The 72,089-nt window shown below is 41.8% G+C and overlaps 2 protein-coding genes and 1 pseudogene across 3 annotated transcripts in view; 2 read left to right on the top strand and 1 right to left on the bottom strand.

Moving 5' to 3' along the window:
- The window catches only part of LOC309814121 (SLA class II histocompatibility antigen, DQ haplotype D alpha chain), a 5,945-nt gene extending 5,883 nt beyond the window's left edge, over positions 1 to 62 (top strand). The window contains exon 5 of the mRNA XM_082639548.1: positions 1 to 62. This exon is cut by the window's left edge and continues 234 nt beyond it. The gene's annotated coding sequence lies outside the window, so the exon portion shown is untranslated.
- Positions 63 to 11,771: 11,709 nt separating this feature from the next.
- On the bottom strand, positions 11,772 to 19,295 carry LOC309814120 (boLa class II histocompatibility antigen, DQB*0101 beta chain-like). The gene is made up of 5 exons (XM_082639547.1): positions 19,143 to 19,295; positions 17,438 to 17,707; positions 13,783 to 14,064; positions 13,164 to 13,274; positions 11,772 to 12,140 (listed from the first exon to the last, which is right to left on the bottom strand). The coding sequence occupies exons 1-5, from the start codon at positions 19,249 to 19,251 to the stop codon at positions 12,133 to 12,135; spliced, it is 780 nt and encodes a 259-aa protein (XP_082495673.1). The 5' UTR covers positions 19,252 to 19,295; the 3' UTR covers positions 11,772 to 12,132.
- A 32,952-nt stretch (positions 19,296 to 52,247) lies between these two features.
- LOC309813674 (oocyte-expressed protein homolog) lies at positions 52,248 to 52,669 on the top strand (annotated as a pseudogene). The gene has a single exon. The product of its transcript is annotated as an oocyte-expressed protein homolog (transcript).
- The last annotated feature ends 19,420 nt before the right edge of the window (positions 52,670 to 72,089 follow it).

Here is a 72,089-nt window from a genome sequence, read left to right as displayed (position 1 = left end):
TAATCCCTAGTGACCCTGATCCAGTATCATCATGGAAGCAATAAATCCTCCTTTTATTGAAACTTTTCCTGTCTTTCATCTCGAGGCTGACTAGGACCTTGTTCCCTTATGGTTTAGGCCCCTTAATTTCGTTTCTCAGATCATGTTTCATGCCCAGTAACACAGGAGCAACCTGTGTAGACTAATAATATGTTGTTATCTTAGCTGAGATTATTATTTCTCTCTTCCTTCTGTTCCCACTCTTGGCACTGTCACCCACCCCCCTAATTCAGGCATCATTGAAGATAATATATACTCTTCTCCCATGGTGTAGATTTGTTATAGCAGAAATGCAAAAACCAAGAAATAAGTCTGTACTCATCTGAATATAGCTTTTAAAAGTTATGACAGAGGCTTCCCTGGTGGCGCAGTGGTTGAGAGTCTGCCTGCCGATGCAGGGGACACGAGTTCATGTCCCGGTCCGGGAAGATCCCACATGCCGCAGAGCAGCTGGGCCCAGTGAGCCATGGCTGCTGAGCCTGCGCATCCAGAGCCTGTGCTCCGCAATGGGAGAGGGCACAACAGTGAGAGGCCCACGTACTGCAAAATAAATAAATAAAAATAAAAATTTTGACAGAGAAATAGGAGAAAGGAATTTTGAATCTTAAAAGTACCAAAAGCCAAATTTTTGGTACCAAAAGTCAAAATTTGTTCCCAGAACTTTAAATTTGTGAAGAATGAATGAGGATAGTAAAAGCATTCCTCTCTCCTCCCCACCCTTAAGGAGCTAAGGATTCCCTAGGCAGAAAAAGAAATGAAAGTCAGTTAGGAGAGGATCAGAATACAACATAATGCAGGTATCTGAGAAGGACCAAAAACTTTGTCCTTACTTAGGGTTAGTAACAATGGGAAAAGGGATGGGGTAGAAACCACAGGCATATTTAGGGTCCCTAGAGCACAGGTGTCGTTTGCCTCACCTCCTGCATGAACTCCTGCTAGATAATCACGCACTTTCCTGACATGGCATGTCAGGGACAGTAGAGTGAATATAGCTGCAGAATGTTTCTAGGCAGATAAATCTAAGTCATTTTACTGAATCCCTGTGCATCCTCGTTTGCCATGAAGCACAGCAGGACATTTCAGTACCCCCAGCCCCTGCCCCTCACCCTCCTAGCCAAGGAAACCATGAGCCTATGAGAGAGAAATCCCAGGAAGGACAACATCACTGAGATAATGTAGCAGCAGCTCTGAGTGCTATAGTCTCCTCCAGATTCACTGTCTCCAGTGGAAATCTTTGTGGAGGAAATGGATTAACAGATGGATTCTCTGGCTTTCCTGAGTGTGTCTAAAGCCTCACTCTTGAGAGTGCATGTGACTTGACTTGGAGTCATTTTGCCCTTTGAAAATGTTTTAGGCACATTGTCTCAGTCTTTCCATTCTTCAGTTACCAAGTCCATACATTGCATCTCGGGTGGTATTATGGAACAACTACGAAATTTTTGAGACTGTCCCTGTCCATGCCATCTGCATCAGTGAGCTTAAAATGTAATTGAGAAAAAAGACACAATATTAACACAGCATGATATAGCTTGGTTTGGTGCAAAGAAACCTAAATCCAAATCCAGAACTCAGCACTTTATAGCTAGTAGTTAAAATTTGTAACACTGGGGAAAATATCTAACATTTCTGAGCTGTATTTTTCTCATCCATTATGTGGGGTGATGATACTTTCCTTGCAGAGCTATTGACAGCATTTGAATAAGCTTGCTATATAGGAAGTGCCTTATGCATACTATACAAATACATAAGAAAACATTGCTAGTTACATTCACAATTAACTTATTTTTAAAAAGTAGATCATATCATAAGAAAGCACTTTTGTTTTCCTGAGACTTTTAATGAGTTAGGAGATTCAAACATGGAGCTATGGATAAATTATTTTCATATGTTAATTGGAGGATTTTGTTTTCCTGAACAAGAAAAGCTGAGATTGGGTTAGGCTGAGAGAATAAATAGGGTATAGTTGCCAGTGATGTATCATTGGTGAAAGGGTTGCTAAGAGAACTCTTAAGGAAAGAAGTTGCAATATTTGATTTTGGATTTTTTTACTCTCTAATAAAAAATATGTCCCCCCTACGGCTCATAATTTTTAGTCAAGGTATGTTATATGCAAATGGATATTTATGCACGTTTACTTTGAGGAAGAGGTAGGGAAGATTCAAGGAGAAAAAGCTAGCTGTGAGGTAGAAGTAAGAGAATAATTTAAAATGCAGAGTAGGAATTAGTCAATACAGGGAACCTGAACCAGAGGTGATCATAAAAATGTAGGTCACCAAGCACAGATGATTTTTAGGGTATTGACACTATTCTGATACTATAATGGTAGATACATGTCATTATACTTTTGTCCAAGTCCATAGAATATAAACCAGGAGTGAGCCCTAGTGTAAGCTATGAACTTTGGGTGATACTCATGTGTCAATGTAAATTCATCAGTTGTAACAAATGTAGAGGATGTTGATGGTAGCAGAGGATATGTTTGGTGGAGGCAAGGATATGTAGGAAATCTCTGTGCCTTCTGCTTAATTTTGCTGTGAACCTAAAACTGCTCTAAAACAAAGTGTATTTTTTTAAAAATTAAAGAAAATGTCAGCAATTATGATCCCAAATGTATAAAATAAAAATTTCAGTATAACAAAAATATAGGTCCCTCACTATGCACAAATGTGCTGAGAAGACCTTTTGGCAATAGGATTTTTTTTCCTTTGAATAGGAAATTTTAAGTAAATTTCAGTGATTCATAAAGTAAGAATTCAACAATTTGGAGGGTGTGTGTGTGCCTGTGTGTCTGTGTGTCTGTGTGTCTGTGTGTTTGCAATATAGGGTTATACTGAATGGCATTATGACCAGTGGCTCAGAAATATACAAATGCTGACCTACTCAGGCTCCTTCCTCATCAAGTATTCAGGAAAGCAAATTCAATGTTAGTTGCATTTTGTTAAAGCATTCATTCATAAAGTCTTCACATAATTTTTTTTTTTTTTTTTTTTTTTTTTTTTGTGGTACGCGGGCCTCTCACTGATGTGGCCTCTTCCGTTGCGGAGCACAGGCTCTGGACGCACAGGCTCAGCAGCCATGGCTCACGGGCCCAGCCGCTCCGCGGCATGTGGGATCCTCCCAGACCAGGGCATGAACCCGTGTCCCCCGCATCGGCAAGAGGACCCTCAACCACTGCACCACCAGGGAAGCCCCAAGTCTTCACATAATTTTAAATAGCAGGACTAAAATTAATTCTAGAGTATACCCCATTTAAAGTTGTTGTAAAATATTGGTCACATTCTCTGTGCTGTACATTACATCCTTGTATCTTATTTATTTTATACTTGGTAGTTTGTGACTCTTAATTCCCTTCCCTTATCTTGCCTCTCCCCACACGTCTCTCCCCACTGGTAACCACTAGTTTGTTCTCTGTATCTATGAGTCTGTTTCAGTTTTGTTGCATTCAGTTGTTTATTTTTTAAATTCAACATATAAGTGAAAACATACAGTATTTGTCTTTATCTGATTTATTTCACTATGCATAATACCCTCCAGGTCCATCCATGTTGTTGTAAGTGGCAAAATTTCATAATTTTTATGGTTGAGTACCGTATCTTCTTTAGCCATTCATCTGTTGATGAACACTTAGGTTGCTCCCATATCTTGGCTATTATAAATAATGTTGCTATGAACATTGGGTGCATATTTTTTGAATTAGTTTTCTTTTTTTCTTCAGATATATACCCTAGAGTGGAGTTACTGAATACTTTAAATGAAGTATAATATATAAAAATATCAAATCACTATGTTGTACACCTGAAACTAATATAGCATTGTAAATCAACTATACTTCCATTTTTAAAAATAAATAAAAATTTTAAAATAAAAAATAAATAAAATAAGTGTTATATAACAAATAGTTTAAGGGGCTGGAAATAATATACAATAGAAAACTAAAATTAACTAATTGGAATTTATTTTGCTCTGAATGACTGATGAATGTATAATAAAATTAACTGTAAACTAATAAGCTTACACTATTTAAAAACATGTTCCGGGCTTCCCTTGTGGCGCAGTGGTTGAGAGTCCGCCTGCCGATGCAGGGGACGCGGGTTCGTGCCCCGGTCCAGGAAGATCCCACATGCCACAGAGCGGCTGGGCCCGTGAGCCATGGCAGCTGAGCCTGCGCATCCGGACCCTGTGCTCCGCAACGGGAGAGGCCACAACAGTGAGAGGCCCTCATACCACAAAAACAAACAAACAAACAAACAAACAAAAACCATGTTCCTTATATTAAAAAATCAGAAATAGTAAAAAATTAATACAAACTTTAAAAATTTAACTCTAAAAAATAAGAGCAATCATTTCATCAACTAAAAGTAAGAAGTAGGATCACCACATGACATTACTGGAAACAAAGTTGGCTATCAGACAACATGATTTTTTAATTATGTGATTCTTTAAAAATTATTTGAGTTATTTGAATTAATTCAGATTGTATGCATAAAGTAAGACTTTATTAATATCTAATATAATACTATTTAAAAGTTACATAACTGAAAAATCACATTTCTTCAACAAATAATTTGCAAGGAAAAATAGAGAATAGAGAAACTATACATTTTTAAAAACCGAAGAAACATATCAGTCAAATGCTAGGCTTTATTTGGATTCATATTCAAACAAAATAACTGTTAAAAATTATTGTGAGACAATCAGAAATAATTTTAGGTGTGGTAATGGCATTGCTGTTATATTTCTAAAAAGTTGTTATATCTTAGATTTTCATAGTAAAATATTTATCAATGAAATTATATATTGTCTAAGATTATCTTTAAAATAATCCAGTATGCATATAATATTAAATGGGTGGATTTACAAAATTGTCCATGAACTGATCATTTTTAAAACTGGACTGTTGATACATGGCACTATTCTCCCTACTACTGTATATAGTTGAAATGTTCCATAATACAAAGTTTTTTTTAGATATTCCAGGAAAGCCAAAAGAAAAAATAAGCAATGAAGCATTCTGTTTGAAGTTATTTTGGTTTTTAAGGTTTTCCTTATATTTATTGCAGTTAAGAAACACTGAGTATCCATATCCTGTTCTACACCATAGAACCTCTCAGAAATGTAACCCTAAAGAATGTGTATATAACAAAGAATAATAGCAAAAGAAAGCAAAGTAATGCTCACTTTATTACTGGTTGGGCTAAACCCCAAACTTTATTAAATATAATTACTAGTTCAATCTATAATGTAAAAATGGTCACTTAGAAGTGATGCTGTGATACATACCATACTACATTCTGAGTGTATTAAAGTAATGTGAAAACAGATACATTTATTGTCTTGGAAGAATTTACATTCCAATAGGAGGAAGCATACATACATGAAATAATTTCACAAACATACAAGTACAAACTCTGAAGAATTTATAAAGGAAAAGAACAAGGTAATGTGAGAGAGTATTGCACAGGAACCAAGTATAATTTGGTGTTTAGAGAAGGCTTGTATAAATGTCTGAGATGAAACAAGATGGTTTACAGTAAATGAAGGACAAGGTTAAAGAGGGCAGAGCAAATGTTTGAGAAATCTAACAATATGAAAGAGAGTATGAGGAACTTCCCTGGTGATCCAGTGGTTAAGAATCTGCCTTCCAATGCAGGGGACGTGGGTTCGATCCCTGGTCGGGGAACTAAGATCCCACATGCCGCAGGGCACGCCACAACTACTGAGCCCATGTGCCACAACTAGAGAAACCTGCACGCTGCAATGAAGAGCCCACACACCACAATGAAAGATCCCTCATGCCACAACTAAGACCTGATGCAGCCTAATTAATTAATTAATTACTTTTTTAAAAGAGAGTATGACAATAAAATAAAACGAAAATTATTACAGTTTAGTAGAGAAAGTTTATGTAAGAGCAAGCAAGCTATTTAAATTCTTTCTAATTAGAATCCTTAGTGAAAAGATACTTCCTCTATAAAAGTAATAATGAGGGGCTAAAAAATTGGAAAATGTAATAGAAAGATTAAAAAAATAATAGAATAATATAAAAATTATAATAGAATTATTATTATGTAATAGAAAAATTAAATCAAGAAAACCTCCTTGAAAGTTTTTCCCTGAAAAAGAAGACAAAGAAATGTAATATATGGTAGAAAAGATAAGACACAGAGAATAGACCTGGCAACATCAAGTAACAGAGCTAGAGAGGGAAACAGAAAAATGAAGGGGGAAATTTATGAAAACAAGTAAAGGAAAATTTTCCAGATATAAAAGACCTAATTCTTTACATGGAATGGCGACTTTCAGATATTTAGCAAAATTAATGAAAAAAGACTCATTCTTAGATACATTAAAATTTTTTTAAATCATTTTTAAAATTTCAGAATCTCAAGTGTTAAAAGAAGATCATAAAATATCCCAACGAGGGAAACAAAAAAAACATACAACAGACACTGTTAAACCGTCAAATACTTATATCATAAAGATAATGAGAAAGGCCTGGAAGTTCTAAAGGAAAATTATTTTCTATTAATAAATGTATACCTTTTCAAAATCACAATTAGGCATGAAGAAAGGATAAAATACTGTTAGACATAAAAGAATATAAATGTACCTAGCACACATAGCTTAATTGGAAGTTGATTAAGAATATGACTTTGTTAAGTGAGGTTGTTAATCAGGAAACAGGAACGTACTTGGGGAGTGACATCAGCAATATGGTTGAACAAGATGTCTCTCGTTCCTATCCCCCTTTTAACAACAATTTGTTATCCATTCCTGGATAAAGATACCTTTGTGGGAGCTATGGGATCCAACACCATACGCTAAGGAATCCAGGAGGAGTCTTGCCCACCATGCATCAGATAACAAGCATACAGACCTCAGTCATGTCTAGGGACCCTGCAATGGCCCATGAACTGGCTCAGCCCCTCTTAACTATTATCTGGGAGCCCCCAGAGAACAGTCTTAGACAATTACTCATAGGTGAGAGAGCCTTTGTGGAAGTCCAGGTTTCCAGCTGAGAACTTCCAGCACACCACTGGAGCAAAGAAATACACGTTGGACACACTGGAGAGGGTAGGAGGAACAGCATCACTCCTCCCCAAGGCAGCACAGCTTGGTGCCAAGGGAGACCTTCTCAACTCACGAATTATCCTGTAAGGGAAAGTGAGAGCATGTGAGTGAGCACCTGTCTTCCTCAGCTGTGCGGGAAACTGCCAAAGAGGCCCATTTCTCTCTCACCCCATCCAGAGTAGTGAGTCATAACTTACATTACTGGGGGTGGGTAGAGGCCAGCAAAGTGGCAGATAGAACTCTTGGAAGATATGAAAGAGGCACGGATCCATCAAGAAATCCACCAACAAGCCACTGGGGATGCCTCACCATTGAATCCCATCAACTTGCCCACAAGCACTCCCAACACTCCATGCACCTCACCCACACACACCCCACACTGTGGCCAGCTCCCTGTGTGCACTCCTGACAGCAGCAAGAGTGAGCTTTGGCAGACAACTAATGAGTAGCCCAGAAAGCCAGCCCAAATCTGTAGGCCAGGGAGAGAACATGAACCTGAGCTTCAGCTCCATTCTTGGGAAAACAAAAGGGAAGCTGTCAGCAGCCAGCCTGGTACACTGCAGAATCAAGAGAAGGCATACAAGTTTAAGCATTCTGCCATGAGAGAGCAAGAAGTGTGGTACAGGCATATCCATAAAAGGTCTGAGAGAGTCTCAGAATCCCTAGCAAGACTGACAGAAAGTGTTTCTCTCCCAAAGTCAGTTAGTAAAGACTGGAGAAGGTGATTGCTACTTCAATTGCAAAGACAGAAATGAAAGACTTCAAGAAACATGAAAAATCAAGGAAACACGATACACCAAAGAATCAAAATAATCTTCCAGTAACTGACACCAGGATGTGGAGATCTATAATTTACCCAGAAATGCTCTTTTAAGGAAGCTCAGTGAGCTACAAGAAAACACGGAAAGACAACTCAATGAAATCAGGGAAACAGTACATGAACAAAATTAGAAGTTTAATAGAGAAATAGAAATCTTTAAAAAAAAAAACAAATAGGGCCTCCCTGGTGGCGCAGTGGTTGAGAGTCCGCCTGCCGATGCAGGGGATACGGGTTCGTGCCCCGGTCTGGGAGGATCCCATATGCCGCGGAGCGGCTGGGCCCGTGAGCCATGGCCGCTGGGCCTGCGCGTCCGGAGCCTGTGCTCCGCAACGGGGGAGGCCACAGCAGTGAGAGGCCCGCATACCACAAAAAAAAAAAAAAAACAAATAGAAATTCTGGATATGAAAAATACAACAAAAAATGCTCTTTCTGCTTGATGGAAAGAAGAGGAAGATTCTTTGCTCTTCTTTCCATCAAGTAGAGGAAAGAATCTGTGAACCAGAAGACAGGAACTTTGAAATTATCCACTCAGAACAAAACAAAGAAAAAAGAATGAAAAAGAGTGAATAAACCTAGAAGATCTGTGGAATACAGTCAAATGTAATCCTCTGTCAATTATTGGAGTCCCAGAAGGAAAAGAGAGGGAGAAGGGAACATAAAGCTTATTTAAAGAAACAGTGGCAGAATCTAAAAAAGAGTGGATATATGTATACGTACAACTGATTCACTTTGCTGTACAGCAGAAAGTAACACAACATTGTAAATCAACTATACTCCAATAAAAAATTTTAATGCAAAAAAATAAGTAAATAAATAATAAAATAGCCCTGCCAGTATCACTCTCTTTAAAAAAAGAAAAGAAAAGAAAAAGAAAGAAAGAAAAAGAAATAAAAAAGAAAGAAAAGTAACAATGGCTGCGAGTTTCCCATATCTGAGGTGAGATTTGGATATCTAAGTTCACGAAGCTCATAGTTAAGAAACAAATTCAACTTAAAGGGCTTCCCTGGTGGTGCACTAGTTGAGAATCTGCCTGCTAATGCAGGGGACACGGGTTTGAGCCCTGGTCTGGGAGGATCCCACATGCCGCGGAGCAACTAGGCCCGTGAGCCACAACTACTGAGCCTGCGCGTCTGGAGCCTGTGCTCCGCAACAAGAGAGGCCGTGACAGTGAGAGGCCCGTGCACCGCGATGAAGAGTGGCCCCCGCTTGCCACTAGAGAAAGCCCTCGCACAGAAACGAAGACCCAACACAGCAAAAATAAATAAAATAAATTAATAAACTCCTACCTCAATTAATGGTGTTGGGAAAAGTAGACAGCTACATGAGAAAGAAAGAATATGAACCACTATCTTACACCATACACAAAAATTAACTCAAAATAGATTAAAGATTTGAATGTAAGACCTGAAACCTTGAAACTCCTAGAAGAAACATAGATGGTAAGCTCCTTGACATTGGCCTTTGCGATGACTTTTTGACACCAAAAGTAAAGGCAACAAAAGCAAAAATAAACTAGTCAGACTACATCAAACTAAAAAGCTTCTGCACAGCGAAGGAAACTATCAACCAAACGAAAAGAAAATTTACTGAATGGGAAAAAAATTTGCAAATTATATATCTGCTAAGGAGTTAATATCCAAAATATCATACAATTCAAAAGCAAAAAAATGTCTGATTAAAAAATGGGCAGAGAATCTGAATAGACATTTTTCCAAAGAAGACATACAGATGGCCAACAGGTACATGAAAAGATGCTCAACATCACTAATCAACAGGCAAATGCAAATCAAAGCCACAATAAGGTATCACCACAAAAATAAATAAATAAATGAATAAATTAATTAATTAATTTTAAGGTTAAATAAATATCTTTTTTAAAAAAGATATCACCTCACACATGTTAGAATGGCTATCATCAGGAAGACAAGAAATAACAAATGCTGGCAAGGATGTAGAGAAAAATGAATCCTTGTATACTGTTGGTGGTAATGTAAATTGGTTCAGCACTATTGAAAGCAGCATGGAGTTTCCTCAAAACATTAAAAATAAAACTGTCATATGATCCAGCAATTTCTCTTCTGGGAATTTATCCACAGGAAACAAAAACACTAACTTGAAAAAGATCTATGCATCCCATGTTCCTTGAAGCATTAATTACAATAGACATGATATGAAAGCAACATAAGTGGCCATTGGTGAATGCATGGATAAAGAAACTGTGGTGTGTATATATACATAATGGAATATTATTCAGCCATAAAAAGAATGAAATCTTGCCATTTGCAACAGCATGGATGGACCTTGAGGGCATTATGCTAAGTGAAATAAGTTAGACAGAGAAAGACAAATACCATAAAATCTCACTTAACTCATGTGGAATCTTTAATAAAAAAGAACTCATAGATAAAGAGAATGAATTGGTGGTTGCCAGAGGTGGGCAAAAGTCATGAAGGTGGTGAAAAGGCACAAACTTCCCATTATACGTAAGTCCTGGGGATGTGATGTACAGCGTGGTGAATCTAGTTAATAATACTGTTTTGTATATTTGAAAGTTGCTAAAAGAGTAGTTTTTTTTTTTAATTTGACTATGCTTCAATTGTTTAGACCCAAGATAACCCACAAACCTCTCTGTGACACAAAAGATTATCATGGTTATTCCCCATTTCATTCAAAATATTGTAAAGATTCTACCATTTGCAATTCTGTTATTAAAAAATAAAATAAAATAAAATAATATAGTCTGTAAGTTTCTTTAAGAGGGCATAGTAAACTACAATACATGGAAACATGCTAATGTGAGTGAACAAATGAAGATACAGCTGCAACTTTCAGTGATGGAGTACTCCTGCTCTACCTACAGTATTCTATGTGACATCTCAGTTGTGACACGAGACTGTCTGATTCACTGGACCTCAAATATTAGTAAGCTTACTTCCTTTTTTTAACTTTTTTTTTTTTTTTTTTTTTGCGGTACACGGGCCTCTCACTGCTGTGGCCTCTCTCGTTGCGGAGCACAGGCTCCAGACGCACAGGCCCAGCGGCCATGGCTCACGGGCCCAGCCGCTCCGCGGCATGTGGGATCTTCCTGGACTGGGGCACGAACCCGCGTCCCCTGCATCGGCAGGTGGACTCTCAACCACTGCACCACCAGACAAGCCCCCTTTTTTTAACTTTTAGATAAAACGTAAATATGAAAGAGATGTCCTTTTCATTCTTCCCACCACTGTAGAATCCACTGATCTGCTCCAGTGGTTTCCCAGCAGAGTTTCTCTGGATTCTACCCAGAGCTGCTGAATCAGACTCCTGGGTACAGCCTGCTTCTCAACCAGCTCCCAGCCTGTGTGTTGGTCTGACAGCTGGATAACTATCTAACCTCCCCACAAGGGAGGCTTCCTTCCTGTAACCCTGACAGATGGTCATTGAAAGAGTAGATCTAAAAAGTTCTCATCACAAGAAAAAAATTGTAACAATCTATAGTGATGATGTTAACGAGACTTACTGTAATGATCATTTTGCAATATTTACAAATACTGAATCATCACGCTGTACAGCTAAAACTAATATAATGTTGTATATCAATTATACTCAATAAAAAATATATGATTAGCATAGGGACTTCCCTATGGTCCAGTGGCCCAGTGGTTAAGACTCCGCGCTCCCAATGCAGGGGGCTAGGGTTCAATCCCTGGTCAGGGAACTAGATCCCGCATGCCGCAACTAAAGACCCTGCATGCAGCAACAAAGATCCCATGTGCCACAACTAAAACCCGGCGCAAGTCTTAATAAATATTAAAAAAATATATGATTAGCATAAACTTAATAAGAAAGAAGGCTCAGGGTATAGATAACTCATATTCATGTTTAATTATGATATACCCTATAGCCAGGTAATGGTTTCAGTGTGCTTCTCTTGAGCAGTCTTCAGAGGGAGAATGCAAACAGAAAAATCCCTTGGGGTCTGAGTAGACGCTCAGTAGACGCTGTTGGCAGTACACGGGCAGAGGCTCCGGGGTCAGTGCAGGAAGCAGCATCACAGTCAAATCCTTGGAGCAGGGCAAGGGGTAACCTGGTGACTGTGTCAGAGTTAATGGAGGAACCTGATCTCAGAGGAACAGGCTGACAGGCAACTGGGAATTCTGGGCAAGAACAGGCAGCTATTACAGAAGAGCAAAAACCAATCCCTGTCAAAGCATCCTCAGGAGTCAGTGCCCTGGAGAAGAGAGAGAGTGATCAACACGTGGCACCCTGAGGGACGTGCCCCCTCACCTCTTCCCGGCCTGCAGCGTCTGACAGAGAAAGCTGAGGTCTGGGGCACATCACCATCACCTCCCCTAACACCTGCGTAGAGGTGAATCAGCTAAAGAGGACACAAGACTTCAGCCTGATGCAGATGTGTGAAAGGCTGGGGAGCAGCTGTTATCCTTCTGGGGGACACGAAGACATCAAACTTTTAATAAATTAGATAATAACTCACCTTCTTTCTACCACTCGTAGCCTCTTTCAGTCACTATAAGTGCCCACAGGCAGTAGCCACCACCATGTGGCCCAAAGTGGGTATCATCCTGGTGTCCACTAACACCACAGTTCTGGCTCCCAGTTTCACAGACAGATGCCACCAAAGTTATGGCCTGATTCTGGAGAACCACCTCAGGAGCTTCCTACAGAAACTGGGTGAACTTCTCCCCTAACTCTTGATCCCATAGCAGAAAATAGGCCACGGACGAGACCGTTGTGCCCAGGTATACTCACCTCACACCCTTCCCTCTTTTATCTGTCCCCATAACCCCCAGTGAAACAGAGCAAAAACAGTACCTGCTGGTGGAGGCCCAGGAGGTCCCACAAAAGGTCTCATGACACAAACAGCAAGTGTCTCACCCACCCCAAAGGGAAATGAGATAAGCAACTTAATTAGAAATATATTTCTTCCCTACCCATCCTCTCTACCCACAATGCCTTAACTGCCCTAAAATAAAATCTCCCCCAAATGAATGGAACTGTCACTAGAAGGAAGCCCTAGAATAAATCCCACCTGTCACCTCTGTGAAAGGGCTACTTTTCAACCAGTAAAATCAGACTCTAATGACTCCCTAGGTCGTTCCATTTTCGCCCACCACCAGCCTAGTCTCCTTCCTTTCAGGGTCAGGAGGAAAGAGCTACATCTAGAGGCACAGGCCTCCCTGAACAGAGGGTCTCAGTCACAGTCCATCTTCCCCTTTTCCCCAGAGTTCCTTACCCTTCTGGCTCCTGTGACGGATGATGAGGCCCAGCCCGAGGAAGATCAGCCCCAGCACAAAGCCCCCAACACCACTCAGCATCTTGCTCTGGGCAGATCCAGACTGTGCCCCTAGGGATCAGAGCCTGAGTGTCAGCGTTTGCCCCCACACCAAAGGGGGCGTGTCCCTTTGAGAAGCCTGAAGTCTAGTCTGAGATACAGGAGATGGAGGTGCCAGGGGAACCTAGTTCTCCATTCTGACTACCCCTAGGGGAGGGACCCGCCAACTGATCCTTGGACAGAGTGGACGGGTGGGAGAAGGGGAAAGTGGATCCCTGCTCCTCAGGGATACATCCATAACCTTACGCCCTAAGACTCTGGTCACCAGTCAATCCTTCAGAGCTACCACGGCTGGGCTCTGGGGCTCTGGTGTGTAGAGTGAGCTCCCTGTATCTGGAAAGACAATGAGATCAGGATTCTTCTGATGCCCTTACTATGAGGCAAGAGGCACTCTTGTGTCCTGTAATTTCCAGCTCAGTAGGGATTCTGGGGACAAGGGATGAGATGGGATGCACCAAGGAAGCTCTATCTGCCCCTGTCCTGTGGGGCCCACGGTGAAAGGAAACCAAGTGCCCCTTACACCACTCCACCGTGATGGGGCTCTGGAGGCTGGGGTGCTCCACATGGCAGGTGTAGACATCTCCTTGCTGGGGAGTCATTTCCAGCATCACAAGCATCTGGAAGGTCCAGTCCCCATTTCTAATAAGAGGGGTGGACACAACGCCAGCTGTCTCCTCCTGGTCATTCCGGAACCACCGAACTTTGATCTGGCCTGGATAGAAATCTGCCACCGAGCAGACCAGCAGGTTGTGGTGGTTTAGAGCCTCTGTCCTGGATGGGGAGATGGTCACTGTAGGCTCCACTGAGGGAGTAACAGACAGGAAAAGACACAGTGAGATGTGAGACCACACAGCAAGTCTTCCCACTGGGAAGAGTCCTTCCCTGGTACCAGGGTGGAAAGATCCTTGGATTCCAAATCTTGGATTTGGATCTAACCTGGACCACTTTATTAGCTTGAATAAAAACATTAGTCAGTTTACTTTTCAGAGTCTCAAGAGACAGTTTTAATCATTCTATGGGAGTTACTCCGTTGACACTAATTGATAAAAATGAAACACTTTAAATTATAAATTGCTATATTATACAGGCCACTATTTATAACATTTTTTAAATAAAATAATAAACACGGACTTGTCCCCCCTCGCTCTCCCACCTAGAAGTGACCATCAGGATCAGCTCTAGTGACTTGTGCTAGGTCAGTGACACTGTTTTCTGTTAGTCTCTGTGCTCCCCACAGTAGAGGAAATCCAGCAACTTTGACTCCCACCTGGTGACCATGAGATGATCAACAGTAGTCATGGCCCCATGGACTGAGAATTAAGAAAGTACAGACATTTCTATGTCCAGTAAAATGGGACAACAGTGACCATCACGTCCTTCCTACAAAGCAGTGCTTCTCAAACAGGCTACATCTATAATCCTCAGCCCTGTAATACAGAATTCGAGAGCGAGAGCACTTCTTACCGGTCAACAAAGCATCTCTCTCAGTTTTTAGCCTCATCTTAGCTCAAATGCCATTCTGTGGTGAACTCCCCACAAAAATTTATATAATTAAATACCTACACTTCCATCTCTAGTTAATTTATGCCACATATACTTTATTTCATTCATTCATTCATTCATTCAACAAATATAAATTTGACAAGCACTGGGGACCCAAAGATAAACAACAAACTGTGGCCCCTGTCTTTACAGAACTTGCAATCTAGTAACAAAGACAAAACAAAAATTAAAAACAAAAAAGAACCACAAGTGTTATGTCAAAAGTTTGTAATTTTTGAAGGAAAAGAAAGGAAACCTTGAAAACAAGTAACACTGATAAAACATCATGCTTGCCCATGCCTTGATTCCTTTATCTTCTCAGACTGCTACTCATGCTCAAATATGACACACCTCCCAACCTGTTTTACACGTATTATCCTTTATCTCTGCAGCCATTTTATTGCATCTCCCTCATTCTCTTAGTGCAAAACTATAATAAATGTTTTATGTAGTGTTTTATCTATTTGATAATACATTATGTACTCTCATTTACTTTTTTCTCCTAATTTTCTTTTAACATTCAAGTGAGCTGCCCACCCTATTCCATCCCTTTGCTATTAAGAATAACTGCCTTGTTCTGAAATCAGACAAAATTATCATGTGTGTTCTCTATAGAAAATATTCTGAGATTCTTGCAGAAGTTGGCCCGGGTTAGTGAGCATGTCACATGAACATACAATATAACTGGGACTTGCTGAGGTCGGCAGGCAGTCTCGTCACCCCAATAACATGGTACTCGTGAGCCATCATCTGGGAAGAATCATGTTTCCAGTTTGGACTTTAACTCTTTTTTTTTTTTTTTTTGCGGTACACAGGTCTCTCACTGTTGTGGCCTCTCCCGCAGCGGAGCACAGGCTCTGGACACGCAGGCTCAGCGGCCATGGCTCACGGGCCCAGCCACTCCGCGGCATGTGGGATCTTCCCGGAACGGGGCACGAACCCGTGTCCCCTGCATCGGCAGGCGGACTCTCAACCACTGCGCCACCAGGGAAGCCCCTGGACTTTAACTCTTGATCAGGTTCTTCCTGGGCTCTGACTAAAGTCATGGTCAGCTAGGTGGACTTATAAAATCTGTTCATCTTAAACAGATTGGGAGTAAAAAATGGAGGGCACAAGTTCAAGAGAGAAATGTTAGAATAATTTTTAGAAAAAGAACTGAAATAGCAAAAATATAAGTATGTACTTGGTGGCATCAGGATGAAGGAGAAGGCAAGATAGGGTAAAGTAAGCTAAAAGTTATGTGAACATACACAGATAACACCGGGGTCACACTAGGGATTAATCAGTGAGTTTTCAATTCCTTGAATGTATCATTTTGTCCCACTAACATTGAAAATAGGCAGGAACAGATTCATTGCTGCTTCTGGTCATAACTGGCTTGAACGAGGCTTTGCTTCCAGTAGACTCTATATACATGTAGTAAAGAACATGATGACTATTGTGTATTTGGGGGAGGCTTCAAGACAGTGAATAACTGTGTGTAATTACTTAAGCTGTTTATTATGTACCAATATTAGCATATATAAAGTGGTGATGCTGATTGCTAACACCAAGGAAATTAAGTGGCATAATATAGGTAGTGTTTGGTAAGACAATTGTCTAGCAATAGGTGCTCATGAAACTGGTATAATTAACTTTCAGAATGTCTACCCCTGCAGTGGATGTTGGGGGAGCTGGCAGGGAGAGAGAGGATAGGCAGGCCAACGGAACATGAAACAATTTTTATTCAGTAATTAAATGGCATCAACTTATTTACCCCAAAACTTCAGCTCTGTTATCAGCCATTTGTTGAGCTTTTCTAAGAAATTAAAACTTTGCCTTATAACAACTGGATAGGAACAGTTGTTATAAAATATATATAAATTTATAATATAAAAATAGGAACAAGTACTGTTCCTATTTTTACTAAACACTTTTTTTCCTCAGGCTTTGCATTCACGAATTCTAAATTGTTAAGATCCAAGTCAATAAGAGTTTACTTTAAAGCATTAAGCAAAATCGTAAATAATAATTAATACGGTCAGTTTTTAAGACCCTGTTTACCTTTATGCTTTCTCTTGAGCCTAAGTGGCTGGGCAACAGAGAACATTTATTCACTAATTTAAGCAAGGTTTATGGAGCTCATACTACCTGCCAATGTGTCAGGTACTAGGCACACAGGGATAATTAAGACAGTCCCTTGCCAGAAAGAGGGCCGGGACAAGTGATATAGTGACATCCATTTAAGAAACCAGGATTAAGATGAATAATGATTTGAAACCAAAAAGTGAAAATGTATTCTTTCATGGCTGTAATATATCACCGCGTGTGTAAGGTGCCCTGAGAGCAGCCGTGGAGCAGCCCTAACTCCACCAGGCTGAGCTCCTGAGCTTCGGGAAGCAAACAAGCCAAGGGCACGAGGCGGGAACGTGCAGTATTAGTGGAAAGAACTGCACAGGACGGGGGTCTCGAGAGCTGGGGCCATACTGAGCAGTCCCGGGCCTGTCTCCCTGCTGCGCCCTCGGTCCCCGGCCCTCCGCGCGGGACGCCGGGCCTCGCTGTCCCCGTCGCGGGCCTAGGGATCCCACCCCCGCGGCCCCGCGCGGAGTCTCGGCAGGTTGGGGTGGGCCCCGCGGAAGGCGGCCTTCACTCACCTCGCCGCTGCACCGTTAAGCTCTCATCAATCCCGTAGTTGTATCTGCACACCGTGTCCAGCTCGGCCCGTGTCTGCTCCAGGATGTCCTTCTGGCTGTTCCAGTACTCGGCGTCCGGCCGGCCCAGCTCGGTCACCGCCCGGTACTCGCCCACGTCGCTGTCGAAGCGCGCGTACTCCTCCCGGTTATAGATGTAACTGGTCACTAACCGCACCCGCTCCGTGCCGTTGGTGAAGTAACACAGGCCCATATGCTGGACCACGAAATCCTCTGCGGGAGACACCGCCGCTCAGCCAGGCGGCAGCCGCTCGGCAGGCGGGGCGATGTCGGCCCGTGGCCAGCTGGGTCGGAAAAACCTGAAACCCGCCGCTCAACCCCGGGTTCCCGGCCCAGCCCAGCCCTGCGCCTCCTGCTGCGAACCCGGAGCCTCCAGGCGGCTTTCAGAGGCCTCCTGCCCCGTCTGAGGGCTTCCAGAATGACCTTCGTGCGAGGAGGCCTGTCTCTGAGGGGACCTGGGACCTGTGATCCCTGCCTGAGCCTGAGAACCGAGTAAACAGGGCTGTCGGGTTGGTTTTACATCCATCTCTGTACTTAGAGGGATCAGGACGTTCTCACATGAAATGTCATTTTCCCTCGAAATCCTGGGAACCTCACAGGCAAACAAGTGTCTACATAAGCACAAGACTTCAAGGGAATAACAAAGGAGGTGTAGGTAGCATGGAGCTTGTCCTCGTCCTGACAGGAACATTCTCTTGGTCCCTGGCAAAGTGCCTTCCTTCCCATGCGTGGGTTTCCTCTGCGTTTCTGCCACCCCGACCCGACTCCTGTGTGGTTAGAAGGGACTGACACCGCCCCAGTCCTAAAAAGGATGGTTTATTCACGGAAAGAGCACAGACTTTCAAATTAGATAAACTGGATTCCAATTAAACTGAGACAGTTACCAGCTTGGGTGAGTTACTTAACAGAGTATCTGTATCTTAAGTATAATTGTGAAAAAAAGTCATTACATCTACACATAGGGGTGTTAGGAAGATTGAGAGAGAATTTCTATGAAGATACTAATCCTGTGTCTGAAATGAAAGCTTTCTCAATATACATATTTCTCTTCTTACGTTCTCCTTTCTCCTAAATCCCATCCATCCTCAACTCAAGTCTCTGAATACCACTCAAGTCACTATTTGACCGTAAATCAGTGAAACTTGAGGTTAAGACTGCCGGTGGCCACCCAGTCAGCTCCACTCAAATACCAGGAGTTTGCTTCCAGGAACCCTCCACTCAAGAGTCAGGAATGTAGAGTCCTTTTCCTCAAATTCTGAGACTACAGAGACCACTGCTGCCCTACATTTCCCCAACCCAGGATGCCATAGTATTAAGTCCAGACAAGGTCTTGGGGGACCCTGAAATGACAAGTCCTGCTGTGTCTTCTTCGGAGAAATTCTTTAAAACAAAATACCCATGCTCACTTTGTCCCAGCACTTGTAGTAGATACACACTTTGTCTCCTCCTCCCTGTTATAATGTCCCCAGGCTTAAGCCGGTGGGTGGGGGACTGTCCTCACTTTGTCATTAGAAGGTGGAAATGAGAATGTAACATAGTTCTCATCCCCGAAGAGAGGAAATATTCTGAGATCACACCCCAGGCCAAGTGTCCCTCAGAGCCTGGTCCCCAGAGTGGTGGCTCTGGGGAGAAGCTGCCCTGAACTTACGTGGAGAGTCTCTGCCCTCAGCCCCTGGGGTGCTCAGCACCATCAGCATCACCATCACAGCTGTTGTCCAAAGGCCTCTGGGGATCTGCAGAGCCACCATCCTAGACATAACTGAGGACAAAGGAAGAAGTAATGGTAGTGAACACAGCTCACACCCGGTGGATCTGGTGTGCCTACTTTAGAGAATAAAAGCCTATGAAAGCTTCCATGTATGGCAGGATTGGAGAGTCCCAAGAAAAGGAACCAATCAGCACTGGAGCTGAAGTACCTCATGTATCTCTGGGCAGACATTTGTTTTGAAGGTTCTCAGTCTAATGCCTGGCACTCTGTCTTCATCAAATTACACTGGATGAACATTTTGGGTGAAGAATCCTTTCAGTTTTGAATGACCTGAAGATTAAATGCCTTCGGAGTTTAAAGAACAAAAAGAAAAAAAATGATTCAAGAGTAGACATCTCTGTGATATTTATTTAAAGCCTATTGTTCTTGGGATTTGGGGTAAGGGAAAATAAGTGGGGATCATATTTCAGGGAGAGAAAATCATTGTCACAAACAAGTTCACTTTTATTATCTTAGACACTCTGAGGAGCCTTAAGTTGTGGTGGAAAGAGCAGAGTTCTTGAAGATGGTTTTGAGCTGCACTGATGCAGCAAGTGCCTGCTTGCCACCCCAGGTATCTTGCTATGCCTGGCATTGTTGTTGTCCATTGCTGTCACCAATAAAGGCATGGAAGAACAACAACCAAAAAAAAAAAGGTTTCTTTTGTTGTTGTTCGTTTTAAATTTCTTTATTTTAAATTTCTTTATTTATGTTTTGGCCGCGTTGGGTCTTCGTTGCTGCACACAGGCTTTCTCTAGTTGCAGCGAGTGGGGACTTCTCTTCGTTGCAGTGCGCAGGCTTCCCATTGCGGTGGCTTCTCTTGTTGCGGAGCACGGGTTCTAGGCATGCAGGCTTCAGTAGTTGTGGCTCGCAGCCTCTAGAGTGCAGGCTCAGTAGTTGTGGTGCACGAGCTTACTTGTTCTGCAGCATGTGGGATCTTCCCGGACCAGGGCTCGAACCCATGTCCTCTGTATTGGCAGGTGGATTCTTTACCACTGCACTACCAGGGACGTTGTCTACCACTGATGTGCTTTATGAGAGCCAACAAAATACTGAACCTTTTTGCCTCAGACTTCTCTTTGTAAAATGTGAGTTATGCTTCGTGCATTTTATATCTAGGCCTTCATATATACAAGCTTAAGAGTAATATGACTTGCTTAATATCGCAAAATGTTCCTCAGCTGCCAGGTGTAACTGTTGGCAGTATCAGGTTTATACGTGGAGCAAGAAAACAAACAAAATTTGACAACCAGTCCTGCTGGCAAGTGATATTTTCATTACACAACAATCTATTGCATTTATGCTTTTTTTTTTTTTCTTTGTGGTATGCGGGCCTCTCACCGTTGTGGCCTCTCCCATTGTGGAGCACAGGCTGGGGACGCGCAGGCTCAGCGGCCATGGCTCACGGGCCCAGCCGCTCCGCGGCATGTGGGATCCTCCCGGACCAGGGCACAAACCCGTGTCCCCTGCATTGGCAGGCGGACTCTCAACCACTGCGCCACCAGGGAAGCCCCCACGTGTGCTCTTTGAATGAAAGTATTTGAAAAATCAAGTTGACTTTTCTCTTAAAATCTCTTCCGCTGCTCAAATCCTCCCTGAACCATCTGATGTCAGCAAAAACACAATCCACAAACATTAACAGCATTCAGACACAGTCACCTTTATTTCTGAGGACAGAGAGCAAAAGATGTGGAGAAGCATTTCCTGCAGCTTGAATAGTGTTAATGAGGGAGCAGATACTTATAGTTACAGATTGTACTACAGTACAATACTATTGTATTGTACAGATTGTGCCAGCCCTAAGCATCAAATCCCCAATGGCAGAAGTATCAATGTGTTTTTTAAAATAAATGTATTATTTATCAGGCTCCTCTTGCCCATGACTAGGGGCAGTATTAAATGGTTATAGAGCAATTAGAACAGTGCCTGGAAAACATTAATAAACAAAACAATAAGTGTTTCTCCCTCTATTCTTTCTCTTCCTGAATTTTAGGTTCTTCTTTCAAAATAGAGGAAAGGATCTACAAGCAGGACATAAAGAGTTTACCAAGTAAAAAGAAATAGGGAAGAGGCAACGACAAGAAGTTTCCATTAGTGGCACATGAAGACAATGAGTTAGTTCAATATTCTGAATTAGGTGCATAGTCCCAGAGCACCTGAGACTGGGAAATCTGTCACTGGGCTTTCCATCAGCAGTGGTGCACGCAGGATCAGGGTAATTTCAGAGCAGGGAGGGCTTCCATGGTGGGATGAAAACATAAAGGAGGAACATCAAACTCAGACCGGTAATAGGGTTGGGAGGCAACAAAGAACAGTCAGAGAGGGATTTTGAAGGTGCCTCAGGTCCCTCAGACCTTACCTCAGGGTCCCTTGGAGTAAACAGAGGCTTCTGGCCCATGTCCTCCCTCCTGTCCTCAGGGAAATTCCCTCCGTTCTGCTCTGGGGCTGTGCAGTGGGCGCTGCCTCAGACCTGGGGATTGCCTGGTCTTACAGGCCTCTTCACACAGACTTTTCAACTAGCAGCAGCAAGAGTGTCAGCTTAAAATCCTTTTTCTGATTGGCTAAATCCTCATCTGCAAGGCTCTGGTTTGAGCTTCTGCCTGCTGTTTCTCCCAAGCCAGGCAGCATTCTCTACATTTTCTAGAGTTCTCTGCACTGTCCATATCCCTGCTGTGCTACTCAGGGCAGTCACTGCTGGTCTGGCCTGAGAGAAGGCGACACGCACAGACCTTCTGATTCCAGGTGTCTACCTGAATCACCCTGTGGAGGCGGAGCACCTAGGATGAGGCCAGTGTATACCCCATGAGGGTAGACAGTGGCATCAAGAAACAGTCGTTGATATGGGTCAGGGCTCCTGTAGGATGACTCTCGTGGTTCATCCTCTGTTCCCTCAGGATGAGAGAGAAAAGCTGTGGACTGTCTCCTTGTGGAAATTCAGGGAGAAATCATCTTCCCTGGTCAACATCCCTCGGAATCTGTACTTGGTCAGTTAACTGTGAAGGTACTAATCATCTTGTCACCAGAAGGGCCATCCAGGACCCTATTTTACATTCAATTCAGGAAACAAAATACATTGTACATTCTGAAAGGTTCCATGACCTTCTTAATGCCAGTAATAATATAATTAGTAATACTACCCCTAGAATATATTCCCTTCAATAAAAATTTGTCACACCACTATCCCTAAGTTTTTCCACATCTTTGTGAAGCTACTCACACATGTCCCCTATATGAACACTTAAGTAACCAGTTATATGAATTTTCCATGACATATATAAAGTAGGTCCTTTCTCTTTGCACAGTTATCTCTTTAAAATCACATTTTACAGAATCTGAAGAAAGAGTCAAATTAGTCACAGAGTGGCCATGTATAAGCCATTTCAGTTCTGAAAGCCTTAGTTCGGCCTCATCTGCAGAAAGAATGCACATATCACAGGACCACTTCATGAACATAGATATAATTTGCAAAAGTCCACTGCAATCTATGGTGAGTTACATACACACTAGTTTTTAATATAATAGTAGTGAGTTCATCTTTCTTGATGTCATTAAAGAAAAGTCTTGTTATTTGCCATTTCTACTCAGATGATAGAATCGTCATGGTTTCAAATCCTCATTATGGAGAAAAAGAGAGGGGAAAGCACATTAGGTATATTTGATCATGAATCCACTGCATTTTCCCTCTCCGAAGCTCATGACTACCCTTGCACAGAACTGCCTTTTTTTTTTTTTTTTTTTTGCGGTACGCGGGCCTCTCACCGTTGTGGCCTCTCCCGTTGCGGAGCACAGGCTCCGGATGCGCAGGCTCAGCGGCCATGGCTCACGGGCCCAGCCGCTCCGTGGCATGTGGGATGTGGGATCTCCTCAGTCCAGGGCACGAACCCACGTCCCCTGCATCGGCAGGCGGACTCTCAACCACTGCGCCACCAGGGAAGCCCAGAACTGCCATTTTAACTATAATTTCAGATCTCAGAAACTGGTCCTCTTCTCAGTGGGCTCACAAATGTGGAAACTTGAGTGCAAAACAGAGTTTAATACAAATTGATGAAAGAAGAAGAAGGTGAATGCAGCTTTGTGAGCTTCATAGACTGCTATGGCAGAGAGTCCAGGGTCATATTTCACACATCTTGATTTGATTTAGAGGAAGAGGGACTGGCCACTCCTCGTTATAGCTTCTGCCAAATATCTAAAAGACCCGTCCTATGCCACATGCCTGAGTGCCCTGCTTTCCTCACCCTCATTATCAGGGGTCCCCCCATGTCTGAGCTCTGACACATCTATATGGTTTGGTTTCCAGGAGTTTTGTCCCCCTTCCCAAAAAACCCAGCACACCTTAGATGGTGGTTTCTGTCAGTTACCAATATTTTTATACAGCTCCAGAGTTAAGGTCCTGGGTTCCAAAGATGAAAATACATGGATCTTGCCTTCCAGGAGTCCACACATTGGAGGAGAGACATATATGGGGAAAATTAAAAGAGACAAAAGTTTGCAACAGCTACTAAGGGGAATGTCAGATACTATTGACTAAAGACAAGACTGGGCAGTGTTCAAGCTTCAGGGTACATTTAAAACTCTAAATTGATAATGATGCCCATTTGTTCAGTTATTTTCTTTTCTCTTGGAAAGGGTTGGCAACACAGGACTAGGAGGTGATGATTATTTGTGGATTAATTCATAAATAATAATTTTTCAAGATGGTGAGGGTGGGGAGTTAATGGCGTAGAAGTCATGACAGGATTGAAAGAAAGGTTTTTCAGGTGCACTTCTCAGGGGAAGTGATGGCTCAACAGATAAAGGGCTATGATGATTCCAGGCAAAGAGACATACCTGAATGCAGACCCAGAGGTTTGGCAAGACTGGGGGTGGGGAGACAGGGATCATTCACAACTTGTGGTTTGGTATGATTAGAGGGTGGGATTCAAGTATCCTAGTCTTTGTGAGATTTGATGATAGTACCTTTGGCAGTTGCCTGCATTTTCTTCAGCTTAATGAGAAAGAACAGAGGGAATTTAAGCAGCAGAGTTCCACGACATGCTTTTCCGTTCATAAAACCACCTTGGAAGCAGTGTGAGGGAGACTTTTCAAAGGGACTGTAGATTACTTTCTGTGATCCAAAAGGGATCAAGGTTAATTTGATGAACCCAATCCAACAAAAGCCAGTTTAGAAAGGAACCAATGTACCAATGACCAGTTTGCTAAATTTACCAACATTAATGTACCCTAAACTCATTTCTTTTTTTTTTTTCTATTCCTCAGGTTTGTGTAAATTCATATTTGATGGTTTGGAAGTGTATTAGAGCGCTGAGAATCATAGACTTCCAAGTGTCTGGGGCCCTCCTGCTCTCCCATGGGCCCTGTTCCCTTGCTTCCTGGGACTCTATTCTGTATTTCTGCCAACAAACAGCTCCTGTTTCCATGAAGCTTTATAACAAATGCATTTGTAAAGACAAAATTAAAGCAGGTCAACTACGCTTCACAGGCAATTTCATAGGTTGTTTTAAATGTTTTTAATATAAGTTGGAATAAACATTTTAAATAGTTTAAAATGTTTTGATTTAATTTGGTAAATTGATACTTTGGTATAATTAATAAGGATTAATTATAAATTAATCCTTCAGAGATATTAGCAAAAGAGCCCTTAAAATGCTAAAATCTTTTTTTTTTTTTAATGTTGGGGGTAGGAGTTTTTTTTTTTTTTTTTTTTTGCAGTTCGCGGGCCTCTCACTGTTGTGGCCTCTCCCGTTGCGGAGCACAGGCTCCGGACGCGCAGGCCCAGTGGTCATGGCTCACAGGCCCAGCCGCTCCGCGGCATGTGGGATCCTCCCGGACTGGGGCACGAACCCGTGTCCCCTGCATCGGCAGGCGGACTCTCAACCACTGCGCCACCAGGGAAGCCCGGGGGTAGGAGTTTTAATGAATTTATTTATTTTTGCTGTGTTGGGTCTTCGTTTCTGTGCGAGGGCTTTCTCTAGTTGCGGCAAGAGGGGGCCACTCTTCATCGCGGTGCGCGGGCCTCTCACTGTCACGGCCTCTCCTGTTGCGGAGCACAGGCTCCAGACGCGCAGGCTCAGTAGTTGTGGCTCACGGGCCTAGTTGCTCCGCGGCATGTGGGATCCTCCCAGACCAGGGCTTGAGCCTGTGTCCCCTGCATTAGCAGGCAGATTCTCAACCACTGCGCCACCAGGGAAGCCCTCTTTAAAATGTTATACATTTCAAATGAGAAGGTTGGCTGGATGTACCTAAGGAGCCCTTCAGTCTTTCTACAGTTGTGTTTACCAAGCAAATCACCCTAGACTGAGAGGTCAGAGGCTATGGACTGGCCCTGCAGGAGAGGCCCACCCGCACGTGGAAAGGACACACAAGGACGAGAATGGACTGTATGATTGGGGGCAGGCCCAGTAGTGGGGAAAAGATTGAAGCGGAAATCAAGCGTGCAGGCAGGGAACAGTTGGCGGGAAAGGAAAACTACTGGGACCAAACACAGGGGCCAACCTCAGAGCGATTCAGCAAGAGGTAAAGAGAGGAGGAGTATAACAATACAACCACTCTCATTAATGTGAGCCTTCCATGCTAGGAAGGAACACTGCATCTCTTACTTAATGCCTGGGACAACACTGAGTGGTAGAAGTCAGGATCCGCATTTTGTATGAATGGGGGTAGTCATTACGGAAATGATTTTAGATAACTGTAGTTCAGAGAAATAAGTATTGTGCCAATAAGGATTGTGGTGATGAGACAGGCTGGGACCTGGGACCTTGGGACCCTTTGCTGCAGAGCTTGCCCCCAGACAAATGTCTCCTCAAGCAACAGAATACAAAGATACTATAAGGGACTAAAAATAACTGCTTGCATGCACAGTTGAGGTAAATTATGAACAGTAAGATACAAGAAGGCCAAAACCCAACTGCCACTCCTGAGGTGCCAAGCAAAAGCAGGGTACCATGCGTGATCCCTGCACACAGCACCACCAAGTGGGCCAGCCACCTAAGCCAACCCTCCAGCCCAACCCACTGATCTGCCCCGCCCCTCACCCCGTTTAAGGAACCAGCTCGCCCCCTTGTGGGGAGCGAGCAAAGGCACCTGTTACTTGTTCTCACTCCCTCATGCTGCAGCGCGAGTCCCGGTAAAGCCTTGCCTGAATTCCTCGTCTGGCCTCTGCTCAATTTCTAGTGATTAAAGAGTCCAAGAATCCGGGTCAGGAGGAGTGATAGAGGCACCGAGGAAATGTTGACCTTAGGTCTCAAGACGGAGCCCACCCAAAGGCCTTAGTGCCCTGCAGGACTTAATAATAGAAAGACAGACTCCCAGTTTTATACAGAGTGGGCTATGAGAACGATGGTGGGTAGAAGTAATCCAGCCTTGGGAAGAAAAGGATTGAAGGGCAGGGAACCTGGCATGTCACCACAAAGAGGTGACATCTTCCAGGCTTTGAAAAAATCATTTATCACTATGGAAATTCTCCAAGTTAAGAGATTACTATAACTGGCCACGTGTAGGACTCATCTCTCCAGCATTTCTTGGTCGTCTCTAGGATCAATACCGAACTTATCGGGCAGGGTGTACAAAACATACATACACCAACATACTACGATGCATCAAAAGGTCATGTTACCAGTGCCCTTGTTCCCATTCAGTGATGAGCCAGGCTGGAATTTGCGATAAGAAGGAAACTGAAGAGGTTAAGCAGAAGAAGAATTGGGAATGAAGTCAGGTGAAGTTCCTCCAATCTGCATCTTTTGAGGGGGTTCAAAGAAGAAAGTTATTTTCCACGTGCATGAATGTTCAGTGCAGCACTATACACAACAGCCAAAAAGTAGAAGCAACCCAATGTCCATCAATGGATGAATGGACACACAAAATGTGGCCTAACCATGCAATGGAATATTATTCAGCCACAAAAGGAAATGAAGTACTGATAGACGCGACCACATGGGTGAACCTTGAGAACATTATGCCACAGGAAAGAAGCCAGACACAAAGTGTTGCATATTGCCTGATTCCATTTATATGAAATATCCAGAGTAGGTAAACAGAAAACAGAATGGTGGTTTCCAGGGGCTGGGAGGAAGAAGCAATAGGAAGTCAAGCCATGGCTTGGACAGGTACAGGGGCTTCTTTTGGAACGAGGAAGATGTTTTAGAACTAAATAGATTTATTGATTGTACAACGTTGTGAATGAACTAAGGCCCCTAAGTTATTCACCTTAAAATGGTGAACTTTATTTTACATGAATTTCATCTTGATAAAAAAAATTAAGTTATTTGCCATGAAAATTGCAGGAGAGGCCAAGTGCCTCTACTTCCCCCCAGTTATTTCTTTACTTCTGAACCCACGTTGGTAGGGCCAGTGCCTTTTTAAACTGCATTCACTTGGCCATACGGACTGAAGGACCACTTACTCACAAGAGGAAACCAAGGCACATGGCCCAATGACATTTCCTTTCTGATTTGTAAATTTTTTCCTATGAGATAAAAAAAAAAGAAACCATGTTTACTCATAATTTAAAAGATTGATTTTTTTTTTAAAAAAATGAAAAAAAGGACATGAAATCAGAATCATCCTGGGAATCCTGGGACCTACATAATATGTCCTTAATAAGACGTTTATAATCCCCATTACACGAAGGTCTCTACTTGTACACTGATGGTAACCCCATTCAGGTGCAAGTAACCAAGGTCCAGCACCTGCAGTCCTTTCTCAGCCGGCCTAGTAGGAGCCCCATCTACCGGTACGAGCCCGGAATCAGTGTTGTTTTCCCGTGACTGGGGATTTCATATGCACTCTCCAGGTACACACGTGCCTAGATTTCACTGAACTACCTAGGTTTTCTTTATTCCCTATTAATTTAGAATAGTTATAGATGCCCTAACTCTATATAAATTTGAAATTATATGAAAAATATCATGAATATGTATACATTTTTCTGATAAAAGTGTCCATTCATTGTATTAAATCAGTGGTTTTCAAGTTTAACTTGTGTCAAAATCAGCTGGGGGACTTACTAAAGCACCCATTGCTGGGCTCCACACCTGCAGCTTCTGATTCAGTAAGCCTGGGGTGGGGCACATTTTGTATTTCTAACAAGTTCCTGGGTGACGCTGCTGCTGCCGACTGGGGACCACGCTTTGTGAACCACAGCATTAGATTCTCAAAGGGGTCTGTGGTCTAGGATCCAAGGGCTTCAGCCTGGGCTCTGATTTGCACTATAATTCCCTCCTAGAGTTAGAGTCCTGTCGTCCATCACAGCACAATTAGAATCTACCTAGCCCTTGACAGCTCCCTTATCCTTGTAGGTTGGTTTTTGTTAGAAATAATTTAGTTGCATGAACTTGGAACCACTGTGGAAAATCTTGGACCCATCTCAGTCCCCTAAGCAGGCGTCTAGGGTGCTGTCCCAAAGCAGATGCATCTCCCCTGGTTAGACAAAATGGAGGCAGCTGGACCCCTCTGTCCACATATACCACCAGCTGCACCTGACTGAGCAGTTTGCCCTGGCTTTTCAGACAGATACATTGTGGTTGCAGCCAACCTTGGGATGACCTGCCCCACGGCCAAGAGAGTGTCTTTGACCTCAACACCCTCTCCATTAGAGTTACCCAATCCAAGTTCATACCTCTCACTTCACGACAGGCAAACAAGTAGAGAGACCAGGTGTTGGGACAAGGAATAGCGATTTTATTGAGAAAGGCAGCATACCGAGAAGATGGCAGACTAGTGTCCCAAAGAACCATCTTAACTTGGAGTAGAATTCAGGCTTCTTTTTTTTTTTTTTTTTTTTTTTTTTTGCGGTACACGGGCCTCTCACTGTTGTGGCCTCTCCCATTGCAGAGCACAGGCTCTGGATGCACAGGGTCAGTGGCCATGGCTCACGGGCCCAGCTGCTCCGTGGCATGTGGGATCCTCCCAGACCGGGACACGAACCTGTGTCCCCTGCATCGGCAGGCGGACTCTCAACCACTGCGCCACCAGGGAAGCCCCCAGGCTTCTTTTATGCTGAGGGAAAAGGGAAGTGGGAGGGTTCAAGCAGGTTGCAGACCTCTTGGAGCCACCTGACCTTCAAGGGAAGCGTAACATTTCTTTGTTTTTCTGCTTGCTCATGTGGGCTAGATCACAAGGCTCCTGCAAAACTTCAAGTTGCTAGCAGTTACTTTTATTTTACCATTCTTATCTCTGCTTATTTGAAAGGTTTCTAAGCTGAAAGTGAACTTACCTACAAGTAATAGCCATAACCAACCCGGGACCTTTGGATGGGAACTTTCTTCAGGGAACTTAATGAGCTATTTGGGCACAAGGAACATTTCTCTAATGTTTAACTCTTGGTGTGCAGGGCTAATGTAATAGAATACATAGGCTATAGAATGAGGGAGGCAGTTTCAACATGGTATTAGTTCTGTTCTTCCTCTGTTACATTGCCAGATTCCAAATGGCAAATTATGACCCATTAGTCAAGCAATTCAGTGTATTGAAAATAATTGTAATTTTAATGCAATAGAACAGAGAAGAAGAGAAAATATCCCAGTACATTATTCCTAAAGAGTATTGCTTCTAAAACTTTTATTTCGTGTGTGTGTGTCAGTTTCAGGGAGCAAATATACTGACCATGGTGTAAAATGTACTTCTCACTGTGCATCACAGTCAAAAAATGTTTGAAAGCCTATGCTCTATCTCCTAGCTTGCCTTGAAGGGCAAGCACAGCAGTAGGTTTTAATGTCATTCTCCTTAGATAAAATCATTTGCCTGGTATTTTGTCCTATGTCCCAAGATCTTCTTATTATTCTTGATAGGGTAATACGCATTTTTGTATGTGCCACAGAGTGGATAATGTAAAAAAAAACCGTTTTAACTGTTTCTTGACTATCTATTGACCTATGTACTCATAATTCCACTTCTTTCCATATCCAAAGAATAATAAGATCCCATCCTAATCCGAGCTTCTGGAAATTATTAGCATGTTCTTTGAGACTCACCCTTCTAAGTGCCCATATGTGTAAAGAAAAATTCAGCTAATGAGCTACTTAAGTCTATGAAGCAAATGGATGCAGCTGCCTGCCTTACCTAGCAAGGCATCTCTGCTTGGACTACAAAGACTTATTCGAAGCTGCAAGAAAGCTAGTTAACAATTCACAATTTTTGGCTGAACTTCCATATTATGTGCTTCAAAGAAACATAGGGGGAGGCAAAAATTTTAATGTATTTCCCTCTTGTAGGCACTCCTAATGGCTGTTACTAAAGCTGATTTTCATCTCTCCACCGAAGAGGTTTGAACAAGGCTCAAAGTTTCACTACTATGAAGACAGATGCTGGATTAAGAAACTGAGACCTATGATTTATCGAAAAGAAAACTGGCTTCTGAGTTCTGAGCACCCGGAAGACCTGAGAGCTGTCTTCATCCTTAACTATATTTGGAAGTTGAGAGACTGGGGGTCAGAGATGACCTGTTTCATATTTCTGTGGTCCCAAGACACTGCGCCATGCAAAGCTGATCATTGGGCATTCCCTTCTTAGGGCCTGCTATAAAGCCCAGAAGTAAAATTTAACTTTTACTAGATGGTTAAATAGTCCACCAAACACAAGTAACCCAGAAATCCTTTAAAAATATGTACCCAAGAGGACAGCTACATGCTTTCATTGCAAGAGCACATTGGTACTAGACAAAATCACTGCATTGTAATTAAGCTGCAGTGGCCATGTTAAGTTTAAGGGTGAGGTTCTAAGACTTTAAAGAAGAATCTATAACCAAAGTGGTGTTTGCTTGGTGAGCCTCAGGCTCCAAAAGGGGAATGTCCCAGGGACACCTTCCAAGAGAGACCAAGAAAGAATTTTCCTGATTTGTGAATGTATTTGTATAAAAAGTTTTTGAAAGGTTTAAGTTACATCACGTTTATTTGAAATTGACATCATCAGAGAGAAATTATGCTGTTCGATCACTGAGCCGATAGAATCTAACATTTTATTGTTGTGTATATCTCTCCGTGAAAAAGGAAATTGGGGTTAACACAGATATTTCTCTGATTTAGAATAGAAACACATACTCTGTATTCTTCCCCTGATTAAGGGGCTTGCTTTTATTTCTAAACCCATAGGCATATAAATATAAAAATAATATTTAACCCAGGAAACTGTGAGTCACATTGAATTGGTGGGAGAATGGCCACATAACCCTTAAACTCTTGACTCTCCAACCCCACCTCGACCTCTCACCACAGGACATTCTTTTGTAGGTCTCCACTGAAGTAAGTCCAGTTCCAAGGAAAACAAAAGCCTCATCTATTCTTAGTCTCTTAACAAGACAGCCTTGCTGACACTCAGAGACCTTCCTGCACCACTGTGCGCATCCTTGGAGGTCTGAGGAAGCAGCTGCTTCACGTTTATGGGAGCGTGCAAGCAGAGGGCCAGCCCAGGAGTCCTGAGTCTTTTCTGCAGGCCAAGCCTTGAGCAGCCATATCACTTTAAGAATGTAGTGAGGTGGATGGACCTAGAGTCTGTCATACAGAGTGAAGTAAGTCAGAAAGAGAAAAATAAATACCGTATGCTAACACATATATATGGAATCTAAGAAAAAAAAAAAAAGGTCATGAAGAACCTAGGGGTAAGACAGGAATAAAGACACAGACCTACTTGAGAATGGACTTGAGGATATGGGGAGGGGGAAGGGGAAGCTGTGACAAAGTGAGAGAGTGACATGGACATATATACACTACCAAAGGTAAAATAGATAGCTAGTGGGAAGTAGATGCATAGCACAGGGAGATCAGCTCGGTGCTTTGTGACCACCCGGAGGGGTGGGATAGGGAGGGTGGGAGGGAGGGAGACACAAGAGGGAAGAGATATGGGAACATATGTATATGTATAACTGATTCACTTTGTTATAAAGCAGAAACTAACACACCATTGTAAAGCAATTATACTCCAATAAAGATGTTAAAAATAAATAAATAAAAATAAATAAAAATTAAAAAAAAAAAGAATGGTTGAGTTGCAAATGAAATAATGCCATTTGCAGCAACATGGATGGACCCAGAGATGATCATACTAAGTGAAGTGAGCCAGACAGAGAAAGACAAATATCACAAGATGTCACATCTATGTGGAATCTAAAAAAAACATACAAATGAACTTATTTACAAAACAGAAACAGACTCACAGACACAGAAAACAAATTTATGGTTACCAAAGGGGAAGGGGGGAGGGCAGATACATTAGGAATTTGGGAGTAACATGTACACACTATTATATATAAAATAGGTAAACAACAAGGACCTACTGTATAGCACAGGGAACTCTACTCAGTATTTTGTAATAGCTTATGTGGGAAAAGAATCTGGAAAAGAAGATAGATAGATAGATTTTTTTTTTTTTTTTGCTGTACACCTGAAACTAGCACAACATTGTAAATCAACTATACTTCAATTTAAAAAAAAATAAGAATGGTTGAGCTACTGAGCAAGATAAAGGTACTCCCTTGATAAAAGAACGTTCACATATTCAGGTGTGGGTAAGTCATTTGGGCATATCCATGAGTTATCTTGAATTTTATGCTGACCAGAACAGCCTGGTTGTGGCCTATCAATTATACATTGTACATCTGCTTTAATTATTAAAGAAAAAGGCACACTGACCAGAAGTAAAGAATGTCCAGTTAACAATAAAGATTAAATGCCTCCCTTCCTGGGACGCCAGCGCTGGCCCTTCTTTGATGAAAAGACTCCCTTCCCAGGTGCCAAGGCCATGCTGACTCTCTGTGTATGTGCTGATCTGGTTTTTTTGAAACCCTGAAGGAAAGCATCCCTGATTTGTTTGATGTTCTTTGTTCTGAAAAGACATAAAACTGCACTGAAAACCCCACTTCTCCAGAGCAGTTCCTCAGAGTTATCTGAGAGGCTGTCTTCTAGGCTATAGTCCCCAGTTTGGCTTAAATAAAACTCTTTTCTATTCCTATCACAGATTGTTTATTGATTATTTTTGTCGACACCCTCACTGATTTTTTTGAGGCTTACTTAGTAGTAAGAGTACTAGAATACATAAGACATATATAATCTGAAGGAAAACTCACAGTTACCATAAAGCAGGAGGCAGGGACAATAAAAAGACACTGAAATGCTCAAAGCGATGGTAGACCTAAATGTAAAATGAAAAAGGATAAAACTTCTAGAAGATAGGTCTACATATATTTATTTTTATCTAGATAAATATCGATGTATTTAATCTAGACAGAACTAACGGACCTTCGGTTTAACAATAATTTTTTAGATACAGCACCTAAAGCACAATCCATGGGAGAAAAAAATTAGGTTGGACTTCATTAAAATTAAAATAACTGCTCTGCGAAAGAATGAAAAGGCAAGCCATGGCCTGGGAGACTTACCTGATGTCTTGCAAAACATATCTGATAAAAGACTTGGATCTAAAATACACAAAGAGCTATTAAACTCAGCAATAAGAAAACAAACAACCCAATTTAAAAGTAGGCAAAAGGTCTGAACAGACTCCTTATCGAAGGAGATACACAGATGGCAAATAAGCATATGAAATCCACTTTGCATCATATGTCGTCAGGGAAATGCAAATTAGAACAACAATTAGACATCACTACACACCTATTAGAATGGCAAAAATCCAAAACACTGACAACAGCAAATGCTGTCAAGGATGTGGAACAACAAGAACTCTCATTCACTGCTGGTGGGAATGCAAAATGTCACAGCCACTTTGGAAGATTATTTTGGCAGTTTCTTACAAAACTAAACATACTCTTCCCATATGATTCAGCAATTTCCCTCCTTGGTATTTACCCAAAGGAGCTGAAAATTTACATCCCCACAAAAATCTGCGCTGGCATGTTTATAGAAGCTTTATTCAAAATTGTCGAAACTTGGAAGCAACCAAGTTGTCTCTCAACAGGTGAATGCATAAAGTGTGGTACATGCAAACAATGGAATATTGTTCAGCAGTGAAAAGAAATAAACTTGCAAGCTACAAAAAACATTGAGGAAACTTAAGTGCATTCTGCTAAGTGAAAGAAGCCAATCTGAAAAGGCCCCATACCATACGATTCCAACTACATGGCATTCTGGAAACGGCAAAACTATGGAGACAATAGAAAGATCAGTGGTTGCCAAGAATTCAGGGGAATGGGGAGCGGGATGAATAGGTGGAATAGGGACACTTTCAGGACAATGAAACTATTCTGTGTGTTAACGTAAGGGTGGGTACAAGACATGATGCGTTTATCAAAACCCATAGAACTATAAAACAGAAAGAGTGAACCCTAATGTAAATTATGGACTTCCATTATTAATAATGAATCAATACTGGTTCATCAATTGTACCAAACGTACCAGACTAATGCAAGACGTCAATAATAGAGGAAACTGTGAAGAGGGGTCAAGAAGAGGGCATATATGGAAACTCTTTGTACTTTCTACATTTTTTCTGTAAACCAAAAACTACTCTAAAAAATGAAGGTAGTCAAAAGCTACAAATTTCCAGTGATAAGGTAAATAAGTACTAGGGATGTAACATACAACATGATAAATATAATTCCCACTGCCGTATGTTATATATGAAAGTTGGTAAGAGAGTAAATCCTGAGAGTTCTGATCACAAGGAAAAAAATTTTTTTTTCTATTTCTTTAAGTATCTATATGAGATGATGTATTTTCACTAAATTTACTGTGGTAATTATTTCATGATGGACGTGAGTCAAATCATTATGCTGTACACATATACAGTGCTGTGTCAATTATATCTCAATAAAACTGGAAGAAAAAATCTATTAAAAGTAATAATGAAGTCTATTTTTTTAACAAAACGATAGTGAGGGGGTGTGTTCGGGACGTTATGGGAGCAGAGAAGAGCTGAACTAAATATGGCACAGCAGAAGTGAGGAAGCAAACTCTGAGTCAAAGAGAAGGTGGAAACAGACAAAAGGGTACCATAGGCAGCCAGGATAATACGTGTAGTAAGGGGAATGGTGGCCACTGAAAGATGTCAAGCCCTGATTCCTGGAACCTGCAAATGTTGTAAGGAAAAGGGGTCTTGTCAGATGTGATTAAGAATCTTGCCGGGGGGACTTCCCTGGTGGCACAGTGGTTAAGAATCCGCCTGCCAATGCAGGGGACACGGGTTCGAGCCCTGGTCCGGGAAGATCCCACATGCCGCGGAGCAACTAAGCCCGTGTGCCACAACTACTGAGCCTGTGCTCTGGAGCCCACGAGCCACAACTACTGAGCCTGTACGCCAGAACTACGGAAGCGCGCGTGCCTAGAGCCCGTGTTCCGCAACAAGAGAAGCCACTGCAATGAGAAGCCTGCGCACCGCAACAAAGAGTAGCCCCCGGTCACCGCAACTAGAGAAAAGCCCGTGCGCAGCAGCAAAGACCTAATGCAGCCAAAAATAAATATGAAGTAATAAATAAATTTAAAAAAAAAGAATCTTGCCGGGGAGATTATCCTGGATTATCTGAGTGGGCTCTAAACCCAATCACAAGTGTCTTTAGGGGAGAAGCAGAGAGAGATTACACACAGAGAAGAGGAAAAGGCAATGTGAAAATTCAGGCAGAGATTAGCATGACATGACCACAAGCAGAGCAATCAAGCTGCTAACCGAAGCTGAAACAGACAAGGGATGTATTCTCCCCTCGAGCCTCTAGAGGGCGTGCTGACCTACCGACACAACAAGCAAATGCACGTCTTCCTTGACTTATGATGGCGTTTTGTCCCAATAAACCCATCATTAATTTGAAAATATCAAAAGTCAAAAATGCATTTAATACACCTAACCTATCCAACATCATAGCTTAGCCCAGGCTGCCTTCAATGTGCTCAGAACATTTACATGAGCCTACGGTTGGGTAAGATCAGCTAACAAAGCCTATTTCACCATAAAGTGTTGAATATCTCACGTAATTTACTGAATACTCTCCTAAAAGTGAAAAAAAAAAAAAAAAAAACCAGAAAGGTTGTCTGGGCACAGACGGCTGTAAGTGTGTCAGTTGTTCACCCTCGTGACTGTGTGGCTGACTGGGAGCTGGGCTCACTGCCCAGCATCACCAGGGAGCATCTTACCCCATATCACTAGGCCCAGAAAAGATCAAAATTCTAAATTCTAAGTACAGTTTCCACTGAAAGCACATCACCTGCACATCATCGTAAAGTCAAAAAAAAATCGTGAGTCAAGCCATCATAAGTCAGTCGCATCCTAAGCTTGGTACCATGATGTATTTGTAGAGTAACTACTGTGTTCCGGTCACTATTCTAAGTGTCCATGTGTAGTGATGCATTTAATCCTCACAACAATAAATGAAGTAGATACTGTTATTACCTTCATCCCCATGTTATAGGTGGGAAAACTAAGACTCAGACAGGTTCGGTCGTTTGACCGAGGTCACACTACTACTATGACATAGGTGGCATTCAAGGCCAGGCAGTCTGGCTGCAGAATCCTTGTGCTTAACCACCAGGTGACACTGTCCTTGGACAGGAAGCAGCTGTAGTATATTTAGTGGATACAAATGCACTTTGAGAAGTGAAGCCGTGAGCAGCGAGATAAGGCTAGAGAGGTAACCCTTACCACACAGGGGTCTCGAATGTCATGCAAAGATCAGGCTTGAGCATGCAACATAAGAAGCACCCAGAGGGCTTGTCTGTACCCAGATTTCTGAGCTTCACCCTCAGTTTCTGATTCAGTAGGTCTGAGGTGGGGTCTGAGAATTTGCATTTCTGGCAATTCCCAGGGGATGCTGACGCTGCTGGTCTGGGGACCACACTTTGAGAACCACTGCTCTAGGTGATAAGAAGCTATTCAAGGGTTTCAAGCTGACAGGAACTCTGTTAGAGTTGCATTTTAGTTACCTAAAGGTACTAAAAGCATTCAACAGTATCAGAAACAAATCTCAATATTTAAAATCGATAAAAATGCAGCTGCTCTGTTTTAATAAGGAAGTGGTAGAGTACTTTCTGGTTCTTCAACTTGTAGGTTCTAGCACCTGTGAGACCCTGGGTAAGTTACTGAACCCCTCCCAGCCTCAGCTCTCTCATCTGTAGAGTGGGAGTAGAATCTTGAGGGTGAAATAAGCTGAATAAAGTATAACAATTGACATATAGTAACACTCATTACATAGAAGACATGTTTATATTTAGTATATTGTTGAGGGGAGTAGGGCAAAGCTCCCTCCCCCAGGATGGATTCTAGGTGAGCTGGGACTTTCTTTTTAAAATATAGTTTATTTTAACTTAAATATGCTTACAGGAATACACTCATATTTGTTAGTATAGTGTAATTTAGTTCAACTTAATGAACACAATTTGGACCAAAGTTGTAAATGGTTTAAATATTTAAAAGAAAAAACAAAACCAGGACTTGCTATCTGTATTATTTTTCACCTATTTTAAGTGTACAGAAGATCCTCCCTCAAATGCTACGAAAAAAGGCAGCATGAACCCTAAGAAACTGGATTTTAGTTTACTTCAGAAAAATAATGTGTTACACTGTAAAAGCTTAAAAATTGGAGCAGCAAAGCATTTTTATAATGTTTCAGTGCCAGCTTACACAAATGCAATAACCACAGTGTAGCCCCCGCGTGGGGAAAGGGTACTTCACGTGTGAGGCAAGTACAGTAGCTGTGTGCATTTAGTTGATGTTGTACGTGGCTTCTAAATCTATACCCTCTGAGAGTCAACCAATTCCTTAGGTCTGAGTTAACACTCTCAGCCTGAGGAACATTTTGAAACATACTGAGTTAGATCAGTTTTAAACACTACGTTCTGAAATTGTAAGGTTTTTAAGTGAGCATTTTTCCCAAATTAAGTAATTAGACTGATTTTTGCCAGATTTATAGATTCAGGTGCTGAATAACGTGCCTGGTCTTTCAGGGTGCTGGAGATATTTTCTATGTTAGGCCATTAATCTTGATCACATTTCAGTGATACATGGAAAAAGTAGGTCTCATCCTCCTTAAGTTTTAGAAGGAGAATACAGCGCTGAAAGTCTACACATAAGGTCACTGAAGAAATCTGTTTCAGAGCTGCCACTAGGTTCTGGCCCTCCTGAGATCTCTTCCGGAGGACTGTGTTAGATTTCACTGATGACCTTAAATAGGAGAATGCACATGGATTTTCAATCAGGAACCATGTGGTCAACCAAAGTATCAAAAACCTTTGCAAACACTATGTTAAAACATAAAACATGCCAGAGGATTATCAACCTTTTTCTTGTTTGCCAATATACTGAGAACTGTTTTACTCTGTAGTTCCTTAAGAGATCTTGAGCATCTTTTCATATAGGTATGGACCGTTTTATTAGCCTCTATGAATTGCCTTTTCCAATCCTTTGCTTTTTTTCTACTGTTATGTCTTTTTCTTATTAAGGACATGATTTCACTGTCATATATATATATTTTTTTTTTTTTTTTTTTTTTTTTCTTTTTGCTGTATGCGGGCCTCTCACTGTTGTGGCCTCTCCCGTTGCGGAGCACAGGCTCCGGATGCGCAGGCCCAGCGGCCATGGCTCACGGGCCCAGCCGCTCCGCGGCATATGGGATCCTCCCAGACCGGGGCACGAACCCGTATCCCCTGCATCGGCAGGCGGACTCTCAACCACTGCGCCACCAGGGAGGCCCTGTCATATATTTTTAAAAGGCTTTCTTTCTACTCTATTGCTGATATAAAGGGATCACAATCTTTGATGCATGCAGAGAATGTAGATTCTTTATTTTGTCCATTATCCATCACCCTGAATGAGCCCCACTTGCTAAAGAGAAGGGAAAATTAACAAAATGTTAAACCAATGTACCCCTTAGTCTGATTTAACAATTTAAACAGTTCTTTTAGGTAATGTTTACTTTCAGGAGTTAGTTGTTTAGTCGGTCTCATTGTTTGCGCCCCACCAACACTACTTCCACCTTTGCTCCTACTTCTCCCAAGATGGGACTTGGTATATAAGAGGAGATAGGCTAATGTGAGATAGGAAGAGAGTGCAGGGTCCCAGGGAATATGCACAGGGCTCCAGAGTCTCCCCAGGGCCATCTGCAGAATGGCTGGCTTGGTACCCATTGGGTTACAGTTTGTTCCATCCAAGCCACATGCATTTTGTTTTACGATTTTTGGGTTTTTTTGTTTTTTGTGTTTCTTTTTTTTTTTTTTTTGCGGTACGCGGGCTTCTCACTGTTGTGGCCCCTCCCGTTGCAGTGCACAGGCTCTGGACGTGCAGGCTCAGAGGCCATGGCTCACGGGCCCAGCCGCTCCGCGGCACGTGGGATCTTCCCAGACCGGGGCACGAACCCATGTCCCCTGCATCGGCAGGCGGACTCTCAACCACTTGCGCCACCAGGGAAGCCCGCCACATGCATTTTGTAAGCATCTCCTGCAGCTGGTGATACCAAGGTTGATTTATTCCCAACTTGGTGAGAGCCATAGCAGTGACCCCTCCTCACCCCCCACCGCCACTGCCTTGGCCCGCTCCAGTCCTTGCTGAGTGGCAGACTCCACTGAGCATCTGCCTCATGTTTTATTCTGCCCTCTGGCTCAGGGTTTGGTGTAGGGCCAACTCACGCTCTTTATAGTGGCTCCACGGTTCTCAACTCAGTGTGTCCATTTGAAGAACCATAGGAACTCAGAAATGCACTACCCTCCACCCTCCTCTCTCCCTCTCCTAAACTTACTGGACACGACTAAGTTAACACAAGACTTCTGCACAGCTGTCTCCTCCAAGACTCATATGGACGGTGAAGCCAGCCCTTCTGCCCCTGGTGTTTCCCTCAAATGATCTGGCATTACCTCCTCTTAGGACATGTGTCTAATTATCTACTCTCCTGGCACGTTATCCAGTTCCTTTTCCCCAAAATCCCTCAGGACTGGATAGGGTGAGCTTTCCCTGATTCTGCTCCTGAGAGCCTTCCCTGATTCTGCTCCTGAGACCTCTCCAAGGTGAAAATGCTCTATCTGTCTCTAGTTCCCTTCTCTTGATATGCGTATTTTTTTTTTTTTTTTTTTTTGCGGTACGCGGGCCTCTCACCGTTGTGGCCTCTCCCGTTGCAGAGCACAGGCTCCGGACGCGCAGGCTCAGTGGCCATGGCTCACGGGCCCAGCCGCTCCGCGGCATGTGGGATCTTCCCGGACTGGGGCACGAACCCGTGTCCCCTGCATCGGCAGGCGGACTCTCAACCACTGCGCCACCAGGAAAGCCCCTCAATCTGCATCTTAATCCAGTTTCTCCTAAAGCCTTCTTTTATTGAGAAGCAACCCCTCAAAACCCGTATTTCCATGAGTATATTTTAGCGACTGTCAGTCTACAACACACATTCTTTCTTAGCCTCAGACTGGATTTCATTGCCAGCATGTTCTGGAACTGACCGAGTATTGGAAGAAGACTCTCTGGCCCTTCTGACCTCCCTGGAATCATTTAACTCACAATCAGTCACTACAAGCTCCTGGTAGATTTGGGAGTATACAGTATGAATACCCACATGTGCTGGAGATGGCACATATTCTCATATTCTTCTATATATACTATTAAGAATCAAACATATTTTTCTCATTGAGAAAACTAATACACACTCATTGCTGAGAAATTGGATAATATAAAAATGAATAAAAAGCAAAAATATTACTTCCAATCTCATTTCCCAAAGAGAATAGTTGTTAATCCTTTATTTTCTTTCGATATTTTTCTATGAATTTTTAAACAAAATTAGGGTCGTTTTATACACATACATTTGTAAAATATTACACTCTGCTTTTAAAATATCTTAATGTCATGAATATTTTAAATGTCATTAAGTATATTTGGAAAATATTAAGTTAAAAAAATTTTGATATTGACTGGAATTAAAGAACTCAAAACAAAATAAATTTATGTGCATATTAAGAAGTCTCACTCCATATTGATTCCACCACTGTCACCACCATCACCACCATCACCATCACCCTCTCTACACTAAAGTAACCACTTTCATTAATTTATTATTTATCTTTCCAGTTGAAAACACTATTTTTTTTTTTTTTTTTTTTTTTTTTTTTTTTTTGCGGTATGCGGGCCTCTCACCGCTGTGGCCTCCCCCGCCGCGGAGCACAGGCTCCGGACGCGCAGGCCCAGCGGCCATGGCTCACGGGCCCAGCCGCTCCGCGGCATATGGGATCCTCCCAGACCGGGGCACGAACCCGTATCCCCTGCATCGGCAGGCGGACTCTCAACCACTGCGCCACCAGGGAGGCCCTGAAAACACTATTTTTAATGGCTGCATAATAATCCATCCCAAAGAGATATAAGATTTACACATTCTCCTAATTTGGGGCATTTGGAATGTTTCCAATTTTTCACTATTATAAATAATATTTACAAAAAATTTTAAAGTATTTCTATAACTTGGCAGAGCTTCCTGACTTTTCTACTCATTATATTTTATTTTTCTGTCTGGCACCAAAGGAGAAATAAAAGTTCATTAAATTGTACTTCTGGCTTTTACCAAAACCTTGAAGCTAAAGGGTCCCTTAGAGTTAGACTGGTTTAGTATCAACCCCTCATTTAATAGAAGTAGGAAAGTAAAGCAGAGAATGAGTGACTCGCCCAGGGCCACAAGCGAGTTAGCAGGAGGAAAGTGATGGAACACAGGACAGTCTGGCTGCAACATCTGCCTCACCACTCCCCTCCCCAGGCTGGTAGGGATGACTGGAGTAGTAGACCCCCTAGCCCACCAGTCAGTCCCATAGTCCCTCTCAAATCCACATGCTTGGTTGAAAGAGGAAAAAAAGAGGAGTTTTTAAAGTCAAAGTGACCGCATATCTCTGCTAGAACATCTTGGTTGAACCAACTTTAGGCTGAACATCAGGTATATAAGTAAGAAAAGAGATGAAAACTGAGAAAATAAGAAAAGGGACAATTCTCAATCTCCCATATTGTTTCTAAATCATGCAGCAGAATCCAGCCAACTGCCAAGGTGAGAGGCATACTGTGAAACTAGATTCCCCCCAAGCTCCCTGGACAACCTGCCTTTCCTTGTTCATTTCTCTTAAGGGAATGTGGAAAATTCCCTGGGATTTAGAAGCCTTTGACTCATCAACACATATGTCTGAGAATTTATTCTAAGATAATACACAGACAAGTACACAAGATTCATATAAAATGATTTTCATTGCAGCCTTAGATATTACAACGAAAACTGGAGAATTCTATTTTTTCAGGATATATTTTATTTGCCTCTGCAGCTTCTCTCAGCCTCATCTGGCTCTGAGACCCTTTGCTTTGCCTTGGCTATTGCTATGGCTGGCCCACTCTTCGAAGACGCATAGTAGCCCATCTCCTATGGCCAACCAGCCACACACTCACAGTCTCTGACTCTCCCGGTCACTTGCAAATTCCAATGGAGAAGTTCACTGTAGAACTTGAAATCTTGTTCAGCCAGTGGCTGCTAAAGATGCTGAGTGATGAGAGGGAGTGTGAGGGAGTCAACTTCCTGGTAAGGAAAACCTGGACCAGTGGAAGAGAGAAGAGAGGGGCTAACAGGGAAAGGCCTCTCCCTTCCTCCCTCCAAAACACTGTTCTGAGGCTTGACTTCTCCACATGGTCCTCCTGGGTACATCCTGCAGGACCAAGGAGATGTACCTACCAAGGAACAGGTGCCTCTTAGGGTCTCCTTGTGAAGCAAAGGCTTCCCACTTTCACTACTTCACGCATCTTTTCCTTCACTCTGGCTCCCCTGGGATTGCACCTTTCTTGTCTTGGGTTCTGTTTCATAGGGAACCTGGGTTAAGACAGATTGGTTTTGAACTTTGGTTTTAAAAATTGATGTTGTGAACAGTTGCAGTTAAAAATGATGACGCATACCTATATTCACTAGCTTGGAAAGAGTTCTGAGTGATATTTCTGGAGGGAAGTTAACCCTGTTTGTTTCTAGATAGATTTTGGACATTTTCTTTTTTTTAAACTATTATGGATTTATTGTTGCACTTGCTACAAGTATGTATTAAATTTATAAACAGAATAGTTTGGGGGAGTCCAATTTGTACACTAAAATGTTGCCAAATTTTTCATCACCATAAAATTTGCTCTAATGAATACATTTTAAAGATAAATACCTTATCAATGTCACATGTATATAGAAGTGATGTTTACATGTGTAAATAGATATATACATAGTGTATCAGTACCTAAACCATTTTTGAATGGAACTTTTTTATTAGGCTGTCCACTGACAAACTGCTTTACTCAGCTTCCAGTTTCAGAAATGCCACTGAATAATTGCCTATTCACAAAGAACAACAGTCTCTTTGTGAAACAAAGATTTTTGGCTTGCAGCCTTACAGACAGAGTTCACAGCACTATTATAACTGTTCATACACATTTGTCAAAAAAGGATGGTATCTGGGGTTAGTTCAATCAGTTCCCTACAGAATTCAATAATAAACTTCTAGCTAAACTTAGAAATGGTATTTTATTATTTACATGTGAAGTGAGTTTTTTGGGTGTTTTTTTTTTCCATTTAGGGTTTGTCAGCTGATTTAAATAAGCAACTTATACTGAGGAAAGCTTTTATCCAAGTGAGCAAGCCAAATGGAAAAATGCAAAACCAAATAAAAAATGCTAAAAAATAAAGATGTTGCCCAATTCTGGACCCAAATGAATTAGGAAATAGATTATCCAATGGTTCATGATTCTAAATTCAAATATGGTGCCAATGTACAGAAATAGTATGGGAAAGATGTTACAGAGGAGTCCGAATCAACTCTGAAGTATCATTTTCTGTGGGGAAGAGAGGATGAAGAAATCATTAAAAGCAATGGCTAAGTTAAAAGACATCTTCTAACACACATGTCCCACACCTGGTAAGATATGTAATTAAAAGGGGTATGTGGATAACAACATGAAATACAGGGTAAAGAGAAGAGTCATTATTTCAAGCCTATCACCTGAAGTCACTAGTGCCCCCTCATTCTCCTTCTAACTGGATTCTGGAGTTTCGTACACATTCTTCTTGCAGTACCTAAAGTTCTCTGAAGCTCAGGGCATCCAACTCACTTGGTCTGTTCTCTCCTGTCCTGTCTTCCAGGCTCCATCTGTGGCCCAACAGTGACGATGCTAAGGAAACTCCCTCATCCAGGTCTCACTTCTCATGTTCACGGTGGAAGTTGAACTTCCTTAGCTTTGTGGTATATTCTTCCTGTTGCCATTTCTGGCATCAGTCTGGTCACTTCTAAAGGTAGTCTACTGCCTCCTGAGAAAAAGAAAGCTTTTTTCTCAAGCATTTCAACACTGCTGTAGGCCCCAGGAAAATCACGTTCCCATTCTGCTTAGATGCACCTGGAGCCCCGAAGTAGCACTCTCCCGACTCCTTCTGTTCCCAGTCTACCATCTTCACCCTTTTATAGGATGCTCAGTCACACACCCGGCCATTCATTCGACAAGCCTTTTCAGAGCACACTGGAGTCACTGTGCTCAGTTCTAGAAATTTCATGGTGAGCAAAACCAGAAGCAACAACCTCAGGCCTCCTGGAGCACCCCTTCTAGTGAGAGAGGAGACATGGACTGAATCATCCCCAAATGCAGAATTATATAAACTCTAGTAAGGGTTGTGAAGGTAAGTTCCCAAAAGCTAATAGAGCATGTAATGAGGATACTGATTTATTCTGGCAGGATCAAGAGGCATGTCCAAGGAAGTCATCTAAGCAAGTATACTCACATTGATATCCAAAGAAGTTTTCTCGGCAAAAAGAAGGAAGGTGCCAAGCAGAAGGAAGAGTTATTGTCAAGTTTGTGACATCCTCAGTGAATGAAAGAATTTTGGTATTTTGGAGCTAAGAAAGCTTGAAAGGTTAGGAGGTACATACATTCTACTAATTCTGGCCAAGACGTTAACGGTGAAAAGTGTTTATCGCCCTCCCCACTCCCTCAAGCGCCTCAGTCCTGGAGCTGTCCACTGCAACATGCTCCAGCTCTTTTCTTTCAAGAGGCCCAACCAGGAGGCTTTACCTAAGCACAGGCTCCAGGGTCCCAGCCAGACAATATTATGACCACAGAATGAACCTCTTTCTGGTATAGTACCTTGTATGCAACTTTATAGATGGCAAAGTGTAATCAGTAAGGATCCTAGCAGTAAGGGATGGGGCAGTGTGACTGGCAAGAGCGGAGAACTGTTACCATTCCCAGGCCAGAGGGAGCTGGGAAAAGACTGGTTTCTAGAATGTGAACAGATGGAGAGGCTACCTGACCAGAGACAGCACCTTTGAGAATGGGATGCAGCCCACCTGTGGTTACACCTCAGGCAGGCACCTGGGGGGAGGAAGAGTCCAACCTCTCTCTCCTCCCACCCTCTGAGCTCTTGTCCTTGCTGGAACTCAATGAGAGCCGGAGGGCAAGGACACCCACATGGATCATCCCCCCAGGACACAGAGCAGAATGGAGAACGGGGGATAGGCAAACCAGGTGACCTAGTCAGGAGGGTTCAAGCATAGTGCCCCAGTTTCAAATATTTGAGGTGCCACTAATAAAGTCCATTCATCTCTAGGTGCCTCAATTTCCTCATCTTTAAAATGGAAATGATGACAATAATACATTGGTTTGCTTTAAGCATTCATAAAATGTTTAGTGCCTGACACCTGGTCAGTGCTTATAAATGTTCTTACAGAAGAATGTTTATATATGTTTTTACAGAAGAAACTGAAGTTCACACAAGTGACTTACTCAAGCTCCTGCTGTCAGAAGGGGCACAATCAAAACCAGAATCCAGACCTTATTGTTCTTGTCTGAACACTCTTATATCTCCTTTAAGCTGTGTCTTCCACTCTCTTCTTCAGAATCAACAGAATAATTACTAAATTGACTAATAGTTAATTCTGTAAGCACATGCTGAATCTTAGTGCTGTTTGTTAACTTGGGGGATATTTGCATTTTCTCCCAACTTTATTGAGATACAATTGACATATGACATTGTGTAAGTTTAAAGTATACAACCTATTGATCTGATACACTTAGGCATTGCAATAGTGTTAACTCACATCTCCATCTCAAAGCACAATTACCATTTCTTTTTTGTGGTATGAACATTTAAGATCTACTCTCTTAGCAACGGTTGATCATACTTTTCAAAAATTTATTCACAGAGGACAGGAAAATGTTTCTCCTATTCTCTGTAACTTAATGCAAATAGGAACCTGTACCTTCACAACCGCATAGAGAAGAGGAAGAGAGAACAGCTCTGTCCTCCTCTCTGTCCACCATGTGAGGACATAATGAGAAGGCAGCTGTCTGCAAGCTAGGGAAAAGGCCCTCATCAGGAACTGAATCTGCCGGCACCTTGATCTTGGACTTCCCAGCCTCCAGAAATGTGGGGAATAAATGTTTGTTGTTTAAGCCATCCAGCTATTTTGTTATGGCAGCCTAAGATAACTAATACAAGATCTTCTGTCCATTTTAAATTGGAATATTTATCTTTTTATTATTGAGTTGTAAGAGTTCTTTACATAGTCTAGATACAAGTCCCTTTGCAAACTGTCACTTTCATCTAAGATGCCACCATCTCTCGTTTGGACTAATTACTCCATCTTCCTGCTTCTACTTTAAATCTCTGTATTGCATTCCCCACACAGCAGTCAGAGTAATTAATTTTAAATATATATCAGACTGTGTCATTCCTCTGCTCAAAATCCCTTACAGCTTCTCTTCTGATCCAGAATAAAATCCAAAGTCTTTACCATTGCGGACAAGCCCCAGCCGATGTTGCCTCTGAGCCCTGCTCAGTCTTTATTTCTCCCTTCTTCCCATGGCTTACCCTGCTCCAGGCACAGTGGTCACTCTGCTCTTTCCTAAGCAGGCCAAGCGAGCTACCACCTCTGAGCCTCAGTACTTGCTATTACAATAAGAAGCCAGTCAAGAGAAACTCAAGAGAAAGTATTGTAGGCAGAGGGCAGGTCTAGAACAGTTAGGCTCAAAGTGAGACTGACATGTCCAAAGAACAAAAAGATGTCTAGTGTGGATACAGCAAGTGGAGAAGAGGCAGTAGGTGACACAGATGGAAAGTTCAGTAAGGCTTTGTAAGGCAGGGTAAGGACTCGGGATTTCACCACAAGACAATGATGGGAAACCACTGGAGGTTTTTAAGCAGGAGAGTAACGTCTGACTTCAGTTGTAAAAGCATTGTTCAGGATGGGTAGACAGTGGCCACAAGCTTGGAGGCAGGAAGAAAATTAGGATGCTTTACTCTTACCCACTCAAACGTCTCCACTCTACTCCCACCTAGTCTTCTTCTACTTACGCAGATTCTCTGCCCTACATACTCTTCATTTTCCCCAGATGCAAGCTCTTCCATGAATGAATGATTGAATGAATGAACGAGTTTGCATCTTAACATAAATATACCAAAGGAGCTTATTCACATTCAAGAAGCACTTAGTGAGCATTCAAAAAATTTTGAAAGGCACAGTACTCTGCTGTGGTTAGTATACACGTGACCAAGACACTCTCCTTGCCTTCAAGAAGCTTTTTTAGTTCATTGAGGAGGACACTACACCTGTATCTAAAACACCAGCAAGAAGGGTTACAAGTAAGAGTTACAGGTAAAGTTCTATAGAGAGTTCAAAGGATTGGATGATCACTTCCAGGTAGAAAAATCACAGAAAATGTCCTATTTGAATAGAGTAAGACTTGAATAGGTGAAAATGGTTAGAAAGTGCATTTTAGGTCGATGAAAAGAAACTGATGTAGAATCTGGGAGCAGAATAATATTAAAGATCACTTAGTCCAAAACTGATTTTCCATGAGTGTATCAAATTATTTTATGGTCAATCACAAATATAGAGAACAGACTTGGTTGCCGGGGGAGGGGAGTGGGGGAGGGAAGGATTGGGAGTTTGGGATTAGCAGATGCAAACTATTATATACAAGGTGGATAAACAACAAGGTCCTACTGTATAGCACAGGGAACTATATTCAATATCCTGTGATAAACCATAATGGAAACGAATATGAAAAAGAATATATATGTATAACTGAATCACTTTGCTGTACAGCAGAAATTAACACAACATTGTAAATCAACTATACTTCAATAAATTTTTTTTAATGATTGTACGGTCAAACAAGTACTCTTTCAACGTCACGCTTTCCCGTAAAACCATATATGCAGTTTGGTAATGAGACTGCTACACTGAAGAGCCACAAAATTGTGGTGTAAACTTCCAGGTTATGGCTGGACCAGTGATAAAAATACATATAACAGTCAGGCGTGGAAGAGAAAACGTCTGGACTATTTGTGAAAGTCTGCTCCATCTACCCCATAATATTTCTGGTGCTCTTCTATCTGTTCTTCTCTCTACGGAATCTACTTTCATGCTTGTATAAAGAGAGCTGATGAAATTTAACTTCTGCTTGTCTTGGAAGCTGAGCTAAGTCAATAATAAACATGTACTTTGGAATTTTGTCTATTTGAACATTCACAACCTGCTGCTAGACTTTTAAAAAATCTCAGAAGTTTTAGGCTAGTATAAAGGAAAATCATTATGATATTCACCAGAGAGAAAAAAATCATTGATTTTTAAACTATGAGTTGACAAAGTCAATAGAGTATGTTCAAAGAAAAATCAGTGAGTTGCTACAGTTGTGGCTCAGTAACACTGGACTTGAACATGGACTGATAATGAGTATTTATCTTTAACATTCACATGAAGATCGTGTCTGCAAACCTCAGCAGTTTCAGGATACTGCCAGATAAAGATGTTTTCATTTACGTTTCAATTTTCACTGCTTAATCGCATCCCTTACGGATCAAGGATGCATACATTTTCAGGGCTAGAAGATTAGGCAGAAAAGTCATTACAATTCTTTCTGTGTCCAGTCTGGGTTGACAAGAAGTCCTCGGCGTTTTTTTCTGACAGTGTTGCTTTGGAGACAACAAAAAGTTAAATCAGAGATATGGGGATATATGTTTATGTATAGCTGATTCACTTTGTTATACAGCAGAAACTAACACACCATTGTAAAGCAATTATACTCCAATAAAGGTGTTTAAAAAAAGTTAAATCAATAAGTATTCCAAAGTCAATCCTTTATACCTAGCATATCAGTAAGTATGGGTATTAGGAAAAAGTAAAAGAGGTAGTTTCTGCCTTCAGGAAATGTACACAATTGTTGGAAAGTTTATGTGTGTATCTATATACTATGAGAAAGAGCCAGAATGAGAGAAAGAGAGACATGGAAGCAAAATATAGACAAATATTTAACAAAATAGAGCATTTGTACTACAGACATTAGGAAGGGAGAAGAAATTGTGAGCAGGAGTTAATCAGAGAAGGCTTCATAGAGGAGAGGGTAGGATTCAAGTAGTTATAGTAGAGAAGAGAAAGTATTCCACATAAAGAGAATGGCACAAGCAAAGACACTAAGATATTCCCTCCTTTTTTATTAATCCACTCAACATTTATTAAGCACTTCGCACCAGGACTGCTAACCAGTAGTTTCAAAGATGAGCTGAAAGATGAAACCATGCTCTCTCCCTTCACAGGAGTGGCTTAGGAGCCATTCAATCTTCTAACCCAGTATCTGCTCTGCAATCAGATTTTTTGAACGTTTATCAAAAGGTTGAAGCTTCTGCTACTTCCTCAATGCATCTTCTTTTTTTTAAAACCCTCTATCCAGTTCACCTGTATTCTCATATCTTTCATGAGATTATTTTCCACCTGCTGCTCTCACAGTCCACAGCATTAGCTGTCCTGGGAGCAAACACTAGAAACCCAGCCGAGATGTATGGGTTGATGAAGCTCAGCAATGAAATGACCCATAACCAGAGCCACCCAAGTTCAGTTAAAGGATGATTGTGATTTGGAGCAGCCAAGGACCACTGCCATCTGACAGTGGGGAAACTGACTCCTTGGAGAAAATCAGGATAATGACCTGCCAGCCCCTGCCAACTGAAACTAAGTGTGGGCAGATAGAATCAGACTCCTCTCCCTGCCCTGAACCCTGAACAGTTAGGCTCACATCCATTCCAAGAGCAAGGGCAGCTCCAGAGAACACTGTGAAATGGGTCTTTGGTCATCGGTGCGCTATTACTCTCTTATTTGATTCTCCTTTAGAGGCTCCTTCTCTGTCCAATCCTCTGTTTCTTCAGGCCAGCCACAGGCTTCCCAGAGCCTCCTCCCCAAAGTGGGTGGACTTTTCCTTTGCCCACATAGAGGCATGTGAGCATGGCTGGAGATAATCAAGTAACTGGACAGGTCAGTTTCTGTATATTCATCATAACCTTCTACTTCAATAGGAAAATAGAAGTCATCTCCCCTTCCCACCATGAAATTCCCCACCCACCTGCATATACATGTTCATCATCTCCTCTCCTACCATTTCAACACAGAGTTGTTAAGAGTATGGAGTTAGACTACAAAGGTTCAAGGCCTGGCTCTACCACTTAGTAGCAATGTGATCTTGGATAAATTGTTTAGCCTCTCTGAGCCTCAGATTCCTTGAGAGTAAAACAGGGGGAATTTTAGAACCACCTCATCAGGTTATTGTGAACTTATAAGGGAAAGCCAATGACCATTACAGTGATCCATAAAGCAAACTCTAAGTTTATTTATTTGCCAGGCAAGGGAACATGCACCAGTGAAGAAGTTCACTGAGGTAGGGAGGGAGGTGTATATATAAATAAATAAAGGGGCAGGTGGGGCTCACAGTGGTTATACTAATTAAGAATAATAAGTAGGAATGTACTCTTATTCAGAGGACTAAATTGTTTAATCCATGGTAAAGCATTTGAAACATTGCCCGGCATATAAGAAACCCTCAAAAATGCTACCTTTCATTATTTATTACTAAACTGTTCTGAATCTTGTTCTCTCACCATCTCAGGGATTTTACTCTTGAATTTTCAGTTCTCTCTGTCTCTACTGGAACATTCCCGTTAGCATTCAAATATATTCTACAACCTCCATACATAAGCCTTCTCTCTTACTTAGTAAAGATGAAGATGGAATCTTAAATTCAATGGTGAAAAGATAGATTTATATTATAAATGATTTGGAGAAAACAGGGAGCCATCTAAAAATAAAACCAAAGTTGTATCTGTACTTCCCACTTTACACGAGGAAAATCTTCTACTGGATCAAAGATCTCAGTTTAAATAATGAAACTATAAATACACTGTAAGAAATCATGAGAGAATTCTTTAATAAACTCAGAGTGGGAAAAGCCTTCTTAACTATGACACAAAACTCAAGGGCCATAAACAAAAAGATTTATAAATTTTTTTTTTTTTTTTTGGCCGCACCGCATGGCATGTGGGATCTTAGTTCCCTGACCAGGAATTAAACCTGCACCCCCTGCAGTGGAAGCGTGGAGTCAACCACTGGACCGCCAGGGAAGTCCCAAGATTTATAAATCTGACAATATAAAAATCAAACATTTCTGCAAGGCAAAAGCCACCATAAACAAATTCAAAAGACAAACAACAAACTGGGAAAATAAATTCCAAAGATAAACAACAAACTGGGAAAACACATTTACATCGTTATATTGCAAACAACGGGCTACTTTTCCTATAGCATGTAAAGTGCTAAGAAAAAAAAAACAATAACTTGGGGCTTCCCTGGTGGCGCAGTGGTTGAGAGTCCGCCTGCCCATGCAGGGGACATGGGTTCGTGCCCCGGTCCGCGAAGATCCCACATGCGGCTGGGCCCGTGAGCCATGGCCGCTGGGCTTGCGCGGCCGGAGCCTGTGCTCCGCAACGGGAGAGGCCACAACAGTGAGAGGCGGCCCGCGTACCGCAAAAAAAAAACAAACAATTACTCATTTTTTTGAATGGACAACAATCCCCAAAAAAGGAAATACAAATATCTTTTAAACATAACAAGATGTTCAATCTCACTCATAATGAAAGAATACAAATTAAAATTATCCAGAGCTACCATTTTTCACTTACCAGATTAGCAAAGGTCAAAAGCTAGATAATACTCTGTGTTAATGAGGTTATGGGGAAAGAAAATCCCGCGAGAGCTGCTCGCCCCTTACCCACGGGCTGCCGGTTCCAGCATGGTCCACGACGTGGGCGCCACCGAGGCTCTGGGGGACGGCCTGCTGGGGTTCCCACTTCCGCCGCCACGGATTCGCTCCCAGCCGTGGTGGTTTCCTGTGCAGTAGCTGAGGAATCCGCTGGTGTTTTCTTTGGAGGCGTGGCTGGCCGACTCGATCTTCGGCCCAGACCGAGCCGTGGTTCCGGAAGTAGGTGGATGAGCCAGGCCCTGCTGACGGTGGACGCAGTTCATGCCGGGGAGTTGGTGGAAATCACCGTCTTCGGGCGGCCGACTGTCCAGCGCTTTGTGATGAGCGTGCTCCTGATCCTGGCGCCGAGTCACCGGGAGCAGCACGCCCGAGCTGAGAAGATGGAACAACTCGAGGAGTTCTTGAAGGGCTAGGCACCAGGCCCCCAGGTCCCCCAGCGTCCTGTTGCGTAAGTGTTGTCAGGAGCATGAGAACAGTTCTCCTTCTGCTACTAAAGTTCAAGAGAAGCAAATATCCTTAAATCTATGCATTTATTTTTTTCCTGTATTTTGATGGATAGTGGTTTGATTATTTTGCTGCTGATTATTATTTTGCTGATTAATTTACATTCCTATGAGCAATGGTTATTGCTCATAGGAATGTAAATTCGTGCAACTATGAAGGAGAGTTTAGCACTATCATCCAGAATCATAACTGTTCATCCCTTTGATCCAGCAAATTCTTTCATTTATTTATTTGAATTTTATTTTTTTTATACAGCAGGTTCTTATTAGTTATTTATTTTAAACATATTAGTGTATATACGTCAGCAAATTCTACTTAGAGAAATTTATCCTGCAAATTACACATACACACACACACACACTTCCAAAACAACACATATATAAGGTTATTCATTGCAACATTGTTTGTAAGTTAAAAGCATTAGAAATAAGTGTGTCCTCCATCAAAAAGAGTTAAATAAACTTTGGTGCATTTGCACAAAGAAATAAGATACCAGCTTCTCCTCTGCCCAGCCTGTGAATGTCAGCTTTCCTCTACACTCAGTCCCAGGTCTTCTTCATTCTCACTCTCAGTAGTGTCTCCCATGCCATGGCTTTAAATGTCTTCATAGAAAATAGCTCATTTCAGAAACCTAATCGTCATCTTTGTTGTTTCACTCTCCCACATTCCCTTCACCAAATACCACTAACCCAGCTCAAAAATATTTTAAGAGTTTTTTAAACAGCTTTATTGATGTATAACTGACATGAAATAAACTGCCCATAATTAAGATAAAATAGGTGTATTATTTAATTAGTTTTGACACAGGTACACTCTGAAAACTATCACCACAATCAAGATAATAAACAAATCCATTACCCCCAAAAGTTTCCTAATGCTCCCTTGGAATCCTGCCAGCCCACCCCCCCATCACCCCATACTCCCATCCCCAAGCAGTAACTGATATGCTTGCTGTCACTATAGCTCATTTTGCACTTTCTTGAATTTTAAATAAATAGAATCATACAGTATGAACTCTTTGTCAGACTTCTTTCATGCATCATAATTATTTTACAATTCATCTACATTGTTGTATGCATTAATAGCTCATTCCTTTTTTTGCTGAGTAGTGTTCCACTGTATGGAAATATCACAATTGTTTAAACTCACCTATTGATGAACATTTTTGATCCTTTCCACATTTAGCTATTACATATCAAGTTGTTATGGATGCAAAAATATATTTAATCCATCCAGTTCCCTTCATTTGAAAAAAAGTAATATGTCTCTTCTATTTTTAAAAAATTATTTATTTATTTATTTGTTTGTTTGTTGCGCTGGGTCTTAGTTGCAGCATGTGGGATCTTTAGTTGTGGCATGCGAACTCTTAGTTGCAGCATATGCAATCTAGTTCCCTGACCAGGGGTCAAACCCCGGCCCCCTGCACTGGGAGTCTTATCCACTGGACTGCCAGGGAAGTCCCTCTTCTTTCTATTTTTAATGCCTCACTTAGTCTGCAATTATCTCTAATGAGTAGATGTAAGGTTCCTTAACTGATCTTTTATCTTGTACCTTTCATCCTACCCAATTCATTCTCCATCCTACAACTACAGTTATCTTCAAAACATATGAGTGCACAGTCCTTTCTTATTTAAAGTCCTTCAATGACCACCACTCTCCACTCTCCTCCCACCCACCGAATATACTAAGAATAAAACCCAAACTCCATAGCCTAAAGACAATCCAACCTGCCTTACCCAACCTATCCTCTTTAACTTCATATAGTACCACCATCTCTCATGGTTATGCTTCTTGACCTACATGATCTTTCCCTCATTTCCTCAGAATAAAATTAAGGATTATAAAACAACTACCTAAATTTCCTCCTGCTCTTGAAGAGGTTACAGTGAGGTGGATTGACCCATTTAAGAAGTGAAGCAAGGAGTCTTTGATCTAAGGAAGAAGGAAAATGAACAAGGCCAAAAACTATGCAAGTCCCTGATGCTGATGGTCAAGGTGCTAAAAGGCAAGTCCAGGTGGGTCACCAAGTCTTTTCATAGATAAAGGCCACAGAGAAGCAACCCAAAATAAAATATGTACAACTGAAAACAGCAGTATGAAATATGAAATTTAAAAAGATGAAAATTATTAGTAATGATTACTGATATGGAATACAGACAAGGGAAATCTAATATAAAAACAATTGATATTCCTAAAGAAAAGAAGCAAATGGTAAGACAAAAAGTTCTGAAAGATTTCATTACAAAAAGAGAAGACTTAAACCACCAGAAAATTTTTCCCAGGAAAATCAAAGTGTAATTTTGTGTCCAATCAATTGTACTTGAAACATAAAGGTAAGAAACAGACTTTCTCAAATAAGCAACGGTTCATGAAATTTAGTGCTCACAAGCTCTTTGAGAGTCATCCAACATCAAAATACAGCAAGCCGAAAGACAAATGAAAATAAAGAAACTAGAAATGGAGGTTCCATGGCCAATGAATGGTGGGTCATTAAACTCATTCAATGGTTTAAAGAAAAAGCAGTGCTGTGAGAATTATGTTTACAGGAGAGAGCAAATTTATGAATCTTGATAAGGTAAAAGTAAAAATAGGCTTACCAGAAATGTGGTCTTGAAGGGATGAGGTAAGGATAGCGTCAAGTTTCTCATCTTCAGAGCAGGAAGTCCATAGATACTGTTCAAATGGAAGTCTTTTGGGTTTTTTGTTTTATAAATTTATTTTATTATTTATTATTTATTTATTTATTTTTGGCTGTGTTGGGTCTTTGTTGCTGTGTGCAGGCTTTCTCTAGTTGTGGTGAGCGGGGGCTACTCTTCGTTGTGGTGCGCGGACTTCTTGTTGCAGTGGTTTCACTTGTTGCAGAGCACAGGCTCTATGCGCACGGGCTTCAGTAGTTGTGGCACGTGGGCTCATTAGTTGTGGCTCGCGGGCTCTAGAGCACAGTAGTTGTGGCGCACGGGCTTAGTTGCTCCGCCGCCTGTGGGATCTTCCTGGACCAGGGCTCGAACCCATGTCCCCTGCATTGACAGGTGGATTCTTAACCACTGTGCCACCAAGGAAGTCCCTTGTTTTTTTTTTTTTAAGTGAAAGAATCTTCTGAAATTTTAGACTTTTAGGAAATAAAATTGCTTGATATGAAGAAATTCTTATTAATCTGAGGTTGAGCAGTTCTGTCAATTTCATTTGTTTTTCTCCTGTTAAATTCAAGTAAAGAAAAATTGAATGCCTTTTATTTTTGAAAAGCATTTATAATGAGATCCTTTTTTAAAAAAATAATTTTATTTATTTATTTTTGGCTGCATTGGGTCTTTGTTGCTGTGCACGGGCTTTCTCTAGTTGCAGCAAGCGGGGCCTGCCCTTCATGGCAGTGTGCGGGCTTCTCATTGCAGTGGCTTCTCTCATTGTGGAGCACAGGCTCTAGGCGCACAGGCTTCAGTAGTTGTGGCACACGGGCCCTAGAGCGCAGGCTCAGTAGTTGTGGCACACAGGCTTAGTTGCTCCGCGGCATGTGGGATCTTCCTGGACCAGGGCTCGAACCCGTGTCCCCTGCATTGGCAGGCAGATTCTTAACCACTGTGCCACCAGGGAAGCCCTCCGAGATCCTATTTTTATAGAATTATATCTATGCACACATAAGGATACATATAAAGAGAGATGATGACAAAGATCTTGTCTGCCAAAAGGTAATGATGATTATTTCTGGGTAGTTGATAGTGGGTTTTGTTTTGCTTGTTTTTTTGTTTTTTACTTTCTTCTTTAACTTTTCTATAGTACTTAATTTTTTGTGGTAAGCATGAATCAGTTTACAAAACCCATACTTTTTAATAGGGTGTCTGCCTTCTGAGCTATCACAGGGTATGGCTGGAAAGAGGGAAGTTGACCAGAAGGCCCACTGATCATGGGTCTCACACTTTACAAAGACAAAAACCTCAGATTTTTCAATGTTCTCTCCAAAATGAATATGCACATATTGTAACTGAGATACACTGACAAAATTAAATGTTTAAAACATAGCACATTTTCTTCTTTTTAAAATTATACCTGGAGCTTCAAGATGTCCATGCCTCTTTCACACCCTGAGAAGCCCTGCATACATTATTCAAAGTTAAGAAATGCCAATTTAACACAATGGGAAGGATAGGACCCAGAGGAGGAATCCTGGTTCTCTCTTCTACATCCTAGATTATGCCCAGTTTTGAGCTTTCTACCAGGCGAATACTATGCAATCCTGATACTGTCATCTACAGAGCTGCAAGCATTGAACAAAACTAGTCCTGGTTAGGTAATGCACAGATCTCTTTGTGTTATGATGCTCATAGCTGATTACTTGCTTAGATTTGGCTTGACTTTGGTCTGCCTTTGATCTGATCACTCAATTCCTAATTTTACTACTTGACTTCAGCAAAAGCTCACTGCTTTTCTTACTAGATCTATGATTAAATTATCCACATTTTTTTTAACTTACATCACATCTATGGGTATCAGTTCCTACTTATTCCTTGCCTCACTGTTTCTTAACCCCTAGCTGGCTGTAGTAGTGTGATATTGGACAAAATGGACCAAGAAAGCAGTGCAACTCACTTGCTTATTAAAGTTTCTATAACAGTGAAAAGTGAAAAGGATTCATGAGAGTGTTGAGAAATTCTGGCCAGATCAACATCCAGGTTGATGAAACTGAGTACCTCATGGGAAGCTGGTCCTGGGACTCATGGGTTCTCCCTGCCCGTAAGGTGTGATAGAAATAGTTTTAGAAATAGAAATAGAATCAAGTGATCAGATCAAAGGCAGACTTACCCTACAAGGAATCATAAAGAGACTCCTTCAAATGAATGAGGTAAAAAGACCTTAGACAGTAACTCTAATTCTCACAAAGCAACAAAGAGCACCAGTAAAGGTAGCCACATAGGTAAATATATATAAAAGACAGCATAAGTTTATCCTTGTTAGTAACTTTTTCCTTCTATATGATTTAAAAGACAGATGCAAAAAGCAATAATTATAAAAATGTTGATGGGCTTATAATTCATAAAGATGTATAGTTGTAGGACAATAGTAACATAAAGAAAAGAAGAGAAAAAGAGTGATACTGAAGTAGAAAAAAAATTAGAGAAAATAAATAAAATACAATAAATCCTAACTCTGCTAGTTGTATAATCTTGAGCAATTTTTTTACCCCATCCTGAGTCTCAGTATTCTCCATACAGAGTGTAATATTTACCTTATCCTTAAGTAAAATAATGTTTATTTTACAACCTTGTTGAATGGATTAGTGAAAACAATTTTCTGGAAACATTTTGCACAGTGATTTGCACAGGTGCTCAATAAATGCTAAACTGCTTCTTCTGAGTAATGGGTACTTGGCAGTTTATTATACTACTTTCTCGACTTTTCTGTATCTTGAAAATTTTTTACAGTAAGAAAAAAATTTTTGTGCCAGCTTCATTCCTTTTATGGTCTTTTCTTTGCTTTCTGATTTAACCTATAATTTGATGAATGAGCCTAGAGAAAGAGGAGGTTAATTCTAAATGACTAAGTTATCTCCACAAGGATTTTCTTAGGGGATGCAAGCAGATGAAACATGAATTAGGAAGTTCTCAACTCCACTTTGCACAGAGGTATGTCACATAAATTTAAAATGCAAAAATCCAGATTAACGAAGACAGTTGTTTGTCTTTGTCCCCATCCTCTGGGACAGCCACCAGTGATACACACTTTGTGGTCTCCATGTCTTTGTGTAATCTCCAACCTGGAAGTGTGGGCTGGATCTAACAAGTCACGTCTGATAAATAGAATGCAATAAAGGTGATGGGGTGTCACTTCTGAGATTAAGTTATAAACAACTGTGACTCTGCCTTGATGGTTTTCTTTCTCTCTCTGGCTCTGCTCACTTGCTTGCTCTGGTGAAGCAAATGTACATATTGTGAGCTGCCCTATGGAGTGACCCACAAGCAAGGAACTGTAGGCAGCCTCTGGCCGAAATCCACATGTGTGAACTTGGAAATGAATCCATTTCCAGTTGACCTGGAGATGACTAGCTCTGCTGACACCTTGATAGTAGAAATCCTAAACCACAGGACCCAGATAAGCAGCACCAGATGCCTGACCCAGAGACTGAGAGATAATAAATGTTGTTGCTTTAAGCTGCTAAATGTTGGGGTAATTTTTTATACAACAACACACAACTAAGACACCTGTTTCTTGACAAAAGGAATCACTGTAGAATGTCTATAAAGATCTTCTATGGATTCAAAATATGATAAGCCTTTCCAGAAATCAACTTACACAAAATTTTTTGGAACACTTCTTTTGAAGAAAGCATATTTATATATGCTTTATAGGAGTTATGTAAGAGTAAATAGGAGTCACACTGACCACCCAGAACACTCTTATAAAAATTTAAACTTAAAATTTAAGGTTACCTTAAGATTCTCCTTGTCTATTTGTTTTTCCCAATCACTCTTATTGTCCCAGTTCCTCTACACAAAATTAATTTGTTAAAAAGAAGGAGGAGCAAGAAGAGGGGAAGGAGGAGGAAGAGGAAGAGGAGAAAAAAAAAGAAGAATAAACAACCAGAGAGGTCATCAAGTTTTCACGGGCCAGAAGAGATTTACAAACCAGACTTTTAAAAATACTTTGCCTGCCAAGAAGATTCACTGAGAAAAGTAATTTCCTACACTGATGGCTATTCTCTACCTGAATCATGAAGACACCGCCTGCATTTTCTGGAACAGTCCCAATTTGAAATCTGCTGCTCCACTTTCCCCTAAGTCAACTTGTCCTTGACAAAATCCCATGTGCTGATTTGGGTTTGGAAATAATGGGTCCCTAAAATCCTGAATTGGTCTTGAACTAGGCTTGTGTCATTGGTGGGCACAGTATATCAACTCATCTACTAATTATTCACTGAGATCCTTTGATAGCTTCAGTGCTCTGCTATGACAGTCAAAAGAAGGAGCGGAATGTTACAGAAGCCTATAGCGTATTTGGGGAGACTGAACAGCATGTGTGAAGGTACAGAGCAATCAATGAAATGGCTTCTGGATGTAAGAGGTAACTCAGTAGTTCAGAAAAGGAAGGGATCCTTGAGAACTAAAGAAATCTTAGGAGTTGTCATGGAGGAGGAGGAGGACTTGAGATGGAAGAAAGGAAGAGTTGGCTTCATTTTTGCTGTTCAGAAGTACAAGGTGGGACACAGTGAAATCACAGAACAGTTAAGAAAAGTGAACACATATGGAGGCGTACCTCAAAGGTAGGTTGAATATGAAGAATGTTCCTAGTCCAGTGCTTTGTGTCTGATCATTATAATAATGTTAATCACTCCTTTAACACCTATTACTTGCCAAGCACTATGTTAAGCACTACACACTTACTATCTCATTTATTCTTTTCTTTTTTTTTAGTTTTTATCGGAGTATAGTTGCTTTACAGTATTGTGTTAGTTTCTACTGTACAGCAAAGTGAATCATCGTTTACTCTTTATAAATAAGACTTATTATTCTTTACAGACAAGAACACTGAGGGGCCCAGAGAAGTTAAATAACTCACCTGAGGTCACAAGCTAATATGTGGCAGAGCCAAGATTTGTAATAGGGAAGAACAGATCTCACTCCATATTGGATCTGTTTCTTTTACTTTAACCTTTGTTTTCTATTGCTTTTGCTACAAGTTAAGAATGTTGCCTGTAGCCTGAAATATACAGGACAGCCCATTCTCAAAGCTCTTACCTTTAAAAGTGTAACACTTTTCCATTGATATAGAGATTTAAAAGTTGCACAACAGCACATTTGTCTTATTGGAGGTTTACAGGAACATCATGACCTGACCTACATGGACAGCTGCTAGAACAAAGGATTCTGACACCAAGAAGTTTGCAACAACTAACCATGCCCCTCCCCTTTAGTATAAAAGAAGCCTGAGGGTTTCCCTGGTGGCGCAGTGGTTGAGAGTCTGCCTGCTGATGCCGGGGACATGGGTTCGAGCCCTGGTCTGGGAGGATCCCACATGCCGCGGAGCAACTGGGCCCATGAGCCACAACTACTGAGCCTGCGCGCCTGGAGCCGTGCTCCGCAACGAGAGGCCGCAACAGTGAGAGGCCCGCGCACCGCAATGAAGAGTGGCCCCCATTCGCCGCAACTGGAGAAAGCCCTCGCGCAGAAACGAAGACCCGACACAGCCAAAAATAAATACATAAATTTATAAAAAAATAAATAAATAAAATTAAAAAATAAAAGAAGCCTGAATTCTAACTTGGCTAAGATAGTTCTTTAGGACACTAGTTCATCATCTTCTCTGATGCCTGGCTTTCCAGATAAAGTCACTATTCCTTGCCCCAACAACTTGTCTCTCAACTTATTGGCCTGTTGTGTGGTGAGCAGTACAAGCTTGGACTCAGCAACTGATTCAAGTCCAGGTATGACTGACACCAAAGCTAAAGCTCCTAGCCATGATGCTATCCTAAAATTGAGTACAGAAACTGCCCAAGAAACATTAGTTCTGAAACTCTTCTGCAAACTCTTCATAGGTAAGTGGCCCACCTGAGAGTTCCGTCTAATGGGTAGTGAGGACAGACCAGGTGCAGGGGTGCTGCACAGTATAGGAAGCACATACCCTTCCAGTCTTGGCCACCCTACTCTCCAGCTGTGGAACTCCTGCAAAGCCACTGACTCTTATTTTCCCTGTGTGGTCTTTAAGGTCACAGTCACCTCTAAACTCTACGTGCAGTATTTGTTTTGCATGCAAAAGGCTTCTCATGACTACACCAAAAATATCCTAACACAATGGTGGGATGTACTGATTTCAAACATCCCTTTTTTGTAGCTCTGAGCTACTAACCTACCACCTATTAAACATGCCTTTGTTCTCCTTGGATGTAACAACAAATGCACATAAGTAATTGCATTAAAACTTATGTGTCATCAATTATTACTCCTCACTTTGGGCTCAAGAAGTGCAAAGCCTCAAGGCAAAATGGAAGCTCTAACTTATTTTGCAAAGAAGGTAAAAGACAAAAGACGTGAATTCTTAAGAAGCTAGAAGGAGGCTTGTTTCTATCACTCCTGATTCAACTCTCAAACCTCACCTGGTGGTGTTCAAAACATTTCTATGACGGGAAAATATCTCACCATCTACAGAGACTTCAGTATTCTTTTATCCCGAGGAAACTACAATATTTCCTATTTTTATTAATTGGACGTATTTTCACATTAGGTTATTGCTTTTTTCTGTTTTGCTTTGTGTTTCCCTGATTGGCTTATTGAGCTCAGTTTCACATAATCCTTTGAGCAATATCCCCAAAACGGCAGTGTTGTGTTTAACCTAGTTCTATAACAAAGTAAACTGCTTTCCTTCATACTTTAATTGGAAATGTTTTCTTATTGTTCTAATCCCCCATATTCATTTCTGGGATGTTATTCCTCATAAAAGCTCTTTCTCATTACAGAAAATGAGAAGCATAAACAGCGTGGAGCTCCTAATGTAGAGTGATGAGAATGTTCTAGAGTAAATGTGGCTAGATCGCAGCTAGGTCTTCTACGTGTCAACATGCATATTAGGAGAAACTGGAATGGGGCTTGAGTTTTATTCTCTTCCAGAATTTGGGATCTCATTCACTGCATTCTTCTATTTCAGAATTTGGAATACTGAGGGATACTATTAAGTCAGAAACTGAAGGGTTAGAGATTTTACCCTACTTGCAAGCTAACAAGTAAGGCTGCTATATACAGTTGTATATACATGACAGTGACAGAAGAATACACACCGTTTGGACATAGACAAAACTGTTTATTAATCACAACAAAATCAGCATCCAAAGCAATATCTTGGATCAGTTCCCAAAACCCCCATCCCCACAGAGTGACACAGTGGGGACCAGATGTCACCTAGGCAGTCACTGGGGTGCATCGCAAGAGAGAAATCCCCAAATTAGGAAAAACTGATTTATATAGGGCTACTGCTGGCTTGCCCATTCTCCCCTCCAGAGAAATAAAGAGGTTTTATTTTTTCCTCTGGAGTGTAAGCAAATCTCTTCAGGGAGAGGAAGAAGATTTTTACTCACCTGGAATGTGTCTAGGGAGGGAGACATTCCCAAGCTTTATTAACTCTAGCTTCCAAGGTCATTTGCTCTGCAAACATCCTTGAACCAATGGTCCAAAAAGTATAGGAAATGCCATGAAAAACTGCCTTCCAAAGCATTTAGGACTGGGGACGGAAAGTGAGTGCTGTCTCCAGAAAGCAGTTTACCCTAGCAAAGCCCACGAGTCTTGGGCCTCCCTCCCAGACCAGCCCCGACCTGCGTGCTCTGGACTCCAGGCTGCCGGTTCACATCCCAACCCTAAATCAGGGAGAAGCTGAATCCCAAAACCTAGTGGACTCTCAGCTGAAAACCAGAAAAGACCTGGCAGAGGGGGGAAAAAATCCATAAGACAGAAATCAGAATAATCAAATAATAGGTGGTATTTGGGAGAGAATAGTTTTTAGAGAATTTTCTAAGCTGATCTGAATGCCTCATTTCTTTCTTATATGGTATGCTTAGGCTTGGACAAGGCAGGGAAGAAACAGATTAAAGTGCCTGTCAGTTTAGACAATATCCCTGGAGTATAGAGATTGCTCAAAGAGCCCTCAGGTTAAGCCAAAGGAGAAATGATATTACCCAAGATGGGTTCAGGGTGGAAGAGAATTTATCCTGTAATGTCCATGTCCACAGACCATGCAGTCTGACTCTTTATTATGTAGACAGACCTGCCAGGAGGAGCTCGCATCAGCAGCCCCCATGATTATGACCAATTAAGACGCTTCATTAGTATATTTCCATTTCTCAGAGTGAAAACCTGGTCTGAAATGGGACAAGCTATCGTTGACAACCCAAGGTACCAATCAGTGTACTGCACGGAAATATCGTAGTGGTTCTTTGGCGAGAATAGCTTTGAAACTGGGTTATGCTCTCAGCAGTAAATCACCAAGTGTTCCTGAAAAATTGAAAGCATCTTGTCTGGGGAAGCGGCATTACTTATATTTTCTAGCTAAGGTATTTTCTGGCGTTCTGGGGAGGCAAACAGCCAAGATACAGTCTCTTCAGGCTTTCATTTGCTGAGAAAAATGGCCCTTCCGAATCTGTGATATTTTGGGCACATTAAGCTGAGTGAAATTTGGGGTCATCTAACAGGTTAATGATCCAAATCATTAAACGGGCTACACTAATCTTCCTTCCCACAAGAACAATGTCAGTTATTTGACTTCTAAAAATGAGGACACTAGGAAACAGAAGTTGAGATGGGAAAAACTGTGGGCAGCTTGTATGCTCTTTAAACAAGTTCAGGTTCTAATTCAAGAGGAAGAAAGTTTACAGGGGTCTTCTCTCTGCACACAAATTATATCTTTAAATATATATACAAATTGTTTTTTTCCTTTGCTTTTAGAATGCTAGTGCTATAAATTAAGTGTTAACTGCTTGGTTTATTGTCCACCTCTCTTGTAGTTAAAATATGCTTTATATACTATGATTAAATTAACCTCTCTTTGGAACTTCCCTGGCAGTCCAGTGGTTAAGAATCCATGCTTCCACTGCAGGGGCCATGGGTTCAATCCCTGGTTGGGGAACTAGGATCCTGCTTGCCAAGCAGTGCAGCCAAAAAAAAATTAAAAAATAAATTAAGCTCTCTTTGTAAACCAGCCATTATGCCTTCATTTGTGTATCTTTGCTCCATAAAATACTGTATTCACAATCTCCTCAAGCTTCTAACCTTTAAGAGTATTTACTTAGCCATTATGTCACTCAAACTCAGATTTTTCCATTTTTAATCTCGAGGATTATTCAATCCTTGAGATCTGGGACAACATTAAAAGTGCTAGAAACAATGCTTCCAAGTCCTTACCTCTCCCTATTTCCTATGTGTGTTCAAACCATTAAGTCTTTCTTTTTTTTAAAATAAATTTATTTATTATTTATTTATTTTTGGTTGCGTTGTGTCTTCGTGGCTGCATGCGGGCTTCCTCTAGTTACGGCAAGCTGGGGCTACTCTTTGTTGTGGTGCACAGGCGTCTCATTGCAGTGCTTCTCTTCTTGCGGAGCGTGGGCTCTAGGCGTGCGGGCTTCACTAGATGTGGTACTCGGGCTAAATAGTTGTGGCTCACAGGCTTTGTTGCTCTGCAACATGTGGGATTTTCCTGGACCAGGGCTTGAATCCATGTCCCCTGCATTGGCAGGCGGATTCTTAACCACTGCGCCGCCAGGGAAGCCCCAAACCATTAACTCTTAAGAAAATATTTCTACACGAAAAATAAGGTTTTCCCAGACAAGCTTTGATGGTCATCTGAGGTGGACAAACCCAGAGGTGCCACAAGCAGGTCAAAGCCCGTGTGCCACAACTACTGAGCCCACATGCCACAACTACTGAAGCCCTCTCACCCTAGAGCCCGTGCTCCACAGCAAGAAAAGCCACTGCAATGAGAAACCTGCACGCCACAACAAAGACCCAATGCAGCCAAAAATTAAATAAATAAATAAATAAATAAATAAAATACATCCATACTTTTTTTTTTTTTTGCGGTACGCGGGCCTCTCACTGTTGTGGCCTCTCCCGTTGCGGAGCACAGGCTCCGGACGCGCAGGCTCGGCAGCCATGGCTCACGGTCCCAGCCACTCCGCGGCATGTGGGATCCTCCCAGACCGGGGCATGAACCCACGTCCCGTGCATCAGCAGGCAGACTCTCAACCACTGCGCCACCAGGGAAGCCCTATCCATACTTTTAAAAATATATATTATTAAAAAAAAACCAACACTCATTCCTGTGGTATTTTGGTCTTTGGGGTTTTATTTTGATTGACTGCTGAAGTGAATCCCCTGGGTTTCAAATAGAGTCCCCCTCGCCTCCATTGTGTAGTAGCAACCAGCTCTCCAACCAGTAGAATCACCTCTTATCTGCCTCTCTGAAATCAAGACAAAGCCAAGTTTGACTTTCAAGTATCCCCATTTTGATGATAAATAGGTGCAGGGAATACATGTGACTAATACTAAGTAGAAATCAAAGAAATCAAGCCTAAACTTTGAATAAAAATCTGTATATTCATTGGAAATTATAGTTGTAACCATTGAGTTGTCTTATTTATTTGATGTTTGGAAAATTCCAGTAACTATTTCTGCAATGAATATGGATACTACATAGGACTTTAGTACTTTGGTGTTATATGGTTTTCTTTTTCTTTTCTTTTCTTTTTTTTTTTTGTTTTACATTTGTGGAGTTTATATTTTAGTGTGAAATTCTTGATTTTTTTTTTTTTTACCCTGAATAACAGAAGAAAGAATGTTAATCTCGGTGGCTTTTGTGATTTGCCATGGTGGTAAGATCTTATAAGAAACTCAATTTTTAAAACAATGTACAACAACAAGAGAATGGATAAACAACAAGGTCCTACTGTATTGCACGAGGACCTATATTCAATACCCTGTGATAAACCATAATGGACAAGAATATGAAAAAGAATATATATGTATAACTGAGTCACTTTGCTGTACAGCAGAAATTAACACAACATTGTAAATCAACTATTCTTCAATAAAATAAAAAAAACCCAAACAAACAAAAAACAATGTTCAATTTTCATGGAAAAGTAGAAAAAATATGTACAGTTTTCATGATCAAACAAGATTTATCTCAGGAACCCACAGTAGATTTAGCACTCAAACATTAAGCAATATAACTAGCATTTCATGGTGTTATCTGTTTTTAAAAAATCAAGTCTTGGGAATTCCCTGGTGATCCAATGGTTAGGATCCTCACTCTCACTGCCAAGGGCCTGGGTTCAATCCCTGGTCAGGGAACTAAAATCCCACAAGCTGCGTGGCCTCAAAAAAAAAAAAAAAAAAAGGAGCCAAAAATGACCAGAGAGAGGTCTCAATTTCCAGTTTAACAAGACTGTCTGACTATGTTACCTAAAAAAGCATTTCCTCGTTGGGTACCTGGGCCTCCAAACCCACTGAATCTAAGGTTATGGAGATAGAAAGAGAAAATTCTGAAAGTGAGTTCTAAGGAATAATGAGAGAGGCCATTCTTATGTCTACCCTTTGGTTCTTGGACCCCTGGATTCTGAATATAAGGCAGACACCACCATAGCATGGTCCCTGGGTTAAGGTGTGTACTATTAATACATACAGCACCTCAACTTTCAGTAGAACTTCCCACCATTCTTTCAAGCTAGATGCTCTGGATGATAAGATGTTCGGGATGTAAGGCCCGAAGATTCTGAGAGCATGAGCCCAGTGTAGCACATGTTTACCATAAACTGTGACTTTGGTCAGGGTCAATGCTGAATTGGGTACCATGATAACTGATAAAATCTCCTTTCAGTCAACAAATGCTGGGAGAGGCAGTGTGAAAAGGGACAGTAAATCCATAACTTGAATATGTGTTTATCCCTTAGGACCAGATTGCTGCCCCCTCCATGATGAAAGGGGTCTCACGAAATCAGCCTGCACCAGATACCTGGCTGACCCCTTTGGAATGGACCATATTAGGAGCTCACCCTTGGTGTCTGCCATTGATAGGTTGAGCACTCAAGCCGTGGTGACAGCCAGACCACCTGGGTGGGCGAAGTCCTTGCTGCCATGGTGGTGGTGTACTCTGTCCCACTGAGCAAGCACAGGAGTGACTGGGGAGAGAGGTTGACCGACATGCAGAGTAAGGATCATCTTGTCCCCAAATTATTGAGAAACTCTTCTGCAATGCATGACCTTTGGAGAGCTTCCGTTCGGGTCAAAAATATTTTCACGCTCTGTGCCCGCTCAATCAACATGCCTCTCCCCCCAGATTTCTTTGTCCCCAGTCTTTCAGTCTTGTTCTTTCCCGGACAAGCAGACCCGTGCATTAGTCACTGCCTGTAAATTAGGATTGACCCATACCTCAGACTGTTTCTCCTTTTGGGCAAAGTAGACAAGCAGACCTTGTCCACGTGATGTCCTGTCCACTGGGAAAATTTCTCCTCTGCACACTTTCAGGGCCACCTGTAACTGAGGCTGAAAGCAGTGCCGTCTGCATCTGCCGGTGCCAGCACACCATGTAGGCCCAAATGTGAAGCAGTCCTGTGCCTTTTCCTCCTCTGTTAACCATTGCTAGGGAATCCCCATGTGGCCCAAGGTATAAGTTGAGTGAGAGGTAGCAATGTACTAGCCCCAGGCACCACGGGGGTCTGAGCTGCCTTCCAGACCTCCTCCGCCTGGTCTTGGATATTCCACTCCCATTCAACATTGGAAGGCTGCTGTACACATCCAGTTTCATGATTTTGTGGCTCAGATACTATCCAATTCATGATGGATAATTTGGGACACAGAGTTGATCAGAATGCCACAATCAGATAGCCATCCCATCTTTACCAAGACCCAGGAATAAGCCAGGAGCTGCTTCTCAAAGAGGGAACAGTTGTCCAAAGAGACCATGGCTCTACTCTGACACCCTAGGGGCCTGGGCTGTGATGCTTTCTCTGGTCCTACCAGGGGCTCACTGCAGCATCCCTGTCTGCCACAGACACTTCCAAAGCCACCAGGTCTGCTGGGTCATAAGGCCCAAGTGACAGGGCATTTTGTACCATAGCCTCGACTTGCTAAAGACTTTTCACTGGGCACCACTCAAAACTGACCCAGCAGACTTCCCTGGTGGTCCAGTGGCTAAGACTCCGAGCTCCCAATGCAGGGGGCCCGGGTTTGATCCCTGGTCAGGGAACTAGATCCCACATGCCGCAACTAAGAGTTCACATGCCACAACTAAGACCCGGCGCAGCCAAATAAATAAATATTAAAAAAAAACAAAACCCTGACCCAGCATGTGGGTCAGAGCATCATGCCCAAATGTAATAGATGTTGCCTCCAAAATCAAAAGAGGCCCAGAAAGCATGGTGCAAAGTTCAAAGTGAAGCAACTTTTCTCCCTCTTTAAGGGGGCTATCTGAACATGCCTCAGTCCCCTGGATGTCCACAAGAACATCCCACTGTCACCAAGCCCCTTGCTGCCTTTAATTCCGATCCTCTGGCATGCGTGTTCTTTACGGTGGCGACCAGGGTCCTGGCTACTGCCCACTCACCAGGTCCAGTTAATATAACTTTATCAATACAGCCGACCAACAAGGTGATCAAGTTCCACCTGCACCTTGTTGTGACAGAAATAGAGTGGACATAGCCCTTAGGTAAAACTGTAAAGGCACTAATCTCTCTGCTCCATGAAGGCTAACTGCTTTGGTGATAGCAATGTACAAAATGTCTGTGATAAATCAATAGTAGGATAATCGTACTGGGTAGTAAGGGTGCTAACTTGTGCCAGGAAGATGCCATATCCAGAACCTCACCTGAGATTGACACTACTCCTGAATAAATAACCTACATTCTCCAAGACTCTCTGGCTTTTGTACTGTTTAGATAGGTGAGTTATGTGGAGATATGGTAGAAATCATCCATTCTGTGTTTTTTGAGTTTTTGATTGAGCTAATCATCCCTCCTCCAGGGATGTGGTGTTGCTTTTGATTTACTATCTTGGATTGGAGGTCAGGATGTGGAAGTTCCAGGGGCTTCTATTTGACCCCTTTCTACCCGACAGCACTCACTCCATGGGTCAGGGAGCCAGTATGGGGGTCCTTCAATTTGCCAAGTGTATCTATTATCACTCTACTACCTGGGACAAGGGAAATAAGCACAGGATGGGTCCAGGATCCCACTGGACCAACTTTGCAATGAGTTTGGAACAAGATTTCATCGATCACTGAACCTCTGTAAGTCTCTTCTCAACAGAGGGACCACAATGACGTTTTTGGGCTCCAGAAATTAGCTTCACGTTAGAGCCAGTTATCTGGTAACTCCAGGAAGGTCTGGGCATAAACTTTTTCTATTGTATAATCACTTGCTGAATGACTGCAAGTTTCTCCAAGGAAGGTTTGTGGCCACACTTCTGAGCCCTTCTGCAGTAGGTCTTACATCTTTCTCAATCAAGGGGCTCCAAGCCTGTGGTGTCTTAGATCCGGAAACTGAACAAGAACCAGGTCAGTTCTCTGCCCACCTTTTCAAGAATGTTTTTTCTGTTCATCAGGTCAAGCGGTACCTTAGAAGTCCGTCCATCTATTTCATTCCTAAGGATGCCATGATCAATTAGCCACCGTCACAGATCCTTACAGATCAAAACTCCTTATTTCTGGTAAAGAACCCTCGTGGCTTGCTGTAGTAATGCACACTCCTTGTCTGTTGCTGCCACTTGGCCTCCACCACTCCCAGATTCCATTATCCCCACTGAAACTCCATTCCTCTACCACTGGGCCTGGGTGGAGGGCAATGTTGCCAGAACCCTACCCAGTAGGAGCTGTGGTCTTTGGGAGAGGAACACTGCCACTGGCAACCACAGTCCCAGGGGAGAGAGAGCCAAGGAACTAACTCCTGCTGGTACTTCCCCCTCACCCAGCCTCAACAATGGAAGTCAAAGGGCAATGGACCCCAATAGATTCATTCTAGAAAGCACAGCCTTGTAGGACCAAAACAAGGCAGAGAGGGTAAATAGTGAATTTGGAGAGGAAAATAGACAATATCCAGTACACGTCAATGTATAAAGAACTTCCTTTTTAACAGCTGCATAGTATTTCATTGTATGACTATACCAGTGAGCTACATGTGTCCAGTCCTCTGCTGATGGATGTTTAGTTAGGTTGTTTCCAATCTTGTTATTATAGACAATATGGTTATAGATAGTAATGTAATGTAATATATGTAATGAATAATATAACAAGTAACCTTGCACATAGGATTTTTTTTATTGTGGTAGAATATACCTGACATAAATTTACGTTTTAAGTGTACAATTCATTGACATTAATTACACTGACATTATTGTGCAATCATCACCACCATCCATCTCCAGACTGCTTCATTATCCCAAACTGAAACTCTATACACATTAAACAATAACTCCTCATTCCTCCCTCCCCCCCAGGCCCTAGTAACCATTATTCTACTTTCTGTCTCTATGTATTTGACTACCCTAGGTACTTCATATAAGTGGGAGCATATAATATTTGTCCTTTTGTGTCTGGGTCATTTCATTTAGCCATTTATTTATAAGCTACTTATGGCTTATATCACTTATTCCACTGGGCCAAGATTCATCCATGTTATAGCATATATCAGAGTTTCATTCCTTTTTAAGGCTAAACCACATTCCATTGTATGTGTGCACATGTGATATTTTGCATATGTGTTAACATACATGTGATGGAAATGAAATTACTGGATCTAAGGATATATATCATTGTAATTTTTATGTTTATTGCTGAATTGCACCCTCCCCACAACCCACTGAAGAATTTGTACCAATTTATACTCCCATCAGCAACGTGTAAGAGTATCTAATTCGCATGCCTTTGCCAACACAGCATGTTGACTTTTGGATATTTGCTAATTGGATAGATTAAAGAAACAGAAAAGATAAAAAATGGCATCACTGGGGGCTTCCCTGGTGGCACAGTGGTTGAAAGTCGATGCAGGGGACACGGGTTCGTGCCCCGGACCAGGAGGATCCCACATGCCGCGGAGCGGCTGCGCCCGTGAGCCATGGCCGCTGAGCCTGCGCGTCCAGAGCCTGTGCTCCGCAACAGGAGAGGCCACAGCAGTGAGAGGCCCGCGTACTGCAAAAAAAAAAAAAAAAAATGGCATCATTATTATTAGTGTCTCTTATTATCAGTGAAGCTGTGGATTGTATGCTTTAGGTGGGCAGTGGGGGGAACTTTCAAGCACTAAATATTTACTAAATATTAAATAACACCTAAAGGAAATTAGAAGAGAGCAATAAATATTTTAAAAATTCATCTTAGAGAGTAAAGATTTTATATGTTCCATAGCCACCCAGCACTCATTTGCAGGTGGTCTTATAGTTCTATACTCCATCCCAAAAGGACTGGCATGACTCACAGGGTTTTCATGTTGGTCCCTGACGTTCTATTTGGGGGCCTGTCAATGGGGGCAAGTGCCTTCTTGGTGGCCCCCACCAGGGATCCCTCTTTTAGACATCTGACCTTTCTAAGGAAGAGAGAGTCTGCTGCTCCTACCTAAGGCCCTCTGTCTTGATTTCGGTTTCTGGTCTGAAAAGCACACCACAACCAGGTAACTGATGCCAGAACTGACATCAGCCTTCAGGTGAGAGAAGGGGAGTGATTGGCAGCGGCATCTGTCACCCCACTTATCACCAGGGTGATCCTGCTGATCTAGCTGATAAGATGCTATCATCTTTCTCATGGCTGCTCACGAATCCTTCCAAAGCTGTGCACAAACCTAGATGCAAGGGCTTAACAGGGTAACCATGTCTTAGCTGGAATCACAGACAACCCTGGTAGAGCAGTAATTTCATATCT

This window comes from Mesoplodon mirus (genome assembly GCF_964341445.2).
Source record: "Mesoplodon mirus genome assembly, chromosome: 12".
In the NCBI taxonomy this organism is placed as follows: domain Eukaryota; kingdom Metazoa; phylum Chordata; class Mammalia; order Artiodactyla; family Ziphiidae; genus Mesoplodon; species Mesoplodon mirus.
This window is presented reverse-complemented; position numbering and strand designations above follow the sequence as displayed.

Bases quoted from the DNA above. Each gene is read 5' to 3' on its own strand.
- LOC309814120 (XM_082639547.1), bottom strand. From the start codon at position 19,251: ATGTCTAGGATGGTGGCTCTGCAGATCCCCAGAGGCCTTTGGACAACA. The intron at 17,708-19,142 runs GTAAGTTCAGGG...TGTCTCCCGCAG, and splicing joins TGAGGGCAGAGACTCTCCAC to AGGATTTCGTGGTCCAGCAT. The intron at 13,275-13,782 runs GTAAGGGGCACT...TCTGATCCCTAG, and splicing joins CCCCATCACGGTGGAGTGGT to GGGCACAGTCTGGATCTGCC.